Source organism: Manacus candei, unplaced genomic scaffold, assembly GCF_025592945.1.
Source record: "Manacus candei isolate 608988 ecotype Guabito, Panama unplaced genomic scaffold, ASM2559294v1 h1tg000050l, whole genome shotgun sequence".
In the NCBI taxonomy this organism is placed as follows: domain Eukaryota; kingdom Metazoa; phylum Chordata; class Aves; order Passeriformes; family Pipridae; genus Manacus; species Manacus candei.
This window is the reverse complement of record NW_026138098.1, coordinates 18,315,113-18,387,201: the sequence shown is the minus strand read 5'-3', so window position 1 is coordinate 18,387,201 and position 72,089 is coordinate 18,315,113.

Here is a 72,089-nt window from a genome sequence, read left to right as displayed (position 1 = left end):
TCTGCTGCCGTGGTAGAGCCACGTGGGATGATCTAATACAGCTTCAACATGTGCAATGTGCATTGTCTGTATTTTTAATGTGCTTTATTTAGGTGCGGGCAGCCAGAGAAGGGAAATGATGTTCAATAAACAATAGGAAAACACAGACCTCTAAAAACAGATTATTTCCTACTCCTGGGCTGTAAAGTGCCACTCTGTGTTCCAGCAAAAGCTGAGGATTTTCATGGCAAGGCAAAACGATGGATGTAACATCACCACTGCTTGTGACCCACCTGGCTTTCCTTTGACACCCCTGCATTTTAATGCCCCTTTAGTCTTCAGAAATGAATCCAAGTGCCATTGTTCATGCTTGGTTTGTGCAGATTCCCTGAGTTTGGGAGCCCACATTATCTTGCACCCTGTGAGATGTGATCCACCCATGCATCATGCTCCATGGAAGAGAGGAGAGGAGCAGCTTGAAGTGTTCCAGCTGCTGCTCCCATGAAGCTGCATGATAGCTTTTTAGATTAGCAATGATCTCACTTTTGGCCAATTAATTCACTCTTTTATCATTAAAGAAAAATTTTCAGTGGAATGGTCATTGTTTTTTTGTTTTGTTTTGTTTGGTTTTTTTTTTTTTTTTGGGTGGACTTCTTCTACTTACAAAAAACCCCAGAACTAATTAACACCTCCACCATTAAGAAGTTTAGGTCCTTCCTTAACTGCAAACACCAGTGCAAAGCTGAACTAATGAGTTCTTCCCATGGTTGCAGTAAAAGCTCCTTTTTTTCAACTTTTAGAGAAAAGATGCGCTGCTCAGAACCTAGTCAGCACCAAGAAAGGATGGACTTGGCATGGGGGGGAGAGCAAAGGGTATGCGGGGAAAGGAGCACAAGGTGTAGTAGGTCTTTGGTAGTATATCTCTATCTGACAGACTCAGTTGACTTAAGTGTGGCCATTAACCTCATTTTTAAGTCTTTCCCATCATGGAAAGCTGGTCCTGGAATGTTGGACATGGCTGGCTTCTCCCATCTTCTCCAGTCAAACCCTTGAGAACTTTCTAAGGTGATTTAGGAAACTCAAGGTTTTGCAACAACAACAAAACAGCAAAAGAGAAGCAGTGCAGTTTTAGAATGGAAGTCATTTTGGATAAGTCAGCCAATGACTTTGTAATACAAAGCATATAAAAGACCTCTGTGAATGGAGTCTTGTTCTAAAACTTTCTTTAGGAAATGCTTTGGCGTAGAGTTTATCTATTTGTTTATCTATTGGTGCACTGCACCATTTTGATCTGAAAGAAGCCCAGTAATTGCATCAAGTTTGCTTTTCTCTGCAGGTTTTTGCTGCTTGAAAGTGGCCAAAACTAGTACACAGCATTTGTGCTGCAAAACAGCTCTGTGCTGTTAGTAATCCCACCAAAAAGGGACAGGGAGATTTACTGAGAAATGTTTCTTGGCTGGTGCAATCCTGCATGTGCCTGCTTCTCATTTTTGAGAAAGTCAAAGGAGGGATCACTTGCATTTTACTCATGCCAGAGTCTACTGACCAAAATCCAACAATCCTGCATCCCACAGGGAGCCAGGGGCCAGTGTTCAAGTCTGGGCGACTGATAGAGGAAAATCCATGCAGAACACCCCATCAGCAAACTAGGGAGCAGGCTACTGTGAAAGATATTTTAGGGTTTGCTGGTTTGTCCTTATCTTGCTATTTTCCAATGAGACAACTGGATCTGCCAGGTTTCTGCACAGCAGCTCTGATACTAATTTTCTATATGTTCAGTGGGACTGATGCTGGAGCTATCCCATGTGCTCAACAGACGTGTATGAGCATTGAAAGTTTCTGGAGAAGCCTGGGGTTTTTTAATCCAAGAAAACGACAAACTTGGAACATTTGCTCTAACTCATTTCTTGAGTTTGTATCTGGGAGTCAAAGCAGTTCCCTATCCCCTTCAAAGGAAGGTACTTGTGTGCCTGTACAGTCTCTAGACACAGAAAACTCATTTTCGGAGGTGCCATATGGATTCCTCTGGACCAAGCTAGGTCTGCCAGGCCCATGGTCTGGAGCACAGTTCACACATGTCCAGAAATCTCTGGGTATTTGATTATTTGTCGGCTTCATGTCTGAAATAAAAGCATATAGCCTGAAACTCTATAGGTGGGAAAGCTGTCTATATCTCATACATCAGGCAAGTATGGGAATGTTGCTGCTGCAGGGAGAAATTCACCTCTAGGAAGCTTGGTGGGCCTAACTCCACATGCTCTCAGAGGAAGAGGTGCTGCAGGACAAGGAGCTCTGCTTTATTGTTTTGCAGTAAGAAATATTTCTGTGGCAAAGGAGGCTTTACTTGGTGGGTTTGTGTGTTGGGAGTATTCAGTGTGCTGGGAGTATTCAGTGATGAGCAGACAGCCCTTCATCAGCAAGGTACCACACAGAAAGGGCTCTTTGGAGTAAATACCTGAGCCTCAGCTAAGTATCACCAAAAGAAATACAAAGTGAGGAAAGTGGTGGACTTAAGTCCAGGAGCAGGAACCCTTTGCAAAAGTTGAGACAGATCTTGAGTAACCAGAGGGCTGTAGAAATGTGCTTCTTGAAAGGCAAGTGTTGTACTGAGGTAGATGGCACCTGTCTCTTAGACCTTTGTACCAGGGACTGAGTAAATGGACTCTGGTCAGTGCTACCACAAGGAAGGAGGTTCATTGCTTTTTTCCTGCAAGCAGTGGATGCTTCTGATTCTTCACTCCCTGTTGAAGTTCAGTACTTGTTAATAGGCAAGTGCTGTCTATCAAAGGCACCCAGAGTAGCTATGGAATGTGCACAAAATGACACAGCAGGGGCTCATCACTGGTGGTTATTAGCTTGAGGAGGGACCTTACCCCCTCTCCCTCTTCTGTTCAATCCGAGTCCTCGCTGCCAACAGCTCCTTACATATAACAAGAGTTTATGTGGTTGCCAAGGAGAGCCTACCCCCACAGAGAGGAGGGGAACGTGTGGAGAAGAAGTAGCGAAGACTATTATCTTCATTTATACAGCAATGGGAGACTGGCAGCCAAGTGCTGTTGGCAGTAAAGCTTTCAGCTGCTCTGGGAAGATTGAGAGTGTTCTCGTAATGATTCCCAGACATCTACTTCGCTGCAATTTCTTGGACTGATTCACTCTTTGGAATGCTTTCACCCTCTGTTTTATGCCCTTCTGAAGGCAGGGGCCAGCAGCGTGGGCAGAAGGTGCACTACCAGAAACAGGGGTCTGGGGGGGCCCCCATGCCCCAGGAGCACAGTCTCTGGTGGAACCAGGGAGGGCACTGACTCCCTGGCCTATCTCCAACCTTCGTGCTGGGATCTTGAGTCATCCATCCATCCTCACCTTGGCTTTTCTGGCTGTCTGCCAGGGGCAGCTGCCTCTCTCCTGGTCTCTTCAGCCCCAGGCAGTGCAGGCAGGAGAGGCGGCAGAAAGGCTGTAATGCAGGAATGCTGATGCCTCCACTTTGAGCTGCCCTTTTGTGAGGAAAGCCTCACTCCCCGTTTACCTATTGCAGGAGTGACATTGCAGCTCCCCGGGAATGACACAGCAGCCCATTGCCATGGACAGCAGGCCAGATCCTCAACCACAGCCGACTATCCTTAATGGCTTTTTGTTTTTAAGGAACTGGGGTAAAGTTGAAAAAACTACCCCAGCTTTTCCCATGAATCTACAACTGGAAAACAAGCACAGGCATCTTCATCCAAAACTGCGTATCATCACTAGCTGAGACAGGAGTGACGTGAGATTCCCCAAGCTGCAGCAGGCTGGACGGAGCAGATGAATTCCAATTTTAATAAAGGCAAGGAGATGGGGGAGGTGTAGAGCTCCCAACACACAATGGAAAGGGCTCTGGAGGAAACTTTGTGGCTGTGGACTCTAAGCAGCCTTTTTTTTTTTGCTGTTGCATAATTGCTTAAATGCAGCTTCACTAAAAGATAAGATATTCTAGAGATTTTTGCTTTCTGTTAGCCACCTGGAAAGTGACATTAACTCCTTTGTCTCTTGTATTCCTGGGTGGGAATGCAAAGCCAGAAATTTCTCTGTGATAAGGACACAAGTTCAGACATACAAACCATAGTTCTCAGTCATACAGGAATGGACTCGTGGCTTTTGTGCAGTTGCTCTGGCTTTTTACCAACACCATCAACAGCTGGGTTTGACCCAGTGTCACCTTTCCCCTATAACATGTTAAGTGGCTGCTGATGCTTTGGCCAGGACAAGAGCCTCTGGGACCATCTGGCTGCAGCACGGGGCAGCCTGCAGCATGGGTGGTTGGGTACAATTCCCACCTACCTGCAGGGAGGGGACCCCAGAGCATCCTGGAGGGGATATCACCTCGTGGGTGGCTCAGTGTCCTTCTCAGCCCCTGACTTTGCTGCCAGCACCAGGTGGAAGGACAGTCATGGGAACCAGCCTGAGGCCACTTTGGTAGAAAACGACAGGCCCCCTTTAGGGGTAGGGACAGGGCAGCCAGGATCAGGGGTCACTACCTCTGTGTCATCTGACAGGCAGATATTCTTGACTGGAGATGGCACTGGGGTGACTGCCAAAAGCTCTGCAGGAGAGGGTTGTCATTTGGGAAATAGTCTTCCTTCCAGCTGACACATTTGGGCTGGCAGTCAAGAATGTCAGTTGTCCCTAGGGCTCTTTTTAGCAGCTACTGTGGCCAAGAGAGGTGTGAAGACAGAGATGTGTAGGCTCAATAGATCAGAGACCCAGTCAGCTCCAATTAGACCAGCCAGATGACATTAGAGATAACATAAAATAGTATAAGGCCTATCAGCATAGCAGCTCTGCCAGAGGGAACATGCAGCATTGGCAGGGAGAACAGGCTGGAATATCCTGTGGGTCATTTTGATTACAAGATTTTATGGAGTCAAAACGGATGGAAAGAAATTAGTCTCTCCTTTAGTTTTTCTGATGTTTGGAGTACACTGTGCAAAAAAATGAAATTCCCATTCAGGCAGCCATATGTCAGTCTTAAACTGTTCTTGCTGCAATTGCTTTGCCTTTATAATAGAAAGATAGGCTGCTACAGGGCTCTGCAAACATATAGACAATCTTTGAGCCTCTTAGGGAGACTTTTACTTAATAAAAAATCATATATTTATATATATATATACACACATATATATGCTATATATATATATATGAAGATATTAATTTATCTAGTGCAGAATCACAGTCCTGAAAAGAGTGATCTTAGCTTTTCCTTCAATGAAGTTCAGGATATTTCTGTTATCTACAGAGTTATCCATCCTTTTGAAATACTGCCAAATATTTTATCTCAATGTCTACTCAGTTTTAGAAAGTATGAACAAGACAGCACTGAAGAAAGTTCACATGGTGTGGCTCCTCATGTTCTGACCATAGCTAGAAAGCACCAATCCTTTTGGAACAGATATGCTCCAAAGCAGGAGATAATGAAATTATCTGCTCTAAGAAGGTCTCCTTACATGTCATATTAGTCTCAATGCTGAAACCAGAGGTTTTAATAAACCTTTAAAACAAAGTTATCATTCATTATTTACAACATTGGATATGCTTGTTATCTATTGAGAAATCTATTCCTTTTAGGATCTTGCCAATTTTTTTTTTTAATGTCTAAAAATATTATGGGAAATGAGTTTTGTAGCTTGATCACACATTGGCTAAAAAATGTTTCCTCTGATCCATTTTGAATTTTTATTTCTTTATTTTGTCTTGTGGCTTAGTTTCTTATTCCAAAGCCTTTCAAAATCCTCTCATAAGCAAAAACTGTTCAACCCCAGGGACCTGCAGGACAAGATAACAGGCCCTGTTATCTTGAAAGCCACCGTCTTAATGAAGAGCACCTTGAAAATTTACAGCTGAAGGACCAGATAGGACCTGAGTGCTACAGTGTGAAGAGTGCCAACTGGCAGGAAAACAAGCTTTTCTATACCCATTGTCCTGGAAAGTCCTGGATATTTTTGTTAACCTAGAAGGAATTAAAACCAGAGGCTGCAAGAACTCAGGGTAACAATAACATCCCAAGAGAAGGTAGGTAGCTGTTGGGTTTTTTCTTTTAAAACATTGTACAGATTAAATAACACCAATGTAACCTAAAACACTAATATGAAATTAATCTAGATTTGTAATATAATAAAAAAGCTGATATGAATCAGAACAAGAGCTAAAAAGAAACTCTGACACTACTGAAAACAAGTTTCTGTTTAAATTGACATGTTTTCACAACCCCTCCATCACTGCCTCCCTTCTTCCTCCCCTTCCTCCTTTCTCTGAACCAACTAGAAGTTTTTCTGCTGAGAGTTTTGGGACAGCCATATTCTTTACAGAAGGAAAACCTTATAGCTTCATTTACAAAGAAGAGCTGGGTAGCCTGTATATCTGCTGTCCATGGCTCCTGAAATGGGGCAATATTCCCTAGTTTGAGCAGAGTTCCCAGGTCATATCTGCCCTGGGCAACAATCAGAGCGTGGAGGAGATTCCTGTAGTATGAAATAACATGGAGACAACATGGCATGGGGTCATTCAGGCAGTTGAAAGTCTGCTCTGAATAGGTTTGGCAGCCCCTCTGTCCCCATCAGCATTTGACCGAGGTCTTCCTCATTCTCAAAATCCTTGTACTGATTTAATTTAAACCAGATATATTCCCACTGACATCCAACTGTCATCCCAGACTCTGCCCCATCCCCTGTAGGTGTTATTCCTAGTCTAAGCAAATTACCCAAGGCCCGGTCTTCATTATGCTCTTCTGGTAGTTGAAAAGTGTTGTTGAAACCCACATTATGATCCTCTCCTCCCCCTACTGCTGCCTTTGACAAGGTGCTGTTCTGGGACCTGCTCCTGAAAACCTGTTGGAAATTCATCAAGAGTGAGGGGGCCATGGTCTGTGAAGAAACTTTCTCCTTCTTTCTTTGTCTGAGAATGGGATTGGTGGCTACATCACCCTGAGCTAGAGATGCCTCACTTGCATGACAGTCATAGGAAGGCCAAAAAACGTTCTTGTTATGTTACATATGGCTGCCCTTTTCAGTAATGATTTTCCCTACGGGACATCCAGGTGGAAAACATGCAGCCCTGATTCACAGAGCACTGCAATCAGCTCCGTGGTCCCTGTGCTGGATCAACAGATCAAGACTGCAGAGCTGAGACTGGCCTGCAAAGGTGTGGCAGGGAAATGGACAGCCCCCAAATGAAAATGGGCTACCAGGAAAGGAGCTGACACCACCTTTACTTAGTCGGTGTCCCTGCTCCCAAGTGGTGTAAGGTATTTTTAAGTAATGTCATTTTTTACAAATGTTCCTCTAAGCTCTTGAGACTCTTCAGCAGAGGAGATCCTGCAATGACCCCAGACAAATCTTTCTTGTTGTGCAAGTAACCATGTCACAGAAAGATTTTCCTGATATCAAACCTAACATCCCTTCACTGGATGCTAAGCACATTATGAGCCTATAACTTTCAGCTGCCATTGAGCTTTTACTGACCCACAAGGTGCTGATGGAGGGGCAAAAAGAGGCCAGACAAGGGACCCTAATCAGAAATGTTCATTACTGACGCCACTGTGAGAGGGTTTTCTCGTTGTTGTTGTTTCTGGCACAGAACAGCAGGGCAGGCAGGGGCCAAGCAATGCCCTTGAGCATTGGGCGATTCCTTACCCATACCAGTGGGAGAGGTACAGGGATCAGGAGTCAGACACAAGCCTTTGTCTCTTACCTGCCCCAGAGGGTCAAGTTTCCTTCCACTTTATAAGTATTTATTGTTTCAGATGAAGGATGGTAGGGGGTCACAGGGGAGGGGGAACAGTGAGATAATAAAGGATAATATTGCTTCCAAAAGTGTGTCTGGTTTTTCCTACAGTATTAGCTACTCTAATAAAAGATGTTATCTCTCCCTACAAACCTTGACTAGCTTATATCCTTTCATCACTGCTTCAACAATGTTACTACTGCAATAAAAACATTTGCTGGCAAAAGAAGCCCTTGATTCTATAGTGATGGGTCACACCAGCAACTGGAAGGGAAAGCTCCCCAGGGAAATGTTCTTCCACAGCCTTTCAGGCAACCATGTTCCCAAAGGAAACACAGCCAGCCTGCTGTGCACTGGATTAGTAAAGCAACAATGATAGGATGATTTTGCTTTTTATTGTTGCACCTCTTGTGTTGTCATAAGAAAGGAAGAAGAAGCTGAAGGGCAGAGTGGAGCTAGGGTGCTACCTTCAGCATTAGCCCCAGCTTCTGCATGCTGGGTCTCTACATGGACTGCTCATGGAGCCACAGCCTAACCAACTACCTAAACACAAGAGCTGGCAAGAGAGGAATGAATCAGGGTGCAGTAATCCCTTGGGAAGGGGAGATCCTCAGTGGTTTGCTGCTGGGTACCCTGTGGAATTGCCCTTCCCCTGAGTCAGAAGTGGCAGTGGGACCATCACAGCTATATCTGATGGACTAACTTGGAGCAGCACAGGCTTGGAGCTCAAGAGCCCTCTGATCAGCCTTGGCATATTAGCCATGGTGGGGATTGTGTTGCATGGTTTAAGGGGAAAACAGGAGCTTCAGGCCTGAAATTAGACCTTTTCAAACACCTCTGGAGTTTGAAGGGAAACAGTTCCTCTATACTTTCTACTGACACTAGATCACTTTTTTTTCTAGTTTAAAATTGGAGAAGGGGTTGGGCTAGAATTTGCCCATCTATAGGACAGGTTTGTACTCATCTCTCCTCTGAAAGAGGAAGCAATTAGGAAATACAAACAGCACAAACTCAAGCTGAAGTGGATTCTGAATGGGTCAAAGGTTCAACTGCAACCATAGTTTCCTGGAAACTTATGTTCTAGGGCAAGTACTGCCAGTGGCAGGGCCGTATTGGGTTTTAGCTTAAAAAAATGAACTGAGAAGGTTTCAAAATGTTTGGCTTTTGTTTTTCAAAGGAATATGTTTTCATTCTCTATTCTAAAACAAACTTGGGACCTTGGAGACTGATGTTTAATTTCTTTAAAGAAAGAAAAGTGCCAGAAATTTAATGAATCATCACTTCTGGGCAGAGAAAATGCAGTATGACTGGGGGTCAGCACATTTATAAAATGAAGGAATATTTTTCATTTTGGGATGACCCCAAGTCTTTTAGCAGCTGTAGCAGAAAGTCAGTTGTTCACAAAGATCCTATTCCTTCTTCTTTGCCATCAGTTGTCAATGCTATTCCAATGGAAAGAGCAAATCTTACTCCAAGAAAAGAAAACAGTTAATGTGTACTCAACATCTTGGGTGCTTGGAGGCAGAGAGCCAGTCATGCATATCTGCTCTGAACAGGGAGTCAAAAACCCATACGCCAACTATGGAGGACAAAATTCTTTCCCAGAATATCATGGTGAGAAGAGTTCAAGTCTTAATGCATCTGCCACTGCTCCTTAATAGATGTCCTTACACAGACCATTTGAGTCAAGATTTTTTTCTCAGCAGAAATGTTTCACCCCTTGGATATAAGGCCATTGACCAACTTTTCCCTGTCAGGAAACTCCAGTCATCTGTTTGCAGCTATCTAACGATAGAGAGGAAGAGCACATTTTAATTAGAACATTTGAACTCAATTTGAACTCCACAAAGACTGGTGAGGTTCAAGATGCCGGCTCAGGTGCTGTTCAGTTTATAGAGCAAATGCCAAAAGGAAGTGAGAGAGAGAGGGAGAAGGAGAGAAAGATCCTAATAAGGACTGTATAGACAGGAGTCTGATTCCATTGAAGGTACCCTGGTGGGCCATCATAGCTTTGGGTGACTTATCTCTTCCTGACACATGCTGGAAGCTGCTCCCATGCCACATTTTATTTTTAAAATTGAATCATCCTTAAAAATTAAATAGATCTAAGTGATTGGTGCAAGGGAACTGGAAGATGGAAACAGTTTATGAATGGGTTTGAGCACCAAGTTGCTCCAAACGTCAGAAAAACATTCCTGCAAATGTTCCCCAAAGCATGTTTACGGAACCAGGTTATCACCTTGAAAGATGAGAGGACTTACTGGAGTCCCTGAACTTTGCCAATAGTTTTCTAAAACTCTTTGGTGCTATCAGGCTTTGAAGTGGGGGAATTTACCACCACAGGCCAGAACATGGTGACATAAACAGACTTCACGTTTTGCTGGTGGGATGTCTCCCACAACAGGACACTGATTTGCACCCAGAAAACAATTACATGGCTCCTTCCTAAGAGCAGTAAGGAGACCTGAGAGCAGCCCTAAAAGTTGGTTTGCTTAAAATCTCAGTGGAAGAAAATGGAGCAATTGCACAGCTAAAAAACAGTGTCGGCGCAAGGAAACTCAGGCCTGGAGTTATGCAATAGTCCTCATTTTGTGAAGTACTATTGAGACTGAGTCATTGCCCTCCCTAGTACTGCAGCCTGAAGTGAAAAATCCACATACTTTCACAGGTCAGTCTGTAACAGCCTATTAAGCTATTTCATTTGGACCCAGAAGGGAAGCCTGTTCCACATACTTGACAGTGAATCAGACTATGGTTTTTCACCTAAGGAATTTATTATTTCAGAGATAAAAATTAGCCAATTAAAGGGGTTCCTAATGAAGTGTCTATTTTCCATACCATCTTACATTGGAATCCTGATGCAATATTTAAAGGGAGATTTAAGCGGGGACCTCCCTTCTCTGTTCTAGAGAAACACTCCGTGGTTTCCACAGGATGTCTCACAATATATGCCGTGTGAAGTAGATAGGGAATCAGGACCACAGGGTTCATATAAAATGGGTCTTTACATGTAAGATACCCTGTGCACAACTCCCTAATTCATTCCCACCAGCCTGGAAGAGCCTGTCTGGACTGGCCTGGTGGCAATCAGCTGTTACCCAGGCTGCCAGGAAAAGCTGGTCACATGCAATGGCAGAGGAGTGAAGCAGACCTGCCAGAGCCAGGAGCTTCTCAGACACATTTTAGCACCAGATAAAATATTAACACCTGGCTCCTGAAGAGCACAAAACAGGAAAGTTTGTGCAATTGGCCTGAGAGGAGACTCAGATATGCTGCTGGATGTTCCCTGGCCTGCAGATGAAGGACTTCTTACTGGGCAATACAGCGTGATCCAGTTGCATGATGCAAACTTACACATGAAAATGGCTCATCATCAAGTGGCCAGTGACCCTGTGCAGAAAGCAGTGAGGGCCTTTGTGGGCAGTCCTAACCCAGGCCTTGTGACTGACTAGGCTGGACAGGACTGTTCTTTGCCATGCCTACTACCAGATGGAGTAGTTGTGTTTCTCATCTTAGGTCTAGAATATGTCTCTCATCTTGGAGGTTTGATTTGAAAGAACTGCATCTGCAGTATATCTATCTGTAGAAGTACTGGATTCACAGCCGTATAAATGAACCTGTCCAACTGCAACATCTGAGAGAGTAGGATCCAGGGGTGAGTCTGAAACTGTAAGAATATTCTGAAATAAGCATAATTGGAAAGACAGCAAACTGTTATGACCTACTGCCTGAAGTCTGGAGAGTGGCAGTGATAGCTTATGCATGGTGACAGTCTCCTGCAGCCACATCTGCCCTCCCTCTACGACCAGTCTCACCTGCTCCTTTCCTCGAGCTCTGGGTTTGAATTGATGTTTAGGACTAGACACTGCCTTCAACCTGATTTACACTGGCTCTTCAGGCAGGCAATGGACCTTGGTCATGGAGGTTTTTTTGTTCTGTTTGCTAAAGAAGTTTGTCAAGAGAAGCATCAGAATGAAATCTGGATGCCACTGAAGTCAGTGATTAAACTGCAAGTGACTTACGAGGGCCAAGGTTGCAGCCTGTAGGCTTCATCTGCACTACCAATAATGAATACCAGGCACTGACTTTGAAGCCACTTCGTGCACTGATGATATAGAACCCCAGAAAAAAGCTGTCAGTGCTAAGTAAAAGCCCTCAAATACCTGAGCAAGGTTGTGATCATTAATCAAAGGTTTTTTTACGTCCACATCAGAATGGAGATATATTGAATCCATGAGCTAATCTGGTATTTGAAGTTAATTAATTACATCTCCCTATAAATTTCAGTGGATCCGGGACTTGTGCCAATATCCTGGGGAAAGAGGGAATATGGCTGAATTGCTTTCTTCTCCTTTTGTTGAAAGAAAACAAGAGATTTTTAAATTAGATGTCACATATTTCTTAGATAGATTGTGTAGTTTGCTTTTCTCCCTCTCCCTCCTATTAACTATCTCTCCCAGAAGTTTGAAATTTCATCCAAGACACAAATATCCTGAAAGCAATAAGTAAGTTACAATGAAGAAATCACATACCTTAGACCCATGGAACGAATTACACTTTTGTTATGCTGGGGTAATCCCAGTAAGGCAGGGGGCAGAACTTGGCCATATATATCTGAAATCAAGTAGTCGAATCCACGGTATTAGAAGTTGGCTCAGCATGAACATGATTCTTAAAGCAATTATAGACATGCAAGAGGAAATGTCCAAGGCTAGCCAAGATAATCAGCAAAGTTCTTTGAGCCAACATCCCATATTCTCCTAAGATAAACTTAAACAATATTTCTATTTATTGTTTCCTGAGTCTCTTGATAGTCCCTATCAAAAGGCAAGAAGAATTAGAGGAAAGGACTAGAAAACAGCTGTATAACAGTTGCAAGGGCAGCATTTTGAAACTGGATTTTTTAGTACAGTCTGTACCAGCCCAAAGTGGAGAAATTTTGAAATAAATCAGGGAAACCACATTCACCAAGAGGCATTAAGTGGGTTTTGGGCTTCAGGCTTCAGGACAGAACTTTTTTAAGACTTTCTACATGTCATTGCAAAGTCCTAGTGAAGAGTGGGAACAGCGCTTTTTCTGTGCCACTGTTCACAGGAAGCTGGGCAGAAAGATGCTTTTGCTGAATGGAAGTCAATGTTTCTGGCTCCATGTGAACTGAATTACAAATAGAAGGGCAGAGAAGAATTTGTCTATGTCCTGCAAGTGTACCCAATTTGCTTTTTCTCCACATCTGCCCTGGTCCTCTGCTATAAATGAAGAACATTGCCAACTGGAGATACAGGACGTCTGTGACCAGGGAACACAAAAGGATAGGCCTGCCAACACACGTGAACATGTTGGTATAAAAGGAGGCACAAAATAGGTTCCCCCTTGGTTTCTAAAAGCAAACTGCCTCACTACAAAATCACAAGCAATGATGTGTGTGGCACAAACCCAGCTATACCAGTGCTTTCTGTCTTCCAGATGGGCCATTAAATCACCCACAGTTATTAAAATACCATAGCAACTTCTGCAAGTGCAGAAATGCTCAGCATAGCCCTGTGGCCATATTCCAGCTCACAAAGCTTCACCCTCCCAGCTCCTTCACTTTCACTCAGTAGCACCACTCCTCTCCAGCCATGCTCCTGAGGCTGCAGGTCAAGCACCAGCCATGCCCAAGACCCAATGGGTCCTGGGAAGCCAGGCTTTTGCCAGATCATAGATAGTCACTGTAGCCTATTGCAAGGCTCACTTATGTTTCCTTTCTCTTTGGAGGTGCATGAGTCCAGTGACCCCAAATACCCAAATGCCCATTACAAATGGAAGAGGAAGCATCCCCTCTATGGACAGGAAGCCCTTCTATGCCAACGGTATCTTTCCTAAGGTGGTTTTAACCTCTGAAAGCATGGCATGAAAGCAGCATGTACTTGCTGGCCAGAGCCTGCAGGACCATGTGAAATAATAAAACAAGCAGTAGAGTTCACATGCAGGGGCTGAGAGCAGAGTTGTCCCAGGCAGGTCCATTGCCTGCTCCCTGGCTGGTCATCAATGTGCTAAGCCACTGTCCCTCTCCCAGTACTCCATGTCTGTTGAGAAAGTCAGCCACCAAAAGGACTGAGGTCCCCACTGTGAGCCAAAGGATTTCACTGCATGTTAGGTTTAGTTAAACCATTCTGCTGTGGAGGCAAGAACAATTTTTTGCCCATGTTGAGTAACTCTTCTCCTGAGTGGTGTGTGAGCTAACACCAGAATGCCATGTGCTATGCAAGTGTCTACAAGTGCTTGTACAGAACATCTATAAAGGTTTGTGGCTTCTCTTGTTTCTGAGTCAAACAGGTGTAGTTTTCTAGCCTTGGCAGAATTGCTTATAATTGAAGGATTCTCATCCCAACCTTACTGCCAGCTATGGCTTGATGCCTCTGGCTGCAGCTGCCTTGGGCAGACTCAAGGGACGGGACCAGCTGAGGCTGCCTGACAGTGACCAAACTGCCTCGAGCTCTCCTGGGGACATTGTAATCCTTCAGGAACTCCAAGAACCCAATTGATATTTCCTTTGTCTCTCTCATCCTTTATTCCCGGTTCTTTCCTTCCTCACAGTGCATTCACACTGGGGCTGTGGTGCAATAAGGAAGGGATACCACAAAACCTCCAACAGCAATTTTGGAAACAAAATACCCCTAAAGGAATTCAGAACACCATGTTGGTTCACTGAAAACCCAGTTCGCTGACAAGTAGCAACAAAACCAGGACTGATGTCCTCTGCACATCGGTTCCAGACAAGGTAAAGGTTATTGTTGTTAAAGTCAATACTCTCATCACTCCTGTACCCCATGTTCCCCTATGTGTCTGTGGAAACTGCTAAGCAGGTGATGAACAATCCCAGTTTTCTTTTTTTTTTTTTTGGCTAAAGGCAGCTGTTGCCCACCACAGGAGACACATGTTCTGCACAGACCCACAGGGTTGCAGGAAGCCAGTGGAAGTGGACTTGTCCCAGATAATATGTCAATCCTGTGCCTGCTTATCAAGTGTAGTTGTCAACAGGACATAGTGAAAAATTAAAACCAAGTCCATGCACATCTCCTGGGGTGGTCATCACCAGCCACAGCTCAGGTGTTCCTCCCTGATGGGAACCTTTCCTTATTGCTAGAGTGGAAAGGTTTTACTTCTGTGTCCTGCACATTACAGTCTCAAATTGACACTACTACATGCTAATTGGGGCCCTGAAGGAATTTCTTGTCTTTACTGAGTAGTAAATTATAAAATAAAATAAACTGTCCCATAATATGCATTCCTCTCTCCAAATTAAATAACACGGAAAACAGTGCTCCTCAATCAGACCACACACACAAACTCCTGACTTTTTCTTTATTTTGCAAGTTAGGTGTATTTGGCCTATATAATATTTGGAAGCCTACCAGCAATCTCCTTGGTCAGACTTGGTCAGGCAGCAGGTTTATAACACGTATGGCTCAGTAAACTGCACAGCTTGTTCTTCTTAAAGAACTGCTATGGCTTTCTGTCGTAACATTAGTTCTGTTTTTTCCTCATTAAATCCCATTTGCTGACTTTGATCACAGACCCTCTGCCTCAAAGGAATAATAGGAATAATGAAACAGAAATACCACACACACATTTGTAGGCAACAGTGGGATAGGGTGGCAAGGTGACAAGACTGAGAGTGAGTGTGTGGGACTGTAGCATGAATAGAAATATGTTCATAACTCTTTGGAAGATACCAGCATCGAGGAAAAAACCCAACAGAACAAGGCAAAGGTCACTGTGCTCTGGTATGCTCCTTCTGTCAAAAAAAAAGGAGAAAATATTCTACTATTCACTTAGCTGAAAACTACAACTCTTGGATGTGTTAAGTGTTTTTCAGTAAGGTGTCCAAGGCACAGGAGCAGAGTGGGGTATGTGCAACGCTGGATCTGATCAAATGTGCGTAACTGAAAAATTCTTCTGACAGAAAATACAGCCTTATCAAAACCAGAAGAGTTCTGAAGATATCAAATGTTAGGAAAGTTAAATTTTCCAGATGGAAACTGAGAAGAGAATCTGTATGTTGGAAAACTGAGTTAGTGCTAATTTTTGACTTAGATATATGTGGCCCCATAGCTGGAACTTGAGCATTATCTGGAGCCAAAAGTTTGGAGCAGACAGAGTTTCACTATTCCTCCTTCCCCCCCATCATTTTTGGTCTCTTCTCTCCCTTTTCCTCCACCCAAAGAGGTCTAAGAGTACAAAAGAGTGAAGATGAAAAAACCCAGATTGTGTAAATATACCTACTGTTTCCCAGCAAGAGAGACTCAGAAGATAAGGAAGTGTCTGTACAAAGAGCATTAGTAGAGAGCAAGCACAGACACCTAAGCAAGTAGAAAATGTTATAGAAATGCTGGAGGACCATAAACTCACAGAAAATTTCATGATTGGTCTGATCCCAAAATTGGATAAATAAATAAATTCTGTGGACTTCTTGATTAAGAGGACTTAGAAGTTATGTTTATTTTCAAAGTACATCCTCAAGTGAAAAGCAAGTGCACATTTCTGTGGGAAAGCCACAAAAGTTTGATGGATAGAGTACTTCAAGAGGGGACTTTTGCTTAGGATGCTGATGTGATAGCAATGAAGGAAGAAAGACACAGGCTTTCAGACTGACACTGCTGCCCATGACTCACTGACCAGAGCAAAGCCTCCAGCACAGTACCAGCTGTGGCTGGCACATGCGTGAGCTCCGGTGTTTACAGATTTCACTAAAAGAAACACAAATGAAACATGACAGGCTAATGCCAGTCCCTGGTAGCTGAGCTGTGATGGATCTTATAAGTATCACTCAGCAAATATGCCAATTAGACCCTGCAGGTTATCAGTGGAAAAAATCCCACCTTTTACTGCAGCCCTCTGGCTGAAATAGCCTGTGCTGGGCCCAAGCACATGCAATAAAATGTGTGGGTTTATTTTTTTTTAAACAGCACCAGAATGAACTTTCACTTTTAATAAAACAAACAATTGCTAATGGTACTTTCCCACTTTCTGTCCCTTTGGCCTTTTTTCTCCCCTTTCCTTCAAAGTCCTAGACATTTTACAAACACTTGTAGATAACCATACCCAGACCAAACAGAGAGTCATTCTTCATTCTAAACAGGACATCAGGGATAGTGAAAAAACAGTGTTTGTGGCTGGAATGCATTGTCCAAAGGTGGATGGAATAGAGGACATTTCTGTGCCTGGAAACAGACGCCGAGTGTTTGTTTTTAATGCAGTATGTTAGAGAACAGATTAGATAATAAAATCCTAAACAGAAGACCTCATGCTCCACTAAATCTGAAATAAACTTCGAAAAGATGTCTCAGTGAACTCCATCTCCTTGTGGGCCTCTCTAAATATTCTGAGGTCAGAGCTGCAGGTATGGATCATTTCACATCATTTGCTCAGTCAGTCACTGGGCAAGTATAAATGACCCACATACTGTGGCCTGATGTGATCAGAAACAGTAGATCTCATACTTTGGTCTTTCAGAAGGAATTAATATGCCATTGCTGAGCTGTGCGTGCTCTGATCAACCATGCACTTCTAACAGAGTGTGCACATTGATCAGCCTGCCTTGCAGGAAGTATATACAGAAATGTAACATTCTGTGAATTATCCAAGAAATTCAGGAATCTTGTTTCCAGGTGTGATTTTGGATATTTTGTTCCAGAGAGGGTTAAGTCTCATTAAAGTTGATAAGCTCTGTTTTCATAAGTACATTACAAATTGCATTAAATTGTAATCATTAGAGCTACATTAACATGGCTTGGACCAAAAACATTTCTGGAGTTTTCAGAAAAGCAAGACATACTGAAAGAATTAACGTGGATCAACCTGAAACATTTTGATCATCCTGAAGCACTTAAAAACTGCTGTTGAGTCCTTCCAATGCAGGTCATTATATTTATTGGCATTTCATTGTTTTGAAACAAAACAGAGAAAAATTAGGCTGTCCAGCAGTATAGTGCATTGTTTTAAAACTTATGGTTCCTTGTTAGTTTTGGATGAATAATAAAAGCAAGCTGAGTTTTGTTCCTGCTTCATTAGTGAGTTTTCTTCCTTGGAACTCTATTTAACAACAAATATAGTAAATCCATTGTTTTCAGACCAACAGTTAGATGAGTGGTTCTTCTGTTAAGTAGAGTTAGTTGAAGTATTTTGAGCAGAGCATCCCTCCACCCCCACACTTTCTCATATCAAAAATGGGTCTGTTTCAATATTATAAACATTTTCCATTTAAATGGATCCTTTCCAGTGGAATTTTCCACAGAAGTCATGAAATAGAGAGCAGAAAACCTGCAGCATTTTGTCCAAAGCTGACATGATGCTTGGTGTCTGCACTGTACCACAGGGACCGTGCAGGGACACACTGTGCAATCCTGCCCTGCAGCCGCTTGCATGGCCTGACCCATGGATGAAGGGTGGCAAAGGGCAGCCAGGAGACCTCATGGACCATGGGGCACCACAGGCCCTTGTGGGAAAAGGATATGCCAAGAATAAGGTCAAACCAAAAACTGAAGGCAGCTTTTCAGCATTTCTAAACCTATGATTTTCTTTAAAAAATAAACTCAGTTAAATTTTATTTCAACTGCTTGTCCCAACTGTTTGTTTGTCCTTAGCGATGAAATTACATTTTTCCCATGGGAAGGACATTTTATTTTTCTGTACCCTTTAATGTCAGTCACTCTACTGCCTTAAATTTCATTGAGCCACCATAAGCATAGCCTTAAACACCTTCCAAAGCCTCTATTCATAATACTTTTTGCTTCTTTTATGGTGGCTTAAATTTTCTACACATCTGCTGCATTCCTACCTGACCACAGCAGTGCGTATCAAACCAAAATAAGGTGGTCCACTCTGACAAATATAAACTGAAGTCACAAAAAAAGAAAAAAAGTAGTGTGGGAAGTAAGAGAAAGTTTAGACATCAAAGAATGACCATTTCCTGACTTTTAGGCCTACCTTTCACAGCTTTGCAAGCAGAAAATCTCTGCTCTCTTTGACAGTCTTATCTTAAGCTGTTACGGCTCAGATTCACATGGCCCATATTCCATCTGATTCTGTGGTTTTTTTTCTACCAGCTAAAGTACTTTGTCCATAGAAACCCAAGGGCTGAGAAGCTCAGGTGGAATTTGGAAAGAAATCTTTGATTAATTAAAGATTTCTGTAGAACATCTGCCTTCCTTGGTGTATGCTGGTTTTTTTTTTCTTTCTGATTCCTTGTGGTAGGCTAGAAGTCTGAAACACCCTATTTCTGCTTGTGAGAAAGTTGTTCTTTTTGGTAAATAATTGCTATTTCCCATTGAAACTTCAAGTTACTTTATTGAAGATAGCCATAAAACTCTGATCCTAGTTTCCATTCACTGCTTTTCCTGGAAACAGGAGGATGACCTGATGGGGTCAGTAATTCTCAGTACCCTAGAAGTTGTGTACTACTGGCCATGAGTGAGAGAGTCAGTGGCCTGTGGCAAGAACAAGAGCTAAACAGGGAGTGAGGCACATGGGCACATGATTTATGGAGTAACCCTTTCCCATAGTGAAACACAGCAGCCTACCTCGGTACTGTGCTTGTGATTCACCTCCACTGACATCCTTGCATGGAGTCAAGGGCGGAAGGGGAATGAGCAGAGGCTGGGCCCTTCATTTAGCATTCAGAACTCCTGAATGGAAAGGAAGGGTGTAGGGAATAAGGATTTCCAAAGAGGCAGAGAATGCTGTTATTTTTGGCCTTCTCCAAAATTTCCACGAGGAGAACAACTTTCAGCTGAGTAAGCGTCAGGAGCTCAAATAGGAGGCCTGACTCCATATCAGACTTCTCAAAACGTTCACTTCTCAGGTTATTAAGTTTGGTCTTTGCCCTCTTGAGACCCGTGAAATGAATCAATGTCTCCTGCCAACCACCAAGGGATTTGCTGTCTTCATGCCTCATTAAGACATCAAAAACTAACCAGTGAGGTGAGAGTTTCTCCGTCATGGATTGCACAATGCTCCAAACACCAATGCTCTGTGTACAGAAATAATATCCTGAAGGCAAATCTCTTCACACTGATGTTGTTACATTTTCTAGCCACTAACGCTCTTTAATATCCCAGTTTATACTTAAAAGCAGACGCATATGTAAATGCTGGTTTGCCTGCAAAGTATGTGGGCAGGCAGCTGAATTTTGGCAGAAGCTGTGTGAAAATGCCAAAAATCCTCAGCTGGTACAGATGCTGTACAGACTGAATCCTCTGAAAATGTCAGTATCATACACAAGAATATATTACCGCCACTGTTGTAACTGTGGGACAATTTGATTAAAAATTTAGTCCCAAATCTTCCCTTGGGTATTCTTCAAAACCTTTTCCTTTGGGAAAAAGTTACTTAGCTCTCATACTATGAGAACTGTAAAGAAAAAGTCAAGTTAGTGTTGATGTCTCTCTTGAAACCTAGTGATCATGAAGTTCTGTCAGCAATTTCTCTTTCTGCAATTTGTGAATCTGAAGTAAGTTGGCATCACTGTTCACATCTGAAAAAACCACAGTCTGCATGAAGCTAATGTTACCTTCAAATATGCATAGCAACTTGCTAAAAGATGTTCTGAAGAAGTCATTAACTCAGCAAATTAGTGATACAATTGTGATTAACAGCATCTGGAAATAGACCAAAGGTTAACTGGGAATTTCCTCCCCCACATCAGGACCTGCAAGTTTAGGAGTATTTGATTCAGTCCTTTTCATGAGCTCAGCAAAGCCAGGCAACCTTTCAGAGAAGGGTGATGTACTATGCACAATTAAACCACTGGATTCTTTCCACTAACTTTAAAAACTGTTGGAAAGCACTTCATACAGATTGGTTTTGCATGGCAGTTCTGCAGTGCTCTCTCATCAGTGTGTGTAGAACAGATATATTTTCCTCAGGAAACTTGTTGGCATGAAAATCTGGCCCGGGATAGCTCCGGGAATTAAAGCTAGAAGCCTTTGAGAGTTGTTAGCAGCCCATAATTTCAGTCTCATATCTCACACTTATCACTTATTACTTCCTTCAGAACAGAGACTTGATTTTGAACTTGGACTTACTTCAGACCAGTCCTGTTCGCCCAGTGTAGCAAACATCCTCCAGCACCACCACAATTTCAGAGCAGAAACTCTTGAGCCACCATGCTTATGTACAGCCTCCTACTGCAGTGATCAGTGGCTCCACATTTAAGTATTAACATGTAAGCATTACAGGTTACTGTCTTGAGTCTCAGCAAGTGGACACTAACAATGGAGAAACTGACTTCACACTACTTGGTCTTCCATTACTTTCACCCATTACCTGCAAAGATGCTGAGGAAAGCCAGGAAGTGGTTAAGATGATTTTTACTTGTATTGCCATGGTAAATCTATATTTGTCTGTTAATTTCCAGAAAATCAGCTACATTTTTTTCTGGTCATTCCCCCATCTACACTACAGCGTCTGATAAGCTCAAGCCCTGGGTCAGACTTGTGAAGCTTAAGGATATCTGACTGATCCCACAGCAGGATTGACCAACTCAGCAGACTGTGTGGCAACAATTATCTAGCAATGTGGGATAGTGCCTAAGTCTATGTGCAGAGAACCACAGGAGAGACTCCCAAACATAGCCAGGGCCGAAAAGTCTCATTCAACTGCCAACAACAAGGAAACAAATAAGCTTTAGATACTGCTGACCCCTTACTGGAAATGTCTGGGGAACAAGCCTACAGGTAGGACAGGTTTTTCTCATTAAAATAGAAACTCCACTTTCTGCTGAAGTGGAGAAATACATGGTTTTGTTTAAATTCTCTATGTAAAAGTGTTTTGTTTGGTTATTTGTTGGTAGTTTACTTTTGTGAAAAGAGAACACTGCAAATTTTCATTCCATATCATCGCGACCATGCAGAAGACAAGGGTGTATGGGATAGGACATATATCCAGCATTTTCTATGGCCAAGAGTAGTCAGCCTACAGCCTGCACAATTCCTGTGTTACTGCACAAAGGGCCAGCTAGTCCTTCATGGGAGGCCCTGCTGGGGGCATGACCAAGGCACATATCCCACAGAAGCCTAGCACAAGGCAGTTGGAGAAAGGAGATAACTATGCCTCCTTGAAAGCTTTGCAACAACATACATTGTGTAGGTCTAGGTTCTCTGCTTCTGGCATGTTTCAAGGTTTCATATAAGCAAAACCTGAAGCCTACCACTCCTCTCTAGCTCTTTGTAGGAACTATGAAAAACTGTTCATCTGTATAATGTAGCATGTCCCACCATAAAATACTGATTTTATTACAATTAGCTTTAGAAAATGTTTTTAACATCACATTTTGAAATGTTTTAGTTGCAGCCTTCCTTTCAAAGTACTTTACTCAATGTAAATCAAAGACCTGGAGACTGAAGTACTGCAGGTTCCTAGAGCTTAGCACCAGCCTGGAAAGGCAGAGGAGTTGTCTTAAGCTGCTTGATGCAGACAAAAAAATCATTGCTGATCTCAGAGAGGTTGTATGAAATGCTCTGTTCCCCCATGTCCCATTTCCATTTTGGGGAGTAAAGGGTGGACATAGATTCCAGCCCCAGAGAGGAAGAGGGATTTGAAACCCATCTTTCCCATCAGCACTTTTTTGTCAGCTCACTGAGCCACTCCTCATCCAGTATGTTGGTTTGAGGTTGACTCCTGAAGCATCAAGCCCTCCTGTGCAGTGAACAGGCAGAGCACTCACTGAACCTGGGGCTGGCAGCTCCATTAGGCGCCTGCAAATACCATAATGTTGTTACAATATGAGGCTTTTTGTGGCTGGATGCCAAAGTCTACTGGCTTACCCTTCACTGTAGTGAGGATAAGAAAAGCTAACATTTCACTCAACCATCAGAAACATGAATTGACCTTGATAAGTACATGAGTGGAATTTTTCAAATTTGGAGTAATTAATAGTCAGTGACTTCATAATCACTGGTGATATTGGAAGGTTTAAATAATCAATCTTCATAAAACTCCTAATCTTTGCCTGACAGGCACTATATACAGTGTGTGGAATATTAATATTGCATTCAGTTCTGGACAGCTCAGTAACAGTAGTGAGAACAAATTGGAAGGAATTCAGAGAAGCACAGCAAAATGATGGAGTGGCTAGAGAGACTGATTTATGTGGGGTTATATCAAAAGAACCGTGTCTTCTGTCTTGGCCAAAATGCAAGGGAGAAAGGGTGATCTGCAGAGTCACAAGAGCATCTTTGAATGTCTGGAGGGAATGCACTACAGGAGGAAAGTAAATTACTTGGAGTTCTCTCAGGGTGTCGAGTTGGGATCAGTAGAAGGAATTAAGTAACTGACAGTTAAGGCAGAACATCAAGAAAGTCTTGTTTCTCTGTTATCTCCCAGATCAGCTGATGAAAATATATCTCCCAGCACTGAAAGTAAGTGGTGGTTAAAACATTAAAGGCTAATGAGGAGAGAAGGAAAAATTAAGAGAAATAAGAAGAAATTGACAATATATAATGTCCCAGAAAATCTGAACATCTTGAGGAGTCAAGAGATTCTTCAGTGTGGGAAGGGAGAGAATATCAAGAACCAGCAGGGAGGTGTTGAAAAACGATGAGAGATTTGGAAGAGACCCACAAGTCATTTCCCAGCCACTGACCCAGAGAGAGACAGCAAAGTTTGGCCAGGGCTGGGATGCATACTCCCTGAGTGTCCTGACTCAGGGTCAAACCTTGCTATCAAACAAGCCTGAACTAAAAGTCTGGGCTCCAGAAGGACAGCCAAAATCTGAATCTTAAGTGTTCATGTCTGACTCATGTCTAGTTTAAGGTGACTGTTTTGCATATTTTACAAGGAAGAGAAATGATATATCCAAGATGGGGACTTCTGTCCTCTGTCAATCCCTCCTCCCTGACAGTGATAGGAACTTGTAGTGCAGTCAAAAACTCCAACAGAACACATAGTGGGAAGGGAGCACGCACTTCTCTTTGGTAAACTTGCTATCTAGAAACATGTGTGCAGAGGATCACCCACCAAGGGTCTGTGCTCTGTCTCAGAAGGGAGGGTTTTCTTCAACAGGACAGCAAGTTTCTCTGGAAGGGGATGAGTGGAAATCATGTACAAATAAGAGATCAAACAGGCCTCTTGCATACTGGCCAGAAGGCAAAGGTTTAGTCACCCCAATTTAGGAGGAGGATTGGGATACACATGACCTCTGCACAGCCACCATTTGTGAGGAAAATGCATACATCCAGGCAGCTGTCCAAGCCAGAACTTCACATCCCCAGTGATACACCTCATCACTGCTCTCTGATTGCAGTTTTCCTTGTGGGGAGAGAGAGATACACAATGAAACTGTGATGGGAAGGTGCTGTCCCATCTGCTTAGTGTCCTTTTTTCCTCTTAGATTTAGGAAATTTTAACAAACATCTCTTAAGAAAAAGACATTTTGGAAATAAACCTCAAATCCCTCTTTCATATTCTGAAGTTCTCAAGTATTAATGCTGACTGTGGATTCAGTTCTGTCATACTTCAAGCAGAATATTATTCCTTCCATTTTCTGCTGAATGTTACAGAATTTTTTCTCAGCCCTTCACCATCACCGGAGAAGGAAATTGTATTTTAACCTCTGAAATGATGCAGCCTGAGTCCTGCCGGATCGAGGTCTCATGGTTCCAGGGTGATATTCTTTGGTATAATGAGCTCAGCAACATGACCCTCCTCAGAAAGAGGACCATGGCTTCTCACACCTCTTTCCCTCCCTGGGACACCAACTACTTTTTTTAAATAAAAATATGCTTTTTCTTTTACTAAAGGGGGCTGGTAGTAACTCACGTTCCTCCCCTGCCCTTTCACACATGAGAGCATGTCGTTATGGACAGTTACCTCCCAAATGCTCCTTGATATATCCCCAAAAGCAACAGGGCTGTGATCTCCTGCCACTGTAAGCAGTGCAGTGATCAGCAAATATTGCTGATGAAAGCGGTTCATGGCCCACACACATTCCTCTTCAGTGACACTCAGGCCAGCCGAGACAGGCACATGCTGTACTGAGGAGACTTAATATGGATCCTGACACAATTGGACACTTTTCCCATTCCCAGCATCAAAATTTAGGCATAGAAGCACTTTGAACCCCCCAAAATGGAAAACCATTGTATGGATATTTCACCCAAAGTAACTTTTCTCTGTACAATTTACACAGCTAATGAAGTCATGCCGGTGAAAAGACTAGGGAGTCCTCACTGGATCTGGTTGATTTACATCAACATATAGAAAACAATTTTATTTAAGTGACAGTCAACTTACTCTGGTGACATGGCTCGTATCACTTTCTCACTAGATCATGGAGTGGAATTTGAGCACATAAAGTTAGGGTTAATTAGGACAGAGCTCCTCACCATGAATTCCCATGCTTTTGGGACCACTTGTAAGTAGAACCACAAAAGCCAGAGTATTTAAAGTAGCCTCTTGCTGTTGAATGCAACGTAACAGCTCATTTTGGTTTTGGCTGTTAGATTTTGCTTGTGCCCTCAGGTTAAAAAAAAAGATGAAAGAGTAATCTGACTTGTAATCTCTTCCAACTAGAGATAAAGCAAAGCAGAAGAGGAAACTGATCTGGACACAGACAGTCATTTAATTAATTGAACATTACAGAAGAGATGTTTATAACATTTTCCTGCCCTTCTTCATTTGTGTTACCAGCCTACTGCTTTTCGAAAATTCATCCCAGGGGCTCTTCTTCTGGAGGCAGCAGCTGTAGATTCTGCAGCAGTGTTTCCCACCACCTCACTGCAGAGCAGCCCACACACACGAAGCCAAGTAATGCTGATTTCCAGCCACAGCTGAAGTAGGATCAAAGCTTCGGTGATCAAAATACAATAGGAATTTGCCCATAACACCATCTGTGTTGGCTGAAATATATAACCCATTACCAGCCATATATCACTTGATATCTTGATCCAGCAGCGTACCAAAGGGACTTTCTTGCTGGATAAGTAGTCCCACTGATTTTAGCAGGACTACTTAAGCATGTTCTATGAAGAGATGTGCCTAAGTATTTCTCTGGAGCAAACCTGATACCTTTAGTTCATCAGCAAAGTCTTTTCATTTTGGTATGGTGACAGTGTTTAAATGAATTGATGCTAATTTGCATTAACTAGCAGATTAAAAATCAATTTAAAACTTTCTTTGATTAGGATTGTGATTATGACAGAGACTATTTTTTGGTCTAAGATTTAAGGTTTGACTTTTAGCTGAGGTTAAAAGCCCACCTCCGTGCATGATACCCAGAGAAAACCATAGGAGTGCCCCAAAGGAAGTCAGCTGAAAGGCTGCCACTCACTGCTTCTGCCCAGGGACATGCTTAGCTGGGGCCAGTGGCTGCTGTCTTTTATGCCACGAATGTGACCAGTTTGCCTTGTAGCAATGGCACTTCTACAGTAAGCACTGTGTTGGGAGTCCCATTTTGTGCATTTCGACTACCAGTGTATTAGTTGGTACATCTTGAACAAAACAGTCTTGGCTTCCATCAGTCTTAAAATGTAAGTTAAATATATAAAGGCAGTATCTACCAAAACCTGGTGGATTTTACACTGAGACAAATCAGATGCATTGCCTTGTGCACAAATGGTCCTGACCTTGGGGAAAGTCTGGTCAAGCTTCGAACCATTTCACTCCTTAATCTTTTTATTAGATGCTGTAATCACTAGAAATCACCAGCACACCTAAGCTGCAGTTACACCCCAGCTTCACCTGATCACCACGGACAAAGACTGAGGCAGTATGGACCTCTAATTCCACTGAACTGTGTAACATGTTACTTTTGGCCTCCCATATTAAAACCTTTTAAACTCTGCAGCAAGCTTTAAAACAATCACATTTCCTCAGGGCTGCCAGAAGCAAATGTAAATACAGGAGTTCAAAAGAAGAATCTAGTTTTCACAGCTGCATCTTAGTTAAATTAAAAAAAAAAAAAAGAAAAAGACAAAAAAGAAGAAAGACAACTGACCTAAAAGCTTTTGAAAATACAGACCAGGGCAGACAAAAGTAATTGTTCTAAAGCTGTTCTGGATGTTTTAAGAACTCTATCATTTCCAGATTTGAAAAACTATTTTTTTTCTAAGAAACCATCATTTTCAAGTCATATAGGACTTAAAAATATCGTGGCTAGAACTATTATTAGGGCTGAAATAGGAAATAAAATATACCACAGTTAGGAAAACATGCCATTTTGGCTATAATGTATAACTAATTGATTTTTGAGCATTGCCTAATTGTGTGACACTGGTTAACCAAACAACAATGCATTTTTTCGCAGGCTCCGATATTAGCTCAGACCATTCTGTGACCTCCCCCTGTTGAGAGACACATCGTATTTTTGATCATAAATTTAACAGGGTAAGGGCTGGAAAAGTGATTCCTGCTTTGTTTTTGCATTTTAACTGAGGTTAAAAAATTCTCGCTGTTGTCATTTATATAGGGAGTAATATATTGTAGTGAGAGCTGTGGCTCGGAGAAATGTGGATACCAAAGCTGTGCTGCAGAGCTTCGTGTTTATTTAGACACAGAAGTGGATTGGAATTGTGAGTAGAGTCATGCTTAAGCCATGGTTAAATTCAACTTTGATGGCTTCACTGAATTGATTCCTCAAATTAATTTGAGGAACCGAGAATATACTATTAGAAAAAAAAATAAATGAAACACTATTTTTGATGTGAAAATCTTTAGGTGTTCAAAATACTCTCTTCCTTCATATCATGGATGCTGGGCAGAGTATATCATCTCAGACAAACCAATTTCCACAGAGAAATGTGTATTTGTGATGACAAAAACTGTACAGATTTATATATTAACTACATTTTACGGAATAAAACTTTGAGAAAGATTAAAATTTTGCAGTAGCATAGTCTAAAATACAGGGGTTTATTTTCTAAAATTGTTATTGGTCCCTAAAGTTCATTAAATTATTATTTTAAAAAAAAAAAAAAAGGGAGAAAAAAAAAGGAAAGAAAGTACATTATCCTACAAAACATTTTTTTGCATCTTATAGTGGGGAACCTAAAAATAATCACAAGCACTTCAATGGGATTTGAAAACATAATGTTTCTGTTTGGCCAGTCAACTAAGAAACTGATACTCCTAGTTTCATGAGGGGGATGCTGATAGGATTTAAAGCACCATTTGCTTTGGATTGCGTGCCAAGGAACTAACCTGTTGAATTTCAATGCACAGTTTTACAGTCTGCTGCTGTGCAGTTTTTTGTTGATATTCCACTGAGAAGAGGAGATGGGCAAGTTACTGTTTGTAACTAGACTACAAAGGGAATTTTGGTCTCTTTTTGGAGACTATTTTCTAATAAAATAAACAGCTCATAATGCATTTGTCAATATCAGTTTGAAATATATTCTTTGATTTTCTTGGAACTGAGTATTTTCAGTAAGCTACCTGGGCTATAGAGTAGTGTTACAAACACAGGCAGTGCTTTGGTGAAAGGAAAAGGTTTCCCATTTAGAGAAACATCATTTTTATGGCCCTGTACACAAGTCTCTGAGCAAAAACAGTGCTTGCACATTCAGTGGCTCTCTCACTGTGCTTAACTGCACTGATTTGTTTTTGTTTGCTGATAAGGAACTGGAGAAGTAAAGGGACTAACTGATGATCTCCAATGCAGATTCCCATTTCACAAGCTGGTGGGTAAATAAAAACCCGTCCTAATGACCAATGGGAAAAAGGGGGAAAAAAAGAACAAAGAAAAAGAAAAAACTAAAGAAAAAAAGGAAAAAAAAGAAAAAGGAAAGAAAAAAAGAAAGAAGAGGCAGACACCAATGTGTTCATCACAGGCTGAGTCTGTTCATGATAGTAACTCAACAACTGTATGCATTTGACCAAGTGAATTCTCCAAAGGGAAGAGTCCAAAACACTGAGGTAAAATGAAATTCAAGAATGCCTATATTTTATATTTGATTGCTTTGCCATGTGTTCTTCTGCTTTGTTCTTTGTGTGTGTGTGTGAATCCTCAGTATTTATGATGAAACTGGACTGTGAAGATGGAGGGTGCGTTCTTGAAATGGTTTGTGGGAAACTGTCTCCTTGTCATGTTATTGAAAGCTACCTGGCCACATCCCAGGTCCTGACTTGGAAACATGCCATAAGGAGTCTTCCTGGCTTTTCCTCAATTATTTCCCTCAGTGATAATGAAGAAGAAAAAGGAAGAGTGATGTGCTGAATGTAAGGTGCATTTGCCGCCCATCAGCATTGGCTGCAGCACACACAGCATGCACTTCAACAGAATGCAATGTAATGGTCTGATCCAACTGGGAAAAGACCATAAAACTCCACTGCAAACACTTGTACAAACAGGACTTTTTTTTGATGAAATTGAAACCATATTTTGCCTTGTCGTTAGAAAAACAAATCTGAAGAGATAGTTGTATGTCGAATAACCTTAGAGTTTTTCAGAGCCAAGAAATCAGCTGCTGGCTTGAACAGTTGGATGGCAATGTGAAACATACTGAGCCAGGCCAATTCTCTTAGTGTTCTATGGCTCAGCAGCATATTCATGTTGTGATTTTGCCCTCCATCACAGCCATTGAGGCCTTCTTGGGACCAGAAAGTATGAAACTGCTCCTCTTTCCTCAAAGGTTTCATTAAACAAAAGAGGAATTCCCAGGAACTGTTAACAATACAGGGCAAATGACACACAGGCAAACCTTCCTATAGTGTCAGGAGACTGGTGGCACAGCATCAGTAAATAAACCTGTGCTCTATAGTGTACACATTTTATAGAAACCAGCAGCCTACTTGGTGGGGTCAGCTATGAGCTTCTCTCCAGTGATGTAACCAGTTTCCTGGTTGCCAAAAACCAGTTCTGGCTACAATGCAAGGGATGAGCACAAGAGGGGTGATCTGACACAGCAGGTGCCCCTCACCAGAACGTGGCTCATTTCATCACTTGTGTCTTTTGCCATCTACCCCCTAACAGGGGCTGGAGCTGAGGCAGCCCTGAGGAAGATTTCCTTATTCAGGAAGTTAGGAAGTACAAAAGACACATTTTGAGCTTTCCAGAGATCTCTGGCAAAGTGGGCACCCAGATCACAGTCCTGTTTGCTGTGATTTACACAAATACATCTCCCGTGTCTGTCACTGCAGGTACCTTTGTCCAGAGCCATAAAGTATGTGTACAGTAAATTAGCATCTCATTAAATAAATACACTGGGTCTCTTAAACACCTTGCTCAAAAGGAAGTATGTAAGATGTGTCACATTATCCGCACCTTATCCACACTGCTATGATGAGGTGTGACTGCCTGCAAATGGAGCAAGAACAAGGTCTCAAAGGAGTTTTAGTATTGCAGTATTTTTCTATTTCAGTAGCACCTAAAGGCCCTGAATGAAATACAGGTCCCTGTCCAGAAAAGCTTACCATCTTAGGGGAGACAAAGAGAAACTGAGAAATGGATAAATAAGTGACTTGCCACAGATTATAGAGCACACAACAGTAAAGGCAGAAACAGTATCCAGACCCGAGGAGTCCCATCCCGTATCCTGATAACTAATTAAGATTAACAGATTGCTAACACCTGAGGCCTGCTGCTCTTTGCTTTTGTCACTGCGACACCCTCACTGCAGTCAGATGTTTTTTGGCAGAACAACTTATTGTGAGATGTTGGCTCACATGTGGCAATGAGAAATGTCCAGTGATCCACAACAGTCAGGCAATCAAATGCCCTTTTAAATTGTGACTTTAGTGCCTGGTATTCTTGGATATTCATCTTTATTTCTGCAAGCTGCTTCTACTGAGATCCAAAACTTATATCCAGGTTCTTTTGAGGATCCAGCTGGCATTGCGTATGAAGTTACTGGCCCACCTGTAACTCCTTCCAATGAGGGAGTTGTTTTCACTGCTGTTGAGATGCCATGACAGCTTTTGCAAGTGTTTCCACTGTGTTTCCTTGCAAAGACAAATGCATGCACCAGGTGATTTTGTGCTGTAAAAGGTTAGGAGAATGTGGGATTGTGAAGGCTTGGGCTATAAGTCTGCTAACCTTCTGGAAACCCATCTTGGAACGAGAAGAGGACCATCTCCTCAGCTGATCTTTCCCATGTTGTCTAGCTGTAAATCCTTTTTGGTCCTGTCAAGCACCTGACGTGTTGGAAAGAGGATGGTGTTTACAGATGTCCTTGAAATATAATCTAATACTGAGTGTCCAGTGGAGGCCAGTGCTGGCAACAGTGGTCTCCCCTTTGCACAGTTCTCTTTCAGCATTTATCCACAGATGGAGCAGTTGCCAAAAGGGGATTTCCACTGCTGACTTCCTCATCTCCTGTTTCTGGTCAATCCTGGTATTTATTCCCCTGCTGTGAATATCTGTGGTTGGGGTAGGAATTGGGAAAGAGGTTTCCACTGAGTGATGGCCAAAATCATTGAAAAGAAACCAGCAGTGCTGGCAGGTCTGACTTTTTAGTAACCTCAACTGACCACTAAGGGGAGAATGAAGAATCCCAGGGTAGTGGATTTCTGAAACTTCTGCAGTCCCATCATGTTGAACACAGTGTGCCTCTTCTGGGCAAGCTCATATGAGACATGTCCATGGACTGGAACTGCACTGGGGATTGTCAGCCAAGTCAGGCAGCACACAGGCCAGCTTAATATCTCTTTCTCACAAGATCTCCAACCCTCAAAAAGCTGCTGAGGCCTAAATAGGTCTTATGGGGAAGATCACAGCTAGGGCCAGCCCTAGCATTTCATGGAGACCTGTACACGTGCACCAGCACAGCCCGCCCCATCTCATAGGAAGAGAGATGGTGGTGAGCATTCCAAAACAACAGCTGTCGGTGAAAGGACATATCTCTTGCCTCCTGTTTACAGATGCTGATTTTTTAAATTAAGTTACCTGTGTATTCGGTTTGGCCAAGAATTTGCAGCTAAATGGAAAGGTGGGTGTGAAGACAAAAGGACTGCAGGACCTGTGTATGATCCTGCACCTGCACTGGGCTGTGTGACAGGCAGCATAACCCACAGTGTTGGGCTGGATGATCCCACGGTGGAAAGACTTGGGATATGTTCCTTCTTCCATCTGTGAAGGAAGAAACATGCTATAACAATGCACATGTATGTGTATTCTCCCTCCTGGATGCTTTGCAGCACTAGTTTTGGGCTATCAGAAATGCATATTTTGTGCATCAGCAAGGAGTAACTTGACAATATCAGGGAACTTTGAGGAGAGAGCTAATGAAGAAGCAGGACAAGAGTCTCAAGCTGTCTTCATGCCACCACCTTTTTACTATAAATCTACACCTTCTAAAACAGACACAACAGCAGGTGCCAAGGCTTCTAATTGCATGCACAGAATGGCAGCCTGGGCATTCACAATGTGTCACAATGCCAAGCCACCCCTGCAGAGCACCCAGATGCCTCATCTCTACCCCTCTGCAAATTGTGGTATAGGACACTGCTGGAGAGTTCTTTTGCTGTACACATTCACACGGATATGTCATCATCATCACAGCTTACAATCCTGCATGGGACCTGTTGGGTTTGTCATACGGTCTCTTGGGCAGTTATTCATTCAGATAGTAGAAAATCTGTTGATTTATCATTCGACATAAAGCTGGTGGTCCAGACTCTTAGGATGTTTGGGCTGTACCTTAGCAGTGCCTTCAACCCATCACATTTACTGGCATTGCTGTGGTCAAAACTGGAACAGTGATTCCAGCTATTTTCAAAAGCTGCTCAATAAATTTTACAGCCCTTGAATTCATGCTGGAGTGGTAGTTCCCCATATTTTTCTCTCTCAGGAAAAGGTAAGAACAGAAACGGCCATAAAATTAGGCGACAAAATGTCAATGCATTTGAACAGAGAAGGCAACTTCAGCCTAATTTATGGCTGGATGCCAAAAGTTCCCCATATTCCTTGATGGGAAGCCTGGGTTAGCTGAAACATATCATATATAAATGACTCGTGTTATTAAAAGGGTTTGACAAACATCTCAGCTCCCATTCAACAACTGCTACCACTGACACCCCTAACAGAGGGTTGCATCCTTAAAAGAATAATCTGAGTGATCAGCTCTGCACAAGACAAGATACAGAGCAGAACAACTGATTGACAAGGCTTGTAATGACACTTTGTAGAAGTTCAGTGTCTCATACTGTCCACATGCACATAGGCAACCTCTGTCCATATGCCTCTACGGCTCATTCCTGAGACCTTGCAAAGCACAGGAAGCCAAATGCACTTCTTACACCTGTCCTGCCTATTCACAGAATCACAAAATGTGTAAGGTTGAAAGGAACCACAGTGAGTCATCTAGTCCAGCCTCCCTGCTCAAGGAGGGTCATCCTAGAACGCATTGCACAATATTGCATCCAGACTTCTCGAGTATCTCCAGTGAGAAAGACTCCACAGTGTCAAAAGCCTTTATGAAGTCAAGGTAGACAGTATCCACCACTCTCCTTTCATCCAGCCAGGTAGTTGTTTCGTTGTAGAAGGCAATCACATTGGTCAAGAGTTACCTTTACTGCATCCATGCTGATTACTCCTGATTACCTTCTATGGAGAGAGAGAGCCTCCAGAATGAGGCACTCCATCATCTTTCCAGGAATTGAGGTGAGGCTGACTGGCTGGTAGTTCCCTGGGTCCTCCTTCTTGCCCTTTGGAGACCAGGGTGACATTGGCTTCCATAAATTTCGTAAGTTCCCTTTCCTTGCGTGCTTCTGTGGGATCCTTCTGGGTATATATCAAACAGTTTTTAAGCCTTCATGATGCTGGAAGATGTTCTTTCCTCCCATACCTTCAGTTGATAGGTCTAAAAATGGTGACTTCCAAGGCATGCTGCAAAGTAAAAAGAATCTTCGGCAAAAAGTTTTTGGAGCAGTTGGGCTGTGAATGGTCAAAAGGTTACCACTCATAGCCTCCTGGTTGAGTTCTTCTTTGGTTTCTTTTTTAAATAAAAACAGGTCTTGAGTTTTTAGGAATAAATTTCATGTGTGAGGCACCTAAAAATTCTTTTCATTGTTCTGTTTATTATTTAAATAAAAATAAAATCATCAGTCAATCAAAATTGCCTGCCCAGTCCCAAGCAGATTCTGAAAGCTTCAGCTCTCCCTGTGGTCTCTTAAACCACAGCAAGCTACCACAGCCTGGAGTTGACTGCTTCCAGTACCACAGTACAGCAATCAATCCCTCCTGCATTTAACTGTGGTTATTCTGTAACATACCATGACATGAGCACATTCCTTCCTTATAAAATAATTGACTTCTCCATATCTCCAATGAGGTTTCATCTTCCCAACTTGACCCAGTCTGACAAATGCACTGGATCTATTTAAAACAGCAGGTCCAGGGTAGCTAACGCAAAGCACTGCAATTAAGTGGGAGCAGCCTGATTAAAATGTTGTCCTTAATTATGTGTGATGACAGGGAAAAACCTTTTTTATAGATTCTCTTTGTGACAGGGCCCAGACTGCCTTGCCAAAGCCCTAATGCTAGACAGCAGGAAATTTGGCCCAGAACCAAAAACTCAGCAGACACTTCCTTTAGACAGCACTTGATGCAGAAAGCAATCTGTCCTTCCTCTTGTATATTTTAGGCAGACAGGCTGAAAGTCAACACAAGCTTGAATAAATCTGGGGACTGGTGTAGGAACTCATGTTATCTTCAGACGAGCCTAACCCCCAGGTCAGCAGGAGTCTAGAGTATGGGGTCAGAGTGGGACTAATGCTTGCAAGTATAGACCCCATTAAACTTACAATGTTGTTTACATCAATCTGCTTCATTCATGAAATGATGATGCTGCCAAACTTTCCTGGGTTTTTTTAATGAGAAATGGGCAAGGCAAGTTGGGCAATGGTCCAAAGGCCCCTGAGGCACAAGTTAGTTTTGATAGATTAGAAACAAGATGAATCTCCATGGGACGGTATTAAAGCATCTTTTATTATGTGCAAAGCAGCCTTTTAACTTCCCAGGAGACATCCCTATCTCTCCATGCTAGTCCAAGCAAAAAGCTTTCAACATTAATAACACCTGGAGAACCCCACTGGTTTGACAGCTTAAGGAGATCAGCTTGGCAAGGGTTTTCTGACCTCCTAAAATAGCCAATTTGGGTCAAATGTTGCTGTGAGCTGGACAAAATTACCTCCTTCCAAAACTAGTAGGAGCTTTGAGCACTAGATGCTTCACAGCTTTAGGGCCTTGATTTGTTCCTGCAATTCATGACACATGTGCCCACACATCAGTTGCATCGCCTGAAATGTCTGAAAGACCAAGATCTCTCATTTTTTCCTGAGAAGTTAATAGCATTTAGTTGCTGTACAGTAGACTGTCTCAATACCAAGGTGTTTGCTGGACTTGCTGAGATGAATGTGATATGGACAAGAAGTTTGAGTGTATAACTTTTATCCCAAAAGTATTGTCCAGAAAAATTTTTACTTAAATTCCCAAAAACTATTTTGTTTTCATCTGAGTGTTTAATCTTGATTGCAAACGTTGATATAATGTATCTACTACATGAAATAGTAATGTTTTTGAACTTTTCCTTTATTATAAAATACAGCTCTATTGATCTTTTTCAGGTGTTCCAAATTAAAAAAAAAAGGATGAGTCTTTACCAAAAGTTGTTCCAGCATAAATAATTTTTCTAATACTGATGAAAACACAGCAAATCTCTTGTCAGTTCTAATGTGCATTTGTGATTACTTGTCTCAAAAATCATCCTCTGTCCACAGAACTCGAAGAATAGCAATGAACATAACAAAAGAACTAGAAGAGAAGTCTCTGAGAAGAGATAGTTAAATGCCATTTTTACAAGAAGGAGAGAAGTAGAACATACATGATAAACTGTATGAGCAATAAAAGTGTCAGGGAAGAGAGATAGGGAAATATGGCTCCCTTTGGCTCATAATGTAAAAAACCCCAACCAAACAAATGACAATTCAGTGAAACAAATTCAAAGCCAGCAAAAGGACATACTTATCATTTTAATTGCATTTTTCATAGTGTAATTTGTTGCCAGACAATGTCACTGAGGCAGAGAACTCAGAAACAGAATGGACATTTATAGGGATAACAGTAATACTTAAATCCATGAATATTGATAACATATATTCTGAAAGGAACATCCAACCTGAAAGAAAGAAGGCTAAAGAACCCTACCTACTAAAGGAAGAAGTAGGTCCTGCCTGTTACTGGGGACAAGTCTTAAGTAAAACGGGTCTACTTCAGTCTGGGAGCTGAAACACTCCCTTGGATGCATAAACAGGACAACAAGGAGCAACAAAACATTGCACTTCTATATGAACATGGCAGTTCTATGTAGGGGTACTGCTACTAGCATTTTTCACCAGTGCAAAATGTGAAAATCTTTCATTCTGAGCCAGAGTGAAAAAAATCCACTGAATGTTCTATTCTATGCCCTCAGAAAAAATGTCCTTTTGGGGGAAAAAATATTCCTTTATGTATTTATTCTTATGCTATTTTTATTATGTTATTTTACATCATTTCTTGAGATGTAGCCCTTCTAGTCTTCACTGGGAATCACGTTAAAATATTTTAAACAATAGCTGCTCATCCAATTTATGAGTACTTCTTTTATTCCAAATGCTAGGATATACTAACACTAGTAGGAGACATAATCCAGAAAAGACCGGATGTTTCAATCATTGTGAAGTAGCAGCTGCCTCTATTTATTAAAAAAAAAAAATCCTTCAAATAATGGCTATTACAGCAGGTATTGTAACATAACTGTCACATCCTGTGCCGTCTCATATGTCATATATCATCTCACTTGATAAATCCACTGTGTGTTTGTGTCCACTTTCCCATTTGATTCCTCTCCCTACACACATCATTCTTTTTCATCCCAAAATATAACTGTCACACCGCTTCTACAATAGGTTATGACATGCCAGTTGGAAGACTGAATGACACAGGAATGTCAACAAATAACTAAAAACAGAGAAGAGTAAATAAACATTTTTAAATGTAAAAAAAAAGCTAAAAATATTGTTGAGAAAAGTCATCATCACTACTGATTATTGTGGAAAAAAATATTTACTCTAATTGACATCTTGTTATGGAAAAATCACTTCAGCAAAAACGTCCTGAGCAGCCCTAGTTAATGCTGACTGTGAGTAAGGTCTGTTGCAAGACTCAGTGATATGAAAAAGCCAAGAGTGATTTAATGGAAAGAATGGACTAGAGGCATTCATTTGAAAACATAAATATAATATGAATCACTGAACTACAGTTCAGAAGCAGATCGTGTCTTTTGTTTAGGAAAGCCTGCAGGCACTGAAACAGCCAATGTATGTTTGGGCAATCAGTTCAGTCAATTGCAGCATATATTTATAAAGACTAATAACTCTGAAAAACCCAGGAGACTACTGGAAGAAGTTAAGAATCGATTTGGCTGTTAGCCTCGCTCTAAGATTTCTGCTTGTATTGAAGAACTCGTGGTCCTCTCTAACCAGGAAATCCTGGATTCATCTGCTGTGCAGGCAGGAGAGGGAATGCAGGTTTTTCTCCATCAGGAATGATACTTGTATAAGACCTGGTCTCATGCACAAGTCCAGAGACTTCTACCCCACCAGTATTGCCTGAACCCCTCCAGTCTAATGTATTGCAGGTTAGAGAAGTTCCAGCCCATAGCTGTAACTCAGCCTGTATTTGGCAGGAATCTTGCATGTTTCCCTATATAGATTGGATCCTTTCCATCTCTAGTTTAAAACCTCAGTAAACCAATTTGCTAGGAAATCTTTTTTCTCTCTGTGCCCTGGGATTATATGAATAGCAGGGTCTCAGGAGACTTCCTAGTGTTTCAGTTTCACTTCAGATCTTTTCTATAGCTCAGCTGTTGGGACTGAACTCTGGCCAACTGCCTGTGCTTGAGGGGCTGCATAGTCTTATCTCAGGTCCCAGCTGTGATACCTTCCACACCACTCTGTCTCCAGATGTGGCTTGCACATCAGAGTGCAGAGTGTTCTACACCTGCGTTTGTACCTGTCCCTGGGAGCACCCACATGGTACTCCAGCATCCCTTCCCTTGGTCATTTTTTTCCTGTTTCCAGCATGGACATAGAGGGAAAAGTTTCTGGGAGCAGCTCAGATCAGCGAATAACAGAGGTCAGACTGGCTGCTCTTCTCCATGCTGAATCATTTCTTTTCATGCACTATTTCAATAGTTATCAGCCTTCACATTTCTTTCTCCATGAACATGCATCATGTTTAACAGGTCCTATATCTTCTTCCTCCTCAGCCTAGGCTCCAATGTTTGATAAGTTATTCCCTTCCAATGAATGCTGGAAATTCAATTGGTTATTTAATAGCCATTGTCTCTCACATTGTTCATTTCAAATTCCCTGTTTATTCCCAGTTTGTGTCTTGCCTTTCAGTCCTCCATAATCTTTGGATGACACTTCACCTCTTGAAACAATTTGGGACATTGCAATTAGGAATTAGCAATTGCAATTAGGAAAGGGAAAATGCTTCCAAACTTTTCTACCTAAGGTACTCTCTTTGCAATTATGATCCCACTGGCATTCCTACTTCCATACTTACAACACGAATATTAGGAACTAAAGGGAAAAGGGAATGAGAAAAAGGGATTACAAGGGAAAGTCCATTGAGCCACATGCGTTCAGAGAAGAGAGGCTCAAGAACTTGCAGTCTCACTCTCTGAGAAACGAGAAAATTTCTAGTCATTCATATGATGTGGCTTGTAACTTGTATTTGGCTGGAGCATATCTATCAGGAAAGCATTCCATGTGATTTTGAAGATACTAAAGAAAGGAGAATTTCATGCTTTCTTCATAATTTTTTACAAGTGCTTCACTGTTGTGTCCATCAAAAGTCAGCAGGTGAGGAATGGAGCATCTCGAATCCTGCTTTTGGAACCCACAAGATATGAGGAAGCTATCATGTTGTGTGTCTTTCAGCTGTGACTGTGTGAGTTCAGCCCTCACAAAGTGTGTCTCAGAGTTACTTACTCTCAGCTCTCTGGCTTGGATGTTGACTCTCTGCCATCAATCATGCTCAGAGATATTTGGGCTTTTTGTTTTCCATTAGATCAGACAAGTGTCACTGACTATGCTGTGGCAGACAAAGCTCTCCAGAAAAGAGGTTTGAAGAGCCGCATACTGTGCTATCCAAATTATCCTAATTACCTAATTATCCTTATCACAGCAACTAATTAGGCTGGCTATAAAGCTGAACCCATAAACAGACCACAGGCTATAAAAGGCTGCAGGCAAGAGAGCTGTTGAAAAGGGACTCAGAAGAAACAGTGGGTGTAGGAATGCTTTTATTTGAAGGTTTGGTAGAGGACAAGTGCCTGCAGAAAATAACCAGTAGTTTCTCAGCCTGTTAAGAGCACTTCCAGGCTACAAAAGCTGTAGGAGTGTCAGTAAGACCATCATCTACACTTGCTCAACTTTAACAGCTTGCAAAGATTAATGCAGAAAAATAGAAATTTGTTTTTCTCCACCACAGTCTCTTAGAAGCAGGCACAAAATGAATCACGACCCTCTTCCTGAGAGCCTCCTCTTCCAAAGAGAAGAAGCAAAGGCTGACTGAGCACGGTATTAAAGGAACATGCTCCTCAAGTCTCATCCTTTGACAGAGCAAGGATGAAAATAAATGGTCTCTGGACTAGGTTCCCGTGTGGATCAACATCTCTCTTGAAGGTCATTCCAATTGCCATCTAACTTACGCAAAGGCATTTTTTTCAAGGTGTGAAGAGTGTCCAAAAGAGTTTCCTGTCCTCCAAGATGAAAGTTTTTTCAGCAAGGTGAAAGTCAGTGGCATTATTTATTGCTCACTCCTGGCTCTAAACAACAGTCAGTTTGGCTATTGAAGGGGTCATATGTAAACATTTTGTCAGAGTGCAATGTCTATCCCTTTTAGCAGCCATTTGGGAGGGGAAGTGACAGTCTGTCGCTGTGTCTGCTGCTTCCCTTTGCTTGGAAGAATTAGTTCCTTGTAAATAAAAGCCTATGCTTTTTCCTGCTGAGATAGGTCCCTATTGTCTGCTATTTGATTTCCTGTAAATGGACTTCCACTGCTCTTGGAATGCTTAAATAGAAACCAGAAATAGTTCTGAGGAGGGCTGCATACACACAGTTTAATGGCAAGTCAATCAAGCCATCTTTTTTTAGTGAGGCTACCAGAGTTTGACAGCCCTCTCTCAGAGGCCCTGGCTGACTAATTATAGACATCCCCTCCTGTACATTTCCTACCAGAGATAAATCAGAGCATGTAGCCAAAACCAGGCAGAAACAGCAGGCAGCATCACAGGCAGCAAACAACTCACAAGCAAGGCAGGATGCTTGTTTGGAGCTGATGGAGAGAAGTGTGCTGCTTCCTGGATGACAGCCCTGGGATGCTGCCTCAAGCTTCCTCACCTCAGTGCTAGAGCTGCCTAGGACCCCTGGGAAGTAGGATCTGGTAGAAGTATCACCCTGCTTACTTTATTAACACAGTAGGATGGTTTCCTTCTGATGAAAACAGAAATCCTGGTTGAAGCATCTTGCTGGTTCTTAGCAGAATTTATGATGTCTCTTTATTTCTTACTCTGGTGTCTTTCCACACATGCAGTTTTCCCAGCTGCCACACACATTTCGAACACCAGTTACACAGTAGCCTTTTTGATAGTCGTATTTACAGCCTCAGGAGTGAGGTGTCTCTGCTCTTGTAAGCTTAATAGCCAAATATCAAGTAATAGCTCCAGAACTTGTAAGAATCAGAAAATACAGTCTGTTTGGAAGTAATGAAATGCACATTGCCATGGACCTCCCAGTTCATGCACCTGCTGGCACAGACACAGTCAGTAAAAGGAAGCTTGTAATAACATAAAAGCTTGGAATTCAGAGGACCTAAAGCCGAACAAATCATTGGAGAGGGAGGTTTGCGTTGCAGAAAAATGAGCTTAAAAGGCCTAGAAAGCCACAAATGCTGATTGTTTCTAGATTCTGCTCCATTTTACTAACTTAATGTGAATTGGCTGGGGTTACAAGGTTAATCTCTGCAGTGTTTACCACTTTCCTAACTAAATAGAGGGGAACACAAGCAGAATGCATTAGGTTTCAGGGCTGCAGCACCATTTCCGCGCCTCTTCTTGGGAGGTACTAGAAGCTCAGAATATCTTGTGGGATTTCAGGGAGCTCAGCACCCTCTAGGCAGTACTCAGCACAGAGCAGGATTGCTCCTGGGAGATTTTGGCTGCAGGAGGCTTGCAGGATTTTCTTGCACCAACAGATAGGTGAATGGCAATATTTTCTGCTACTCATGTCAATTAAATCTCTTGCACCTGCTACAAATAAAGCACATTTTGGTCAACATCTTTCCTGAAAATTTTAGCATAGATCAAACTTTTCCAGACTTCTATTTTTGACCCAAACCAACAGAGTTGAGGGATGTTTTGGGAGGATAGAAAAGGTTGGCTGGATGAAAGTCAGGTAGAAATGGAACAAAGCATAGCTCTCTTACTGTCAGAGATTCATAAAATTATTTAGGTTGGTAAAGACCTTTAAGATCATCAAGTCCAGCCATTACCCTGATACTGCTAAGCCCACCACGAAATCATATCCTTGAGTGCCCAATCTACATCTTTTAAATGCCTCCAGGAATGGTGACTCAACCACTTCCCTGGGCAGCATCAATCTCTGCCAGACTCCTGTTGTGTGAGCGGTGGCAATTGAAGATTTTCTGCTGGGTGGTATTCCCTGATAACTTACAGGCCCAAGAAAGGGCAGAGATGCTCAGCCCTGTCTGGATGCTTAGTAAAGATAAGCAGCCATGCGAGTTTGTCTGTCCTTGGGCTGGCCAGGAAAGAGAGGCTCTGTCTTGTAACACTACTTATTCTAGCTTATTTCTCAACATAACTGCTTTTCAATCAGCCCACTTAGGCCAAAGAATTTTAGTTGCCTTTTTTTTTTTTTTAACATGAAACCCTGGGTTGTTTGAGGGATTGCTCTATCCCTGCAAATCCTTAATCACATTATCCCAGTTTCCATTCCCAGGTCTGCCCCGGGACCTACTAGCTTTGAAGACAATTTCCCCAGCCACATACCTTGAGAGAAGTCTGATTATTAAAATCAGCTTCTTGCTATAAGAGAGGCCTGAGGAACCTCCTGAGCAAACAACCCCAGGAAGCAGGACTAAAGATGTCATTGGAGCTAAGGTGGAACAACAGTGTCATGCAGAAAGTTAGTGCCTTTCTGGTTAAATCTCCACCAATATTGTAAATTTCATAAAATAAAAATATCTACCAAATTGGAGGAAAAAATAAAAATAGAAAAAACTTTGATAAGATCCAGCTGCTTGATTTTATAATTTTCCAGAAAAAAAACTACTATTTTTTCAAGACCATTATAGTTTGTTTTCATTTTTATTTAAATGTGTTTGAAAATGGCAGGAAACAAAACCTTGAAGTTAAACTTGGTTTCAGGGAACATTTCAAATAACATACAGTAAATCAAAGAAAACAAAGACTTTTTTTTAAATCCTACTTTTATACTCTTTTTTACATTTTAACCTGTGAATAAAAAAAAAAAAAAAAGTGGTGGTTGTTACAGTTCTGGCCCTGAGTCCATTAATCCATAGCTGCATTTGCCAGTCTTTCAGTCTATATCCCCTTTTTTCTACAATGGTTTGAAATGTGGTAAAACCATTTAACTGCTTTTTTTCTTTTCCTCTGAAAACGTTTCTAAAATACACAGGTGGATTTTAGAACACTTAGAAACAAGCAATTAAAGCTTTGCTCCAGGGCCAGACTGCTCAAAGTACACTCCAAAGAAAGCAGTTGGAGAGCAATAAATACACACAGCACACAGTTTTAGCAAGGGACTGAGGGATGATTCAGGGTCAGTAGTCATGGCACAGCATCTGGATCCTACCCTTTGCTCCTAACACCAACTGTCTGCAAAAATTCTGCCTTAGAGAGCGAGCCTGGCTCTGCTGAACATTTCTCATTGCCGTTTGGAACTGCTCTATTTTTAAATTTCAAACTTCAACCTGAGTAACTTTGGAAATACAGCCTTATCAGCTGAGGAACTGAGGTGAACTAAATTGAATATGAACCAAAAAAATTCAATATCACATCACAATTTGAACCAGTTAGGTGTTTATCTCACTGATATTTGCCAAAATAGTCCCAGTTTTATAATCAAATTCTTGCTTTCTGTAAGGTATAAAAATTACTCAGACTATCCATACAAATCCAGAGATTTGCAGCATTTTTGAAAAAATAATTATGGAAATAAGGAGCATGTCTGAGAGTTAACTACAGAATAGTTCCCACCCACTAATGTAATCTGCATTTGCAGCTCAAAATGTCAGATGTGATGAGGAGATATCTGAGCATAAACAGGAAGGACCTGCATCCAAAAAGCTACCAACAGAATTCAGAACTTTCCCAGCTATGCCTCTGTTTTAACCTGGATCATTCAGCTCTTTTCTGTGGTTTGAAACCCCATCAGGAAGATACTGGGACACCTTTGGAAACGGCTCTGACCATCAATCTCTTCTCCTTATGGGGTTTCCAACTCCAGCAAAAGGAGTAGGATGAGTTTTCCAGACAGCTGACTCCCCTGCTCTGGGTCGATGGAGGCAATGAATGTCACCCCATGCTCTTCATGTTGTGCCCAGGCAAAGCCTGCCCTGCTGTAGCTGCACTCATCATAGTCTTACCTATCATACACGCAGCATTTGTGATTTCAGCATAACCAATTTTTTCCTTGTGAAGAACAAACTTTGGCAACTCCCACTAGAGCAGCAAAGAACACCTCAGAAAGGAAATACTTGAAAAACTCAAATGACCAATTAGGTCTGTGTGAGTATGAAACTCTAGTCTTGGTTGACCACAAATCCGATTTGTATTTTCACAGGATCTAGGCCATTTCACGCAGCCTTGACCTCTGGGTGTCAATATTGCTGAGCAGGTATATACAACATGACTTAAGTGTGTTACAATAAAATGTTTATTAATGTAAAACAGAAATTACTCAGGGTATAGCAGACTTTTATCCTGGAAAGACATAAATGTAGTGCAACAAGTTTTTGGTTTTGGGTTTTTTTTCCCTTTATCGAGCCTTCAAGCCTGCACAGTGGATTTTTTAGGTGAGATGCAGTATGGGTGGAACTGGACCCACCCTTTAATCCTAAGGTTCATCTACCGGAGCCATTTTCAAAACTAAGTTAGCTTTGATGACTAGGTGGACCTATTATATGAGCAGCATAAAGTCCAAATGTATTATACACACAGTATTGTTTTAATAAGGGTCTAGATCAAGAGCTAGGGAACTCATTTTTAGGTTGCCACTTTTCAAAACTTTTGGCCTCTATGTTAAAAAATAACAGCTGAGCAATAGGATTCAACAACAACTTAGGGACCAGTTTCAACACAGTCTCTCAGTGAAGTTAATGGGACTGCTGCACCAAGAATGTTAACTGCATAAATAAATGGATATTGAAGGATGAGACCAGGTTACACAACCAAAATAAAGTACCTTGGAAATCCTATGTCTATGAAATGCTCAAAGCCATTTTCCATCTGGGGGTGTGTAGGGGAAAGTTGACCTATACTGACTGGAGGCACAATGATGTTTTATACCAGCCAAGCTAATGAAAGCCCAGACAAGAAATAAGCGTCTTGTTTCACATATGTTTTCCTTTAATTATTGCAATGCAAGATTTGGCTTTTTAAGGTGATTTCTAGGGTAAAGATTAGGAGATATTGTGCATAATAGGACTTATTCCTTGAATGGAATCCAATAGTCCCAAACTAATTTCCAGTCCTTAGAATAAGGTATTTCTCCTGGGAATGGTAATATCTGTGGTTTCAATCTCTCACATCCTACCCAACTGTTTCCTCATTACAGTCTCAGGTTTCTTTGTCACCACACAGTTTATACAGGCTCAGATTTAATCAGTAGCAAAACATTCATCAACATGAATCCATGCCATTTTTTTTTCTCAAAAATACCTCCAAGCTTGCTAAATATTTGTCAAGTAAACATTTCCTAGACACAGAGAGCACCGCTGCTCACTTCCTTCTCCTTTAGGCATATTGCAATCTTGGGATTCTTCCCTAGGATTACAGTCATTGGTATTTTACTCCAACACATAGATTTGATAGAAAGCCATCATGACTCTAGGCTGTAAGTTCACAAGTCTGGACATGGAAAGCCCTTCTGTGGTTAAGTAATACTTTGATTCAATATTAGGTAGTTTAGGGTATTTTCTGTTCAAAATTAAGATGAAGGTTCTCACATGGCAAAATATTTATCTTGTGCTGTGCTTTATCAAAGAGAAAAAATAATTATATAATTTTCAACTCTACAGTAAATGGATACTCCTACTTCAACTCTCGGAGTGATTTATGAACATAAATTAATTAAGACTTGCAAGAGTCCTGTGAGATGAGGAAATATTATTCTCTATCTCATAGTACAGGAAACCAAGGCACAGCTTCTGGCAAGATCACACATGCAGTAGGTGCCAGCACTGAAACACACATTCCTGGACTGCTATCACCTGTCCTGTTTGCCATTGCAGCTCATTCCAGTGTTGACCATTGCATTTGTACCATCAAATTGTTTGTAAGCTAGCTGTTCATTTATCAAAAAGTAAGGTTTCCAAGACATCCCAGTGATGTCCATTCCACCCCCTCCCCTCCACTGCTGTTATGCTCATCTGCATTCTTTTCCCCAGGTTTTTGAGGATTGCTTGTTTTGACAGGGTCATGCAGTCACGATACCTTATACCTGTTTAGGATGAAAGCATGCAGGAGATTGTCACCCCAAGTTCTCACAGTCCCCCTGCAGAGTTGAAACATCAGGGGCTTTGGGGAAATGTGGAAGATTTAACTGAGTTTTCTGTACAGAAAAGCAGCTGTAGTCTCTGTATTGCACGTTGTGGTTACACTCTTGAAAATATCTCCAGTGTTTTCATACAGCACTGATGCCTTCTGCTCAGGGAAGATTATGTTCAGTTAAAGACCTCAGGCTCTGACAAATAAGCTCTGGAAAGGCTCAGTGGTTTAAGATGTTACAACCCATGGCTTTCTGCCTGACCTCTGCACAGAAGTTTACAGACCCTAGACAGCAGTACAGAGTGTGCTTGTGCCACAGCTGCTCCGGTGGTTGAGCTGGTGCCTTAGTTTAAGTCCCCAGGGAAGAGGGTTTATGCCACGGCTGAGAATCAGAAGCACTGAGGCTTGGGTACCTCGTTGCATTCAACTGATTCTCCAAAAACTGATGTGCTAGACCTCTTCTGCTCCTTGGCTTTACGGACCCAAGATTTCCACTTCTCAACAAAGCCTGAATTCCAAAAATCTTGTCCACTGGCCACGTTTCTCACACAGGGGAATCCTAAAACTAGAGCCTGGTCTCTTGAATCCCAGAAGAGGCAAAGCATGCTTGGGGAATACTTCACACCAAGAAGTTCCTATTCCAAATATCAAGATATGTCTACTTTTCTTCTAGAGAAGAGGCATCCTCCTCGCCTCCATTTATATACTGGGAAGTGAATAGAGCAAGAGTTGAGACCTCTGAATTTGAATTCCTCTCCAGCCTGGGAAGCTCAAGTTTGCAGCATCCTCTAGCCCAGAGTGCACTCAAGTGCACCAGGCCAGGGATGCAGCAATGTAGGGGCAGTCAGGGAGAGGCAGCAGCTGAGTCCCTGCTCTTGGAGCAGTTTAAAAGTCTGGTTTGTGCAGTGTTATAAGTGTTAGTGACTCTAACCCAAAATGTTTTGCCAGCCTCTGCAGTGAGCTGCAAAGGAGATCAGTGTTGTCATCTGAACTTCTGCTGCTTTACATCCACTCCTATTTTAAATTGAGCCCTGATGTTCACACCTGCCAGAGTACAGATCCAGCTGTGCATCAGCAAAAACAGCTGGAGTCTTTCTACTTCACTCTCCCTGTGTCCTGCCCATCACTACTGGTGGGATGAGAGCATGAGCAGGCTGCTGGAGGCAGAGCTGCAGCCTCACTGCTGAGGGCTCAGGGGAGTGGGCAGAACAGGGGATGAAGAGGAAAGGCAAAGCATCCAGAGGCCAATAGCCTAAGAGAGGGCAAGGGGCAAGGTAAGGCTGGCCTGGCCCTGACAGCATCACTCTGTCTCCATGTGAGTCACATTGAAGCAGTTCAGTGTTTGGAGTGGGTCCAAGGGCTTCTCCTTCATGTCACAGCATTGCAGCTGCCAGAGTCAGTGTCTATCCAACACCTGGAGTGACTGTGCAGAGGAAACAACCTTCAGCCATGGGTCCTAGTCACCAAAACTGGTACCAGTTTCAGCTCAGCTGGGCTCACAGCTCTCCCTGCAGTTCACTGAAGATAGTCTGCCTCATTGCCATGAATAAATCTCAGGAGAGTGGAGCGTCTCACAGCAGCTGCTTAACAAACTCTCCTCACTGCTAACCCTGCTGTGAGCCAGACAGGCAGGTGCTGTGATACTCTTTGGACAATGCTAATAATTCTGTAGGACCAAAGAGCCCAATGCAAAAGAAGGTACCAGAAATTGCACACTACTCTCACTTGGAGGAAAATCTTTCCTAGAGAGAGAATTGGAAGTTCTCACTGGAGCAAGTGTTTTGGGGTTTTATAGAAATTACAAATAAACTTAGAAAGATATCGAAACATAACAAGGCATAAATGATACTGAAATGGTTGGTTTGTGAAATCTTATAATGGGAAATCCTTTTACAAACCTTTTAAAATTGGCAAATGTTTCTAATATTCCTCCAGGCAACATTTGGGCTATTATTGAAAATGGAACATGTGATGTCCCAGAGTGACTGTTCTCCTGAACTGCAAAGCATTTTGTAGGCCCTGTGAAATATGAAATGATTTAAGGAGGAAAGAGGGTTACACAGTTCTGCTTTGTGTGGTTTCTACTGCCTCTAAAGTAGTTTTAGAGGAGAGTGTATTCTGGGCTGTAATTCAAGTAGTGTTACTGTAACATAAAAAATGGACGAATTAGAGGCACCTGATGAAAAACATGTTGCTTTCTCTATTTGCTGCCTCAAGCACACAAACAATGTTGTTTAGATTCTCTTGGGTGTTTATATTAAATGCAACTGGACTTATTAAAGAGGCTTGAAGCAAGTTTTAAGCACAAGGGCTGGACTGCAGCACTCTGTCTCACTCTGCAGAGCAGCCTCAGAACTCAGGATGGCGTGAATCAGCAACTCAGGGACCCCTGAAGAAATGACTTTTTTTTCCGTCTGCCTGACTCTATACAGCAGTGCAAGGACAAGGCATAACTGGCCCATTTGTGAAAGGGTCTGGGAGTTTTCTGTGTATACCTGACCTTTCTACTGCAGCACAGAAGTACATTATGTGGGATTTTCACACTTAAGGGTGATCTTAATGATGCAGTTTTTCTTGTGGGTGACTGGGAAGTGTGACTCATAAAGGCACCATTGCAGGTTCTCTTTTGGAGCTTGGAGAGCCTGGTAGAAATGTCCTAGCCCCATGGCAGGCTACAAAAGGATGGGGGCCAAGTTCCTTGATGGCAGGGAGAAGCCTCAGCACAGCACTGTGTGAGAAGCTCAGTGTAAATCGACATGAGCCTCCCCAGAGCAGCTGCATATGCTTAGTCCTGCTGGGGACCAGTCCCTTGGTGCAGAGAGTGACCCCATATAGGGGAAGGACGCTGCATGGGTAGGCCAAAGCAATGGGAACAAGTTTTGGAGCTTGATGCCTGGGGGAAGCAGAGAGGCTACACTGGTGTGGCTGAGCTGCCTGGGGGATGCACCCGCCCTCTCATGGCAGCCTCAGACCTCTCCCCTTGCTGTGGCCATCTCTTGAAGGATGCTTGTGCTCTTTGCTATGTCTTACACTTGCCAAACCATTATGTTCAAAGAACAGCAAGGTTATAAAAGTCCTGTTTGTTTTGGCTTTTTTCTGCCACAGTGGTCTGCTCATAGTGTGATGTGGCAGCAGGAAGGAACTAAATGCACCAACAGTCCTTTACTTGTACTCCTGCAGTGCAAAGAGACTGATTAAATGGCAGATGAATCCAAGAACATACAGCCAAACAGATGAGCAAAGTGCAGGTGAGGATTTATCTTCAGCAGGGATCAAATTTAGAGAATAGACAGATCCCAGAGGTGTGTTAGGTACCAAGTTAAGAGCTCTGGAACACAGAACAGGCAATCCAAACCTGAGGGAGAGGAGGTTTGCATATAATGATACCAAAAAGCAAATCCACGTTCCAGCATGGAAAGCATCTGTAGGGAAAGGGATCTCTGGGGTGAGAGAAGGTGGACTGCTAACAGGAACAGCAACCTCCCCAGCCAGTGCTGCAGGCTGAGCTCTCCTCTCCCAACTGCAGCTGCAGATCAGGGATGATGTGAAAAACAGCAGACCTACACTGACTCACAAAGCAGTGCTAATGAAGTCACATCCAGGTTGGCTGTATCCTGCTGGCCACCTCCCTGTGATAGCACTGGGAGCCCTAGAGAAACATGGATCAGCAAAGCTGCCCTGGTGAACATGTCTGTCTGCCCAGGCAGTGGAGGAGTGGACTGGGGGCTCAGGGGTCCCCTGTCCTGCTTCACAGGTATAAAAGAGCAGCTTTTTGGGACACATTCCCAGGCAGTTGTAAAAGAAATGGCCTTCAGTCTGGTGCAAATCCCATAAGGGGTCTCTCCCTCCACCCTAATTCCCTGTCTGCCACCTCCCACCGACACCACTCTGCTGTGGTATTATGAAACATGAATAAGGTTCATGGGCCAGTCTCTGAAGGGCTTTCAGGGTGTTTTGGGTAGAAAGCAAGATCCTGTGGGGAAGTGGTAATTGCTGGTAATTGCTGTCCCTTTGGACACAGCTTGACCACTGCTGAGTGCAAGCAGGGTCTGGTCTATCCTCTTTCCCTGGGTTGAAACTTGGTGTTCTTTCTCTAGAAAAGACTGAAGGAAATTCAGGGAGGAAACACAAACTGAGACTCTTCCCATCCCCTTATAATTCCCTGTGCGCTGGTAAACTTTCCTTTATGTTGAAGATTTGTAAAAGAATGATGCTATGCAAATGTTGAATATTTTGCCACTATGACCAGCAACGCCATGAGTTCCACAGTGTTGCTGTGTCAGGCACAGGGACATCTCCAGGAAACATTTTGCAGCACATCTTGCAGCCAAACCACAGCGGTGGTGTTGAAAGACAAAAAAATGTTCCCCTTCCTCCAACTGGCCAAGAGACAAAAAGGAGTGAGATTTGCAAATTGCCAAATTAAGCTCAGCCAGAGTCTGTGGCTGTTGTCATTAAGAAAAATCCTGCAATAAATGTTTACAAAGTGTTTCAGAAATAATGGCTCTCTGTAGAACTGGGTTGGGAAATTTCCAGCAGAACAGGTTTCAGCAGAAAAATGCTGATTTGTTGAAACTGTGGGGTTTGTGGAATTGTATGAGTTTTGACAAACTTTCAATGAACTACAGCAGCAATTGTCAAACTAGGGGCTGGAAGCCTGGTGGAAGTTCAAGCAGAAGTGAGGCTTGTGTCTGGATCTGGGGTCATGAGTCTGGAAAATGCTACACTGTGGGCAGATTTTTGTCTTTAAGATCATTTGTGCCAAGGCAGCCCCTCTGTGCAGAGTGCCCTGGGACACAGGGTTACAGGGCTCCAAGGCTCACTGGCTACCGGAGCTGTAAGCCCTGGGGTGCTTTCAGATTTGCCAGAAATGCCTGGCCCTTGCTCTCAGAGAATGTGTATGGGCATACACCTTGCAGATAAAACAGCCAGAGAACAGAGCAAAATATTTTTAATGAACAGTAAAAGCAGGGGGAAAAAAAAAGAATGGGAACCACTCTGAAGGGATGGAAGCTATTCTTGGACCTTGCTCTAAATCAGACAATAGTTTTTAGAAATAAAATATTCAAAGAATTTAGAAGGAACTGCTTTAACTTTTCAGCTTAAGATAGTGGGGGTTTTCCCCTACAGTGTTTTTTTCTGACAAACCCAACTTTTTAAAAAACTTTTCAAAGAAAATTTTAAAAATACAATAAATATGTCATTGACAGACTTTTTGAGTCAATTTGAAACAAGAAAAGGCTTGAGCTCAGCTGCTGACTGGTAAGGCCATTTGCCCAGGTGCCTTTCCCTGCCAGTGGCTCCAGCATGACCACCTGGGGCTGGCACACCTGGCCACAGAACAGGATGTGTGGGGACCTAAAGAGCTCTGCTCTTCTCCCAGATCATCCCACCACTTCACTGGCCCCGTGCTGCACTGCTGCCCACGTGGAAGAGACTCAGCTGGGTTGTGGGTACCCATGCAGCTCAAACTACAACACCAAGAAATGCTGTTCCCATCACTCTCTGCCCCAGGGAAGAGATGGGGATGGACTGATGCTCCAACTTGCTGGGTGATCAATGACATTAACATTTCAAAGGAATCATCTGAAAACCAATACTCAGTCTTTAAAGAGCTTATGCTGATTACAGGCTTTAGCATGTCCAGAGACACTGGCAGAAATCAGTGAATCATGGGCATTCATACTCTGCAAATCAGAGTTGCTTTATCCTACCATGCAGCCCAGCCTCCTAGGCACTCTCACTGGTGTATTAGAAAGTATTTACATGAAAAACGAATAATTTGTATCTACAGGGGGGATTTTCATCCTGAAGTACAAAAAGTGAGCTATAACAGAATGACTTACTGCAATCTGGCATTCCTCAGCATGATAATTAGGCATTTTATTGAGTCTGTGGCTGAATTAAGCCTTGGGCACCAGTTTATTGACTCATTTGTGTTACTAGCTGATAAATACCATGCTTGGTATCAAACAGGAGAAGAAGGGGCAGAGAAGGAGTTTACCCACCATGGTCATGCAGGAGCCTAGACCTGGCTCTGCTACGTTTTGCTCATTTACTGGCATTCTTTTACTGTTTTTTTCACCACTGCCTTTCCCAGTTAAACTGGCCCTTCCCAACAGGGTACTGCAGCAAGAGTTCCCATATTTCCAGCTCACCTTACCACATTTCCATTTTCTAGAAAATCATTTGCCAAGGAAACAAATTACTCAGACGCAAGTCACTCAGTTGAAAGCCAGGTCTCATATGTGTCTAAATCTTCACTAAGTCTTCCTAAATGTCTTCTAAACTCTTACATCCTATCAAGGGCTGACTACCACATCTGAAATGGTGTGACTCCTTTGCTCACATCTCCTTTCTTGCACAGGACCTGCAAGTTACTCACAGGCACCAACTTGTCATGTCAAGCCTCTCACAGAGCTGAGCCCAGGATGTCTCTTGACTGACTCCTACCTCAGGACCTGAGCTTGCTCCTGCTCTGTTGAAATATCTGCTAAGGCTCCTGGGCTGAAGCTACCTGGAAGCTATGAGATGGGGCATGAGGGGAGGAGGAGCATGCTACGCCTTGGCTGAAGGTACAGAATAGAGCTGGAGCTGAAGATAGCTGTCCTAGGACTGCATGTGTTTGCTGTGCCTTATTTCTGACTAAAAAGGACCTACCAAAGTATGCAGCTCTGAGCTCTGCAATAGGGGAATTTTGTGAATCCCCTCCTCCCTCTCAGTTCACATGTGCTTTCTTAAAAGGACTGGGTCCTCAAATTGTGAAACCTGAGACCTTGCTAATGGACAGAGGAATAAAATCTGTTTGGAAATGACCAATCACCTTCCATGTCATCAAATGCAAAGAGAACTTTTATTCATGGGCTTCTCAATTACTTTATACAATATTTTTACAGAAAAGAAATATATTTTATTAAGAGTAAAAGGGCTGCCTAAATGATACAAAGAATCAGCTCTTAGTGAAATTGTTTGATTTTTTTTAATTTCAGCTAAATAAGGAATAGCCCACAAAATTTTTCAGTAGTGTGTCCATAAATAAAACTCAGTTAGAGGAGGTGAAATGGTGGGGCTGATATTCTTTTTCTCTTTTTAATTAAAGAAATATCACATCAGAATGTGACCTCCAATAATATTTTACTAAGCTTTAGATGATCTCATTGCACCTTTAAAAAAAGCATCAAGAGGAAATGTTGTGCTCCTAATTTATTAATTTGAACTAAATCAGAAATTAACAGACATTATAGAAACCCCTTAAGAATGGGTACCATCATTTGCTATCCATTTATTAGTTGTTTATATTGGTGGCCTTATATTAAGTTTGTCAAGGTTCCACTGCTCAATGCGATACAGAGTCAAAGCGAAAGTCAGATTTTATTCTCAGAATCTTACAATGTAAATCAAAAATATTTTATAAATTGAGTTTTTGTACTGTTCTTATTTACATGTTAAGTTAATGCAATTGGCCTTGCTTATTCACAGCTGATTTCATCAGTGCTTCTCAGCATATCTTACTTGGTTTTGTGTGGGACCCTCGAGCATGGCAGACACAGAGTTAAATTTTTTCTGCCTCTGACTTCTCATGATATTAAGCAAGTCTCTTAATCTCACGGTTTATTAGGAAAATGGGCAACAGCCAACAAAGATACTGAGGTATCAATACAGTGATACTGAGTCAAAAAGTCCCAGACTTGACAATTCACCCTTCTCCCAGAAGTATCAGGTATGGGAAAGCATGGGTGTACTGAAATGCTTACTAACATAAAAAGCATCCGAAGACCATGCTTTTAAAATGCCATCCAGGGCATATTCCATAGAGACCTTCTGAAACTAGAGGCTGGTAGGCTTCTTATTCTCCAGGTTATTTTTGTGTCCATGAATATTTGCAGGAAAGGCAAAACTGGTCAGCAGGCAGACGTGATGATGGCTGGTTTCCCGTGACTGCCTTGGCTGGCTAGGCAGGAGCACAGGGGAGGACTGACAGACCTGCCTGTCTGCACAGGCTGGGCATTCAGCTGCCAATAAAAAGCATGGCTGACAACCCAATCCTTCCCTGGGGAGGGCTTTTACAAGGTTCCTCTCTTTTCCTTTCCTGCTCAGTGTCACAATGATCATACAAACTTAATAAGTTTGAGAGTTCATCCCTTCTCTCCAGTCCAAGAGGTTCGAAAGTCATTAGGGAGGGATTGAGAGGCAGATCCTGTAAACTCAGCTTCCTTAGGAAACTAAGCTAAGAAATGCAAACTGCTATTCTCAGTGGTACTCTAATCCTGGCAGCTGATGCTTAAAAAAACCAACATTACAAGACTTGAGTGCTGGCAACTCTGCATTAAGCAACCTATCCAAAACCCTCATGTTTTTATTTTTCTTCAGAATCACAGGTGTTCAGAGACACCTCAGTATCTGAGTGCCAAACCTATGGCAACTTAAAGCTGATCAAGCCTTGAATATTGAGCACAGAGCTCACACAACTGGTGTGTCCTCTCCAGCAGAGGCTCACCCCATGTATTTGCAGCACAAGCCCCAGCTCCTGCCCTGTGGCCCTGACACTGGCAGGCTTATGGTCTCCTGGACCTGCTGGCCAGCCCCACAAGACATGGAGGAGGAGCAACAGTTGCACTGTCCAGCAGCATATATGCCTCTTCCAAATAGTGACTGGTACCATTTAAAAACTATCTAGTGCAGACTGAACTCCTGAAAATGCTCTGTGAAACTGCCCTTCCAGCACCCAGCTGGTCATTCTAGAGTGCCACAAGGATGCACGCTGCAGCACGGCACTCCTCCTGTGCAAAAAGATTACATAGCCATAGGATAGTTTTATTGGCCTTTTTTCCACCTTATCTCTTTTTCTCCAGCTTCTGACCATCACAGATTTGGTCTGGGCCAGTCTGAAGCACACCAGAGCACTTGCTGGTGGTCCAAGACTTGGACCTGGCATACCTGGCATTTTAACCCCTGGGAGTTACCCCACTGTTCTCTCCAGAGCAGCCCCAGCTGACAGTGTGTGCACACCCCTGCACCCCTGCACCAGAGGAGAGAACTGGCATAGCAGCACTTGTGTTGCTGCCAAGTCTTTTGGAGGGACAAAACAGGTCTTTTGCCTGTGAGCCCCAGCACTCTGGATGTCCCCTTTCTGCCAGGGTAAGCTGCTGGCAGGGTCCTACAAACACTACCTTGTACTTTTGTTCCTCTGAGGCTTCCATAAATGCTTCCAACACAACTGACCTCCTGCTTCAGGTGCTCCCTCAGCTTCAGAGACCTCATGCACAGCACAAGCTCCCAGCAGCAGCCAAAATAAAGTGACAGCAAAACTTTGCTGGCATAACCCAAGGTTGAAAAGTTCTTTAGCAGAGGGTCTATGTATTCTCATTGTCATTTTATGCACAGAAACACACACCATCATGGCCACAATCTAGGTCACGGCATTCACAGGGGAAAAGGAGACGGTGGAGATGGGGAGAAGTAAAAGAATGAGAGACCAGGAAGAGAAAATGGTTTCAGGAATCACTACAGTCTGTGACACATTGGTTAGTGAATACTGAATAAAAAACTACATGTTCCACTTGTACAGAAAAAAAAAATCAGTGAATTAATGCAAAAAAATTGCCATATTCCTGAAAATTGCGCTTTTAGGGATTTGGACGGAACAAGGATACATCTGGCAATCTCTTTGTCATTAAAGTGTTTCCTACATTAAATTCTATGTGTCCTCTTTATGTGCTTCCCACTGCTAAGTGATTTCACTCTAAGAGCAGCAAATTGATATGTTGGAATAATTGTATGAATGGATTAATTCCCAGACTTGCTAATATAGGCTGAAACTGAAGAATGCACAACACCAAGCCACAAAACAGGATAGCAAGGTCCAAAACTATAGCTGGGATAACTATGCTTGGGCTATGGTTTATGGTTTTGCATGACAATAGTTAGATAGCAGAATTGCAGAGGCTGAATAGCTTGTTCTTTGGATCTGCCAGCATGGTTTAAACTCTTCTACAACAGCAAAGAGCACTGTGATAGTGCTAGAAGCCATTATCCCACACTTAAAACCTTTGTAGGATACCACTTCTGTACCTCTATGGCAAAAAACTCTTTCTGCACAGAAGCCTCGCAGAAATGAGCAGAATTTTTTTCTGAAAAGTTGTCCTCAAAGCAAAGAATAATCAAGTCTCTTGAGAGAAAAGGCAAATAATTTTGCCATATTCAGCCGAAAACCTAACTTATTTCCATTCGTAGCTACATTTTTTCCCCAGTTTTCCAACTGAAAAGAAATTTCTAATATGAACACTTTATACAAATTTTCCGAATAACTGATCCCTCTATTTTCCTTATAAGATTTCTGTTCAGCCCTAAAACAGTCATCTCCACGATTGGTGTAGCACATTTCTTTCTAGTGGCATCTCGAGGCACTGCAGGGTCCAGGTCATCATTTGGTAGCAATTTGAAAGAGAGGGTATCCTTTGCTGTGTCCTACCCACCACTACCCAGAGCCCAGGGACTGTAGGGCTGGCCTGACCCGAGCTGGCTCAGGGAACACAGTAGGTTTGGAGCCCAAAGCCATGCAGCCCAGGGGAGGGGGATACTAATGGATTATACAAATGAAATGTTACTGCCTCACTGAAACTCTCGAAGACTAAAGGGAAGGTGTGGGAAAAGAAAAGCAAACACCCTCGCTGTTCCCCCTTCTGAGCCTTAGTGGGAGAGCTGACCATCAAAACAAACTAGGCTAACTCAGGGGTAAAAGGCAATCCTGGCACTTCAGGCACACTGCTTGTGCCAGTGGCTCCCAGGGTCAGCTCTTTGCACCATGCACAGGTGAGTTAGTGTCCTGTGGTCTCATATCTTGTGGTCCTGACACCATCAGAGCAAAAGTTGTCTATTGGTGGGATATAAACCAGACTTGTTGGGGAACTTGGCAGAGGCTTCTGCCTTCCCCAAACCCACCTGTACTTTGCACAGATGCAGGGTGATAATGGTACCTCAGTGCACCACCTATCACCTTTCTGTAACAGCCAAGAGGTGCCTGCCCCAAGGGGTGACCTGATCCTACCTCTGGGCTTTGCTCTACCCAGCAGTTCTTTCCTCTGTGCAAGGCACTCATCCTCATCCCTCACAGATGCTGCTCTCACACCCTCTTCTCGGGGAACATGCTGTCCCAGCAGGTGAGACAAAAAGAACATTTCAAAGTATTTCCTTTCCTCAGAGTACCGAGTCCTGGGAAATTGCAGCTGGTCCTGTCCTTGTGTCAGGGGATGCTCCTCAGCCAGGTGCTGCTATTTAAGGCACAGGAGAGGTCCCTGGTGTGGGGTCATTCTCCCAGAGCCCTGATGTGCAGTGAAACCTCTGTGGCAGCAATAGTGAGCAGCCAAAGAGAAACAAGTGCAGCTATTCCCTGGGGGGGGAGAGATGATGTTTATCCAAGATCTCTGAGGGAAGCAAAGTGTGAAACAGTAGAGGCATTGGCAGGCACTTTGAAACAGCTGAGAATAGACAGCTCACAATTCCCCATGGCCAAGCTGGGCAATTGCCTCTGCATCTGCCTGTGGAGAGGCTGCTCCTGCAGCCGTGGAGGTACCCCTGCCTTCCCAGGAGCAAGGCTGTGAGGCACTGGGGTACAGGTCTGGGTCCCATGCACGATGGACCATGAATACCATGAGGACTCCAGGCTCTCTTGGGGCAAGTCTTGAGGCCTCTCTGCTCTCTGCTTCTGCTTACCTCTGCACACAGGTGTACATGGTGAAGTCTGTGGGGACTTTTGTGAATCTGAGGTCACTGCATTAGAAGTTATATATAGTTCTTCCTTCTCCTGTGTTTTCCCCTTGTGAAATTTCACACTTTTGCCCCACTTTCCTCCCTCTCTGACCCATTGGTTGGCCTCTGAAAAAAAATCATTGCTGTGCTTTCTCACATGTTCATTCACATCACACCTTCCTCAAGCCTGTACTCCAGACTCTCAGGAGGATCTCCAGGAGGTCCTCATGGCAGCCTGCTTTGAACTCCTGCCTGCAGACAACCCAGTGACTTATACAGGATATTTATGGTGTCATTGTCATTGACCCTAATTGTGCCTATATTATCAGCACACTCTTAGGCTGATCTCTTCGGGACTCAGTATTGGAGAAGCACCAGATTCTCAGGCACTCATAGACATCAAAGAACTCAGTGGTCAAGCATTTACCAGGACACGCATAATATCAAATCTGACTTTCTCATAAATCCTTCTCCACAGTCACAGAAAATCCAAGGATCTAAGGCACCTTGCTATTGCCAGACAGGACAGGAGCAAGGTTTCTTGGTAATTTTGAGGTAGCATAATCAAAAATTGAGTTCCTTCTTGGTCCATTTAAAGGTAATCAAGACTGGCATGAATTTTATGCAGCCATGCAAGTGCCCTCCTGCAGCCCTGCATGCTGGAGTCATCAAAAATCACATTGCTGATTTATAGGACTCACCCCTGCGTTCCAGCAGCCAGTTAGTTAACGCGGGAAACCTTGCAACTCGGAGGCTTCCAGGAAGTGCCGAGTGTCCTGCAGGCTGTGTGGCTGTTCCTGGGGAGTGATCTATGTTCCACCATGACCCTGGCCTTTTCCGTTCCAAGCTGCTGCGCTTTCAAGTTGCCCTAAGGAGGTCCTCCATGCTGGCCTTTGAAGAGAGTGCTGTGCTGCCCAGGTGGGATCTTCTCCCTGGCAGTGACGGAGCAGCATATCAGAGGCAAACGGCAGATCCTACTGTGCAAGGCTCTGCTCTCACTCCTTTTTATGGTAGATCAAGCTGTCACCTACAAGCTGACATGCTAAAGGGATTTATTGCGGGTTTTGACAAAAGACTGGATTTTGTTGGGTGCATTAATAGCACGTGTAAGTACAGAGCCCAGATGAGAGACTCATAAGGATTTACCCACTGCGGCTAGGGAACCATTCCAAAATCTCACTAGGCAAAGTATTTTATACCATCAGATATTTCTTTCATTCTCTGCCTTCCCTCCAGGGGATGAGATATTCTCTGGCAGCATCTGCCTTAGTTATCTGCTATTTTTCCTTATTAAAAGCTGAGGCTTACTGGAAACATAATGCATCTACTCATCTGGGCTTGGACTGGTCATATTACAAGTTGAATTTTGTCATGATACCCATGAGCAAAATGTTTGCACTTTCATTTCCTGCAAGGCTATCCATGGGAAACTAAGTGATGGGAAGCTCTCTGGGTACTGGCAATTTTCTACAGATCTCCAAACTCTATCAGCCAACAGTAACATAGAAAATGGAACCAGACAGGATAAGCAGGGATCCCTCTTAATTTATTTCACTGAAATGTATTTGGACAAGGCAGTTTTGGTTAGGACATATATGCAGACTAGGACTTTCTTCCTGAAAACCTGAAGATCCCAAGAGAAACACTGCAAGCTGCAGAGACCTGCTGCACATCTCCTTGAATTTAATCCCATCTAAGTCCTGGTGTGCAGAAAACAATGAGATTTTGTCACCATTAGGGCTTAAATCTCTAGTTGCTGATGTTAAAAGCCAGGAAGAAAGATTTTGACATAACCTCTGAACTCCAAAGGGCTAAAGTTCAACTTGGATCAAAGAGGGGTCTCTAAAGAGCTCCGTGCTGCACAAGGAGTGTAACATAAGGATGCCATGTACCAATTGCACTGCCTCTCAGGAATGCCTTGCTTTCTGTTATTGCTTTTGTCCTTCAATACCAGATGCAGGTTCCCAAAGCATAAGGTTGTATTAAAGTACTAACAGAGGCTTTGCCAACTCCAACTTAAATGGCCAGTTCAGAAATCCCCTTTGGTCTCAGGACAGGCAGGATTTGAAAGGGATTGTAAATTAAATGGTGCCTACAAGAGTGGGAAGTCCCAAAGACCTGTGACTTGTCATAATTAACTTAGTCCCCAGAGTATATACTGGGAGGACAAAACCACTGAGTGGGTGAATGGATCTGGCAGCCTCAGTTGAACTGTTTGTGGCATCACATGAATCCTTTTTCTAAAACTCTGACTCCTTAACTCAACTGTTGCCTTCTACACCTACAGGAACCCTCCAGCACTCAGTTGTGTGAAAATCAAGGAGGATGCACTGAATACAAGTGTAAGATCCTTCTCTCTGATCTGATATCCCATTCCAAAATGAAAGAGTGGAAATTAGATTTTGATTCTTCCTGAATTACTTAAATTGTGTAAAGCTTGGGCACTTGTTCAAAAAACTGAAAAATGCAAAGGTGGACTGTGAGCTTGATTTCTATGTTTTAGGGATTGTTAAAATATTAGTATGTTCTCAGCAACATCAAGAAACCCCAATGGCTGAAGAAGTATTCCAATATGCAAGGAGCTGTACAACTAGGACTGGGGCTAAAAGGCTGCCACATTTGTTTGTTCCTGAAGCTAAATCTTGCCTTTGAACCTAGGCCATACTATTATCTTGGAATACCACAGGTCTGTCATTCCCGACAGGGCAGAACACAAAACCAGATCCAAGCAGTGATGCTTTATACTGCAGTTTCCATCTTCTGAGTATTTTACCAGACTGGGTTTTCTAGAAACCGTGTTTTCAGATCTCACCACTTCTCTGGATATGTCCTCCATGAATGAGTTGCCAAAAGAGAAAGGAGGATTGGATACCTGCACAGCAGAAGGATAAAAGCCTGCATCCTCCAGGCTTCCCTGGGGGCCAGGATACACTGCCTGACAGGTGGCTGTGTGCACAGGGCCAGCTGGGGCCCACCGGCACTTATTAGCTCCAGCTCAGGGCCAGCTCTGCAGCATCCCAGCTGGCTATTGCTACATTACTGCACTGTGCCGAAGTCCTGGGGAAGTTTACTAGTGCTAGAACTAATCCATCTGCATGTACTCCCACCTTGGCATCACTGGCAACAGTTCTGTGCAGTCCCAAAAATTCCTCCGAAGTCAGATGACAGCTGACTGTGCACACGTGGACAAATTATACACATTATGATGCATACACTTTGTTATTTATATAACAGTGTAAGTAAAATCAAGAGAAAGAAAGTACAGTTTCATGTTTCATTATTTTTATAATATGACTCAGGAAAAAATCAAAAGACAGACAATACTTATGTTCCTCTGTTAGGAAGTACACATTCCCCACCCAAATCAGGATTCAGAAATCAGGGCACTGTAACACATGCTTAAATTAATCTCAGATACTATTCAAGAAATGTGCTAGCATTACCAGGGTATCTTGCCCTCAGGTTATAATCACTGTGTGGTACCCTCTAGCTGGTGGCTATGCATGCCAGAGAGGGTTGTAAAAAATCATTTCAGAGTGATAACACATAATAATAGCACTGTCCTTATGGAAGATACAATCAGGTAAAGCTTCTATGTGGTTTTACATGTCCTTTTTAGAATCAAACAAACCTTGTCTAATCTAATTTAAAAATTGCTGCAATTTTGGGAATGAAATTTCTCATCAGGTAAGCTACAGTCAACACACTGAGTATTTATTTGTTTTGCTTTCCTTTAGTCTCTTGATTGAGAATTTTTCTAGGCAACTGGCCATTCCTACTGATGTTTGAAATGCTTGTAGAATGAGAACCTAGTTTGCTTTCTTCTTCCAACATTGACACAGAACTTTGGGACAAAGGAACATAAAAAGTGCAATACAAAAATATATATGTCACCCCAAAAAGTCATTAAGACCATCTAAGTTCCAAAAAGCAAATATAAATAAGGGAAAAGGAAAATTACTAATTGCTCCCTTAAAAATAAGAAAGAAAAGAAAAAGTTGCATTGGTATTAGTGAAGTTGCAGTAGGATGGAGCTTGCTCAGCCTCTCCTGCCTACAGGTCTGGACTTGACTGGTACAGATCCACAACTGGACAGAGGTTTGGGTTGATCTAGTAATAAACTCTTAATTTCCATTATAAGTGAGTGTGATCTTGCTAGTGTCTCAGCAAACGGGAACAGAAGAAAAGTATCTGAGAAGGGCAAGACAAAAGATGATGTAAAACACAGTAATTGAGGACTTCACTGACACAGCTAACAGGTCAAACAGCACTATCTGCCAAATGTGGAGATGTATTTTAAGAAGTCCATAAAAAATAAGGCGAAAATAGCAGAATAAGACATTGTCCATATTTACTATTCCATTCATTTACATGATATTTTGGTACTCCATACCTAAACAACATGGAGATAGCAGTGGCAGTCACAGATGAGTGCATTCACTGTAAAAGTAATGCAATGAATACTGTAAAAAGAGTGCAATGAAAACTGTAAGTAGAGTGTATTCCTGAGGGCCTGGAGTACCCTAGAGATGGAGGGTACAGAAACTCAGGTGGCATCTCAGGGCAGGCTTTCCCCTTGTCTGCCTGGGAAAGCTCTGGGAGATGTGAGTGCATGCACAATGCTGGGCACACAGAACAGGCTGAGGCATCATGCCTGAGCCAGTCACCAATTTCCCATTCCACAGGTGGTCTGTTTGTGCCCAGAGGCCATCAGCCTGAGACCTCAGCTCCTTAGGCAGCCTGTCACTCTCCTGGATGGATGGCTGCAAATCTTCGAGATATGGGCACATTCCTCTGCTCCTGCACGGGTAGATTTCCAGGTGGGAAAAATGGGGTGTATCCAGGAAACTCAAATACATTCTGTCATGAATGGTTAGAGCTGATCTTTCCAGCAAATACAGGGAGAGTCTGAACATCTGAATGATGTGGTTTTAATTTATTTTAATGAAAGGCCACCCAAACCATCTGAGAGGAATCTCTGCCTCCTATGCAGCATTAGGACCATGCTTTCCACTTACTACTGGATGAAAATGAAGCTAAGTTCTGAGCACTTATTTGCTGTGTTTTGTATCCCCCACTATGCTTTGTCAGACATGAGAGTGCATAAGGGGGTCTGCAACTGATTTTTTGCACTGCTTTCACAAACAGGCTCCTGATGCCTTGCAGACCAGAGGCAGACAAACACCGAAGTAGATGATGCTTTGCGGTCCCTTTTTATGAGTCCATCAATCTGTCACAATTACTCAAATGCTTCATTTATTAATGCAGAGTGCAGACTCTTGGCTGGGGTCAGTGCCCCACCATTTCAGGAGCTGCATAAACACCTGGCAGCTAATGGGGTCAAACCTCACTCCTTCCCTATTATTATTACCCAGATTGGCAAGGGACAATAGCATGCTTATGGAGAGACAACCTTGTCCTACCCCACACAGACTGCAGCTGGACACCCTGGAGACAGGTATTCTGCTTTGGAGAAGCTTGCAAGACAAAGGTGCTTCCAGATGGAGTGCAAGGCAGCAGTCAGCAGTTTTGATGCTGCTTTCACTGCAATAACCTTTTTACAATGTCCATGGCCAAAGCTGACCACCAGCTTCAAATACAGAAGGAAATCCCTACTCCTGGCATTTGGCCTTTGCTTCTCAAGCAACTTTCTGTGAGCTTGGGGTGTATCTTAAATGCTTAATTTCCTACTTGTCCATGAAGCCTTCTGCCACCCTTCCCTGCTTCTACTTGCTAACAGAGAAGCCACACAGCAAAAGGCAACCCACTTGCCCTAAAGTGGGGTCAATAGTCAGAGCTGTCACAGAAAGATTTTAGCCTGTTGTGCTTCAAATGTTTCCCAGTGACCCAGCTGACAGTGATGGAAACAGGTAGCCAGCGTTTGCCCTCAATTCTAAGCAGCTACAAAAAGACATTAGATAAAGAAGAGCCCCTTGCCTCACAATTAATCATGGTTTTACCTCCCCTGCTTGGAACAAGTTATAATATTTTTGAGAATTTATTAGCAAAATATTTGGGCCTCTGTTGTCTGACTTAAAGCAAGTTAGCCCCTATAAACTCTTGAAATGGGCAGCTTTCCATTCTTTGAGTGGATGAAGTAACTGAGCAGAGGAGTTATATTAAATCCAGACACATTCAGTATTTAATGCCAATTAGATCCTACTGACAAGGGAGGGATATACTGGAGATCTGGCTTATGTCATGCCCTTTCTTTATCCCTTTTTTGACAAGATGAAGGTGGAATGACCTCAAATAATGGCATTACCCTGCTGTTACTTCTGATATAGTTGGCACATCATATTTTTTTGGTTATTGATGGTTCACAGCTTTCATGTGTTGCAATCAAGGAGTTTTAAGGCTTTTCCCACCATCAGTATTGAATACAGCTTCCAGCCATCCCTCGCTATTCAATTCCAGATGGATTGAATCTTTCATACCGCCTGCAGGCACATTACTAGCTAATGAGTTGCACTGGTCTGAGATCATCGCTACAAACATTATTTCCTTGGTAAATATTTTTGGTTCAAACCTGAGAAATGGCAGAGGTACATGCAGTCAAGATTTATAATCTGGCAAGACATTTTAAAGTTGAGTTGCAAATAACAATGGTTACATTTGTATTCTCTGTTTACAGTTTTCTTCCTGCAAATATGTTGAGGTTTAAATCAAACAATCAGCCCTGCCACAACGCTGGCACATTCCCATGCTAACTACACAGAGATGTGCATCTCAGGGGCTTCTGTTACTTTCTCTGTTATGGTATCTCAGCCCTTCACACTCACGAATACACCAATCCTAGCAACCACCCTGGCAGAGAAGTGAAAATGCTTTTCTTTCACAAATGCAAATGCTGATGAAGAAGAAAGGGACTAAAGTGCCAGAAATACTTAGAGAAAATGCATCCAAATGCTTAGTGAGAGTTTTCAGAAGCTCCAAAGTCCACCTAAGGGCTGGATGCAACCATGGGGATGCCATACAGCTCTCATCTTCCTCCTCCGAATAAGACCTGTAGCCTTAGTACTGGAAACCTGTTGCTTGCTGGGAGAGAGCACATCCCTTACAGCCTGCACCTGCTTTTGATGCCTGTTGAGGCATTCCTGTAGATACTATCAGGCAAGAGTCTGATTTTCCACCTCCTTTGAAGGCATGAATTAATGGCCTCAATTCTTGAAGGCCTTTAAATACCTCATGAAACAATTGATGTTTTGCCCACAGTTGCTCAGAGATACTGTGAATTAAACAGGAGCCCAGCTCAGGTCCCCTGTCTCTCAGCTGGCAGACTGTACTCTGGTGGAAGCCTCCCACAAAGAATGAGCCTCCAGATCAAGGGATGGGTTTGTTATTGTGCAATACTATCTACGTTTTGGGTATAGCCCTGATTCTTTTGCTCAAATATGCTATCTCAGTGGAGTCACTGTGGTAGAATCTGATCTCAGTTAACCCAGAATCACTTCAGCAATGCTAAGGGTTATTCCAGTTTTAATCTGAAGGCACATTTTGTGTTTTATGGTATTACATCCGATTTACATAACTTTTCTGAGACCAGCTGCCAGCCCCAAACCACTAATCCAGAACAGTGGCAGAATATTGTCAAAAAAGAGTTGAAAAAACTAAAGCAAATAATTATGAAAGCTGGGTTAATAGACAAAACAATAAGAAACTTGACCCATGCAAATTTCTTATGAAACACAGGCTTAATAGAATGCATAGATGGGAAAACACTAGTTTTCATGCAATTATAGAACATACAGGAAGAATCAGATGATCTCAGGAACTAGAACAAGATAAATGGGATACAAATGATTCACGCAAACTTGTGCATGTAGGGATTAGGCTCAAGAATTGCCCCTCTGGCTGACAGTCCTACAGTGGGAACTAACAAAGCTCTGTAGCTCTTAGACACAGGATATCTCAGAGCCATGACTACAATACTGACAGAGGAATGCAGAACTTTACTCAGGCAATATGAAGAGAGGTATTTCCAAGTAAAGTGGGAAATACTCGTGCCAGAAAACAGAGGTGTAATAAGACCTTATCTGCACACATCTGGTCATCCATAATCCAGTACAGACAGGAGCTACAAGGATGCTAAGGAAATTGGAGAGTGTCTTGTGCAAGAGAACTAAAAGAGCCTGCCTGGTTTGTATAGGTCAGCAAAGGAGAGGTGAAGAGGCAGTGTGGTTACATCTCCCCAGAGTACTGTGTGACAGTGGGCAGAAACTGCATAGAAGGAAGAGCCAAAGAGAAATATTGGTATAAGAGCTAATAAGCATAATTATATTTTTACTTGAAATGAGAAGCAGTGGTATTCAGGATCAGGCATTCCAAATGTAGCATAATTGGATAAGATATCTACTTTTAGGCTGAGTTTAGTATTTTCAAGCAATTACTGGGGTTACAATACATGTGTCTGTAATTGTAGGAAAGTGGAGTGGATGAGTCATGTGATCCCATCAGCACTGTGCTCTTACCACATTCTAACATCAACCCTTTGAAACACCAAATGTTGCTCCTACTAGAGGTTTTGTTACATCAAAGCCATCAGCATTTCCTTATCCATGGAAAATTAACATTTTTGAGGGTTCAGATTCCACCTCTGGGGACATACCATCCCACAAAAATGTTAATTCTTGTGACTTTTCCTTCCTCTTAGTTCCTTTCCTCCTTTCATTTTTGTCTTAAGATTAAAGGAGAAGCTAAAATATCTACATTTCCCATAGGATAGAGATTCAGAGCTTTCACATGTCTCCCATTAACATTTGTGAGCACCAACACAACCCTGAATACTTCTTATAGTCTCTGGCAGGAATGATAACAGGTCAGTGAGAACTGGCTCTACCTAGTGGTTGTGTACTTGTCTAGAATGTGGACAGAAGGAAAAAATCCATCTGTTTTCTTCTTATCTAAGCTTGCAGAGTGCAGGACAGCTCTCAATGTGTTCCCTGCTCCACCAGGAGTGCCAGGTAAGGGAGTAAGGTAGGATTTGCTCAGCCTGACGTTTTTTAAAGGGAAATTTTCTCCTCTAGCCCATCACAGTACACATCCTTGAGAGGTTCAGCTCTGCTCCACCAGTGCTGGGCAGTGGCTGAAATTCACCCAGGAGGTGACACCTGAAAAACTCCTCCAATCTGTTATGAAAGCAGGTGCTTACTTTCAAGTCAGACCCTACACTAGGAGCTGTAGGCGGGATCTGGAAGCTTAAGTTTGGTACCTGTGAGGAGGACTGGAAAACATCACTTTGGCAAAAAGAACTTTTCTTACCTGCTTTTACCCCCGTGTCTTCAATCAAGAGGCAATAGTAGAGCTGAACACCCCCTAAGCCTTTACATCAAATGTCAAGTCCTTTTCATAACCTCTCTTCAACCCACTAGATACCAGCACCTTTCCTACTGTAAAGCAAATATCCTCTGGAATGGATCCACATTCCAATGTTATGGGGCTGCTGGGACTATCCTGTGATTATAATGGGATTATTCTACCTCTAGCAGTTTTAATAAATGTTATGTGATTTATTAAAGTCAGGGAAAACCTGAGGAACAGAATAATACCTGCCCACAGTTCTGAATTCCACCTTGATCTGAGTCAATCACTATAATATGTAGATTAAGTAGTTAATGGATTAAAATCATTAAATCTCAGCTTGAGAAATTCTGGGACAAACTATGCCTCCCTGATCCAGCAGAAAGCCTGTTTACTCAGCAATTTCATTAGCAGAGGAAAGTGATCTTACCTAGAATTAGTGGAGATATTTCCCAAACTGCCACTTCCATCACTGTGACCTTTCTGGGGTGATCTTGCAGAGGTGACTGGGGACAGACCATGAGTGCTCTGTCAATGTAATTCCAGGGGCCAAGCTATTATGATGGATTATGGTATGTGGTGGGAGTCTTCAGTCAGGTCTACAGAGCTCTGATCTGAGAATCAGATCCTCACAACTCTACTGAAGGGATTCCACTGACTCTTATATTTTATAATGGTGTTTCTCAACTTCTACCAATCAAAAAAAAACACCTAACTTTTTGGATAACAGTCCTGGAGTCATCTTGTGCGGTACTGCCACAGGAGTTATCATTCACAGACAGTTTAAAAAACATGTTTCACTTTGAATATTGATTTATGGAAATGATTTGGGAATAGGCAAGAAGAGAGGTGACAATATGTGCTTAGGACAGAGGGGTTCTCAGCCTGAGAAGAGGGGTTACTGAGCAGTGGGGAGATGAATTACTTGAGTATTATTTGCAATTGTAATGCTAAAAAGTACAAAGTACGAAGTCCCTGGAAAAGAAACAACTCTAAATCACCATACACAATAATGGGCTGTAAGTTAGGTTGTGCCACTCCTATGAAAGAAATCCTGGATTAATTATGCAGTCTGTGGAAACAGCTGCCACCTTGATGGTGATCAGAAAGCATGACAAGCCTTCAAGTGTAGTTGCACATTGCATCCAGTAAATCTAAACAGCCTGGCTGCTGAAAGGGCAGCTGCCCCATTCCTCTTGTTGTGAGCTTCCTCCCTCTGCCTTGCACCCCCTGAAGCTCATCTGCCTCCTCAGCAGCAAACTTACCCAGAAGGAACAGCTGTTTGTACCATAGGTGTCACAAATTACGCTTTTCAAACTAAATTCTTCTTACAGGAATATGCTAAACACGGTGTCCTCACGGTGGATTTGAGGGCTGCAGTGGGGACATGCCCAACATAGCCAGTACCTAATGTGCATGCTTAAGCCCCTAAAATAATCCTCCTCTCCTGCACCCCTGCCTTCACCAGGATCCTGATTTAGTGATCTCCATTGCACTCCAGCCCCTTGCACCACATGCCTGATTGCAATCCCTGTCCCTGGTTCCCACAGCATGACCCATCTGCAGGTCTGCACTGCACCATGTGGTGGGGATTTGGCCCATGGTGAGGGGGGTAGAGGAAGTGGGAGACATTGGTTTGCATGTCCAGGGCATGACAGGAGGGCTCAGGCAGCTTTGGGGTCTGCCTGCAATGGGACAGCAGCCTGGCAGTTCTTCCTAGTTCCTCTGCAAAAGGATTTGGCAACAGGAAGGGCTCAAATTTTGTTGATATCCTTTGATCCCAACTTGGCATATTCCTACCCAGAATACAGAGCAACATCCCTTCCCATCCTACTTCCCAATCTCCTGGGGAAGCCCCATTGGCCTGGACCCTCTGTGCCTCCCATCTCCTGATTCATGGCCCTGCTCTCCAGCCTTCTCTGAATCTTTGCACTCTGCCAGAGGCTTTCTGACCTTTTCCTTCTGCTAGTACTGCTGTGCTGCACACTGGGGTGGGTGCTGCCAGATATGGAGCAGGGAATCCAGATCCCAGTCCATAAAGTACAGTTCCTTACATGAAGAGCAGAGTCTGAAGTTAATCAGTCAGCAGAAGGTGTGCTGTGCCACAGGGTTACTGCTCCCCTGCATAGAGAAGGCAGCTGCTCTCTTCACCAGATGACTAACCTTCTTGGGATGTTTCAGACTTGAAAAAAACCCAAACCAGATCCTAAAAAGGTTGTTAGGCTTGAGCTGACCAGACAGCCTCCATTGTGCTGTGAATTACTGCCACACATGCAGGGAAGGTGGGAAAGCAGGTAGGGTGGAAATGTTTTTGGCACCTTTCCCACCTCCAGTGAGTAATTTACTTAACTAATAGTAGTATTGCTAATTATTCAGTACAATTAAATATTTTGTTCATGATCATGTATAACAGCAACATTCTGTACTTCACATGAGGAATTTCATTTTTCTCTTAGAGTGCTGAAAGGGACCTTGAGAGATTGTCTAATCTTTTCTCCTGCCCAGGGCAAGATCAGCTTCATCTAAAACCTTTCTGAGAGATGTCATATTAGTTTGTGATATCACATTCACTTTCTCAGCATCTGTCCTTCTAAGTTTTGGACCTGAATGATGTCATGGAAAAAGTAATTGTGAGTTCTGCCAAGAATTTGATAGTTTGCGCCTAGAGGCAGTGCAGTGCCCGTTGTAACATCAGCTGTAATCTCTGGCAGTCCTCAGAAAGCTTATCCCCTGCACCTCATCTGATTTGAGAGCTGAAAGAGCTGTGTCCCTGGCAGCTATTGGGAACCCACGGAAGTCAAGCTGAACTAAGGAAAGGCATGAATTTGGATAGGCTCAATTAAATTGTATTAAGGTGAATCCACTTTGGGAAGAACAATGCTACTGGAATTCTGCAGCTGCAGACAGCTGTGTGCCCTGGGACAGCTGTGCACCCTGAGCCAGCTGTGAGCTCTGCAGACAGCTGTGCACCCTGCAGACAGCTGTGCACCTCGAGAGAGCTCTGTGCCCAGCAGAGCTGAGCACCCTGAGACAGATGCACACCTTGAGACAGCTGTGCCGAGGCAGAGCTGTGTGCCATGTGAACACTGGGGCAGCCTGCTGACACCTGTGCATCCTGCAGACAGCTGTGTGCCATGTGGACAGCTGTGTGCCATGTGGACAGCTGTGCTCCCTGCAGACAGCTGTGCTCCCTGCAGACAGCTGTGCACACTGCAGGCAACTGGGCTGCAGAAGAGCCTTCTGCTCACCACCACCTCACAGTGTGCCAGTGCAGGCACACCAGCAAAGCTGCTTGGCAGAATCTTCTCCACCTCATTTCTGTCAGAATGAGTTTGGTTAGGAAGTACCCATCATCAAAGAGCAGAGGAGAGTAATGGCAAAAGCTTAATTTGAGGAAAATGGTTTAAGGAGCAGCATCAGAAACTGCTCTGGCTGCAGATCAACAGGATGGTAACATCTGGCAGAGGTGTCCCCATGTCACAGTGTTTCTGCACAGCCTGATTAGAACATTTCAGACTCATATCCTCTGGTGTGCAAGGAACATATTCCACCTGATTAGACAGGTGGAATCCACCCATCAACAGCACCCACTGAAGACTGCAGGCATCCTCACAAGTGCTGCTGCACACATGGTTTTGAACTGTGCATACTTGCTTCTGATTGCTCTTCTAACCTTCTCTACTGAGCTCTGGGGTTTGGAAAAGGCTGGAGAGGAAGTGATTAACTTGATCTTGCTTTCTGTTGAATCTTGTTCTCTACTTGGCTGCCAGAAAAATCTTGTACGTGTTATCTTAGAATCATAGAATATTAGAATCATTTAAATTGGAAAAGACTTTTAAGATCATGGAGCCCAACTTTAAACCTAACACTGCCAAGTATACCACTAAATCATGTCCCTAAGTGCCATATCTATATGTAATGCCCATTATCAGACTGCTGGAACTCTGGCCTAGGCTAGCACCTGTAACTGTATTCAAGATGACCCTTCAAGCCAAATTTTGTGGGATCTCAGTTCATCTTTTACACCAGTCTTCAGAGCTCTCATGGCCCAGCAAATGAAAGGGAAGAGCACAGACCCAACCACTTGCTAGCCAGGGTAATGACTTGAGATGCTTATTTGGATTTATTTTTCTCCCCTTCTATCATTCGGGGTCTTCTTGGCCTCCACAGGAGCTTGAAGATCTGCTGTTTACTGATACAATCACTGACTCATCACAAGAGTCTGTGTTGCTGAATACACATAAGGAAATGGCTTGCACAGCAGAGTCACAGACATGCACACTAGCCAAATGTGCTCTGGGCTCATGGCCCTGAGCTAGCCAAAGCTGGAGACTGTGTTTTATAAAAATACTTTAAAAGGAAGAAGATTTGCAATCACTGTAAAATAATTAGCAGCTATCCTCTGCTATGAGACAAGACCTTGGATTTATTTACCCCCTGTAGATAGACATTGAGAAAGAAAGCCAGCAATGATGTCAAGGATCTATAAATATCCCTGTTTAATGAACTAAGCAAAAAGAGGGTTGCATAGAAGGGGGATGCCGGATGCTTTAAATAGATATAGCTGTGGACAGTAATATCTTAGGTATACTTGATATATATATACTTGATATATTTTGCCACACATGTTCTCAAACAGATGTAATATTAGCAGGGCTTCGACAGGTCAGGAGGATGAGATCCACATATACATTGACTGGCTTAATCCAGCTTCTGCAAGGATGCTGGTGGCCTCAGACAAACCAATCAGAGTTGATTTTCAATACCAGAATCAAACTGGAGTGCACCAATCCACACATCACTCCTCTCAGTCTCCAAGGAGCTAAAGAATGGGGTAATTTATAATCTAGCAATGGATCACTGTTTGCAACAGCAAAGCAAACAGGAGCCAAACATTTCCAACTGAAAGAATAAAATCCACACACCTTTCAGTTTTCATTTTGTAGTTCCTTTCTGTGGAGAAAAAAACACAAAGTTTCTGGCATGCTTTGAATATTCATGTTCGGTGTGAATTTCCCCTTCATCACAACAGCATCATCTCCCACACAAAACCCATCCATGACCACTTAAAATGTGGCACAGTCTGTTACCACCTCGGTTTTCATCCATTTGTACCTTTTAAGAGTCTTTCATTGTCATGCCTTTACAGCACAGAGGTTTCTCAAGGCACTCTTTTCTTGTGGCTGACAGACACAGTAACAGCCCCACACCCCAAATGAGTCACTGCCACAACTTCAGCATCACCAAAAGTACCACCACTATACTCCATCCAGCTGTAGATGGTCTGTCCACTTATCCTGCTGTTGCTGTCATTGCTTGAAGTCCAAGTTCCCAAAATTATGTAATTACATGTGGAACTCAGCTTGCAACTTTTTTTTTCCTGAAGAGTTTTATACAGTCCTTGCATTGCAAAGGAAAAGCTCAGAAATGTGACTTTAAAAGGTAACAGAAGAGATCATTGTGCACTGCTTAAGGATGGAAAACAGGTAGAAGTCATTCCTTTGCAAACTTGGTCTGTAATAATCTGCTCTTTGATTTCTTTCT